Source organism: Drosophila sulfurigaster, chromosome 2L (genome assembly GCF_023558435.1).
Source record: "Drosophila sulfurigaster albostrigata strain 15112-1811.04 chromosome 2L, ASM2355843v2, whole genome shotgun sequence".
In the NCBI taxonomy this organism is placed as follows: Eukaryota; Metazoa; Arthropoda; class Insecta; order Diptera; family Drosophilidae; genus Drosophila; species Drosophila sulfurigaster.
The window spans coordinates 3407103-3479191 of record NC_084881.1 but is presented as its reverse complement, the minus strand read 5'-3'; the positions used below and the strand labels follow the sequence as shown (position 1 = coordinate 3479191).

The 72089-nt window shown below is 40.1% G+C and overlaps 1 protein-coding gene, 2 long non-coding RNA genes and 1 other non-coding gene across 4 annotated transcripts in view; 2 read left to right on the top strand and 2 right to left on the bottom strand.

Annotated features, from left to right (window-relative positions):
- Positions 1–37543: 37543 nt before the first annotated feature.
- Trnap-agg (transfer RNA proline (anticodon AGG)) lies at positions 37544–37615 on the bottom strand. The gene has a single exon. It is a non-coding gene; the product is annotated as a tRNA-Pro (tRNA).
- A 1716-nt stretch (positions 37616–39331) lies between these two features.
- On the bottom strand, positions 39332–42581 carry LOC133839091 (zinc finger protein Noc). Its single transcript, XM_062270427.1, has 2 exons — positions 42055–42581; positions 39332–41731 (listed from the first exon to the last, which is right to left on the bottom strand). The coding sequence occupies exons 1-2, from the start codon at positions 42142–42144 to the stop codon at positions 40193–40195; spliced, it is 1629 nt and encodes a 542-aa protein (XP_062126411.1). The 5' UTR covers positions 42145–42581; the 3' UTR covers positions 39332–40192.
- A 365-nt stretch (positions 42582–42946) lies between these two features.
- LOC133839120 (uncharacterized) lies at positions 42947–44922 on the top strand. Its single transcript, XR_009894054.1, has 3 exons — positions 42947–44130; positions 44196–44574; positions 44655–44922. It is a non-coding gene; the product is annotated as an uncharacterized LOC133839120 (long non-coding RNA).
- Positions 44923–70547: 25625 nt separating this feature from the next.
- Positions 70548–72089, top strand: part of LOC133850464 (uncharacterized) — a 1905-nt gene continuing 363 nt past the window's right edge. Inside the window, exons 1-2 of the long non-coding RNA XR_009895632.1 lie at positions 70548–70892; positions 70973–72089. The exon at positions 70973–72089 is cut by the window's right edge and continues 363 nt beyond it. This is a non-coding gene — a long non-coding RNA (uncharacterized LOC133850464). The remainder of the gene's footprint in view (positions 70893–70972) is intronic.

Sequence of the window (72089 nt, the reverse complement as noted above, 5' to 3'; positions counted from 1 at the left end):
GTTTTTATCGCCACAGCGAAACGAAAAGTATTTATTTTGGTTTTGTGGGATTGTAAATTTTTCGGCTTTTCGTTGTTATTCGCCTGCAGCGTGTCAGCTGCCTTTTATTTATGAGCTTTATGTATTTTTGTGACCTCCGCCGGATGTTTAGTTGCCATTGTTATTACTCTTGTTGCAGTTGCAGTTGCCGCTGCCATTGTTGTTGCAGTTGCCGCTAGTTGCCCAGTATATTAAACATTTGATTTAAATTATAATTATGCAAGCGATTTGGCATTAAATGCATCTAATTGTATTGATATATAATAATAATACAATGTTACAAATCGCCTCTTAAAATAAAAACCACTCAGAGTGGAACCGCTACCCGTAAGAAATGGATGGAACATATTCTTGATCAGCATCAATAAGATGCAATTTTTCGACAGCACGTATTATTCTTGCTTGCAGATCCGATCGAATACGAAGCTACAGTCACTATTTTCACTACATACCATCATGACTCCTGCAAGTTTGTTTGCGATAAAAATTATAGAAGATATTTAAGAAATTATTTTATTTGGCAAAAACGGCAGCTGCAGTCGTGTCTTATCTTCTAATGTTGTCAATCTGTACTCTATTGCATATTTTCAATGTAGTACTATACCGATATACCAAATATATATTTAGTATCCTTTGTATATTTATATATATATAATATATTTTTAGAATAAGGTTACATTGCAAATGGGAAGCGGGTATGTCACAGTCGAGCACACTCGAATGTAGCTTAATTAGTTATTTTAATCCGATTTTGTTTCAGCAGTATTAGTTTAGAGAACAGCAGTTTCTAATGGCATTTCATATGAGATGATTGTTACATATTATTAAAATATATAAAGTGGTATGCTACGTTACATTGCTCAGAATCTCAGTATATCCCTAAGTTAAGTCAATTCCTTCAGATATCAATTTTACTCGTGAATCTCTTCATTAGAAGCTGTTTTACCCTATGGAGTTAATTACGAAGCTCGAAATGAATTTCATTTGTAGCAGCACAAGTTGTTGCCTAATTTTATTGGGCATTACACTAGGAATGGTGTAAATTCATTTGGTTTTGCAATTTAGAATGCCTCGTAGCACATGTAAATCGGAAGCTCGAGATGAGTTCGCACTGAGATGAACACACGCCCCGAACATTAACCCATTTCATCTGGGGTGCAATAGCATCAAACGGGGCACTTAAATTGCAGCGATGCGTTTGCCACTACCAAAGATGCGAATGCGGCAACAATGTTGCAATGCTTGAGCACAAGTGCGCAACTGTTTGTGGAGCAACTTGTCTGCAACGCCACAGCAAGAGTGCCCCAGAGGCATGTGCCAAATTCATCGAGTCATAAACCAAAGACACAATAAAATCAACGTGTGATTAGTTGCACAGATGAAGGAAGCCCTAGCGGCGATGGGTTGCTTGATATTTCTTGTATTTTAAATTATACCCTGTACTCTAGTGTTGTGTAAACACAATCCATTTGAATCCAATTTGATTTGCCACCTCAGCTCAAACGCAGGGCGTTAGTGAAAGACAGCAATGGCTGATTAAAATTGGAGCACGAACGAACTAAAGATCAAAAGTGAACAAAAAAGAACAATGAAAGTGAACTTACTCAGCTCGATAACTTTATTTGTCGTTAGTTAGTTACTATTGAACCAAAGGAGTGTTGTAAAAAGTGCTGTAAAGGTGTGTTTTGATCACTCAATGTGCAATTTGTTTCTCTAAAATTAGTGTGGGGTATGTCAAAGTCTTGGCATCGTGACTATTGCACTTTGGTTTTCTAATCATCATATTCAAAAATGTATTTATTCAGTCTTAGCAGTCTAATTGACTCGTAAATTAGCCAACACTCGGACCACATCTTTCCCCATCTCTCTTTCTCTCTCTCTCTCTCTCTCTCGCCCTATCTCCCACTGGCTGACTCTTTTGCTCATGCTAAGTTTGCTACGAATTTAGACAAATTCGCCCGCATGTCTGTGACAGTTGGACATCAAAAGCATTGAAGACAGGACAGAAGGGGAGCTGAGCTGGTTGGTGAGACAAATGGACAGACGGCCTGACGGATGGACAGTGACACAAAGTGCATTTGACAAATGACATTTCACAGACTGCCAGACACATTTTCTGGGCTAAAACATTTTCGAGACTGGGCCGAGTAAAGTGTTTTTAAGTGAATTAGTTGTTGTTGCTATATTTTCCGAAGGGGCGAAGAGGGTGGGAGTTCAATGAGAACGGGTACTCGACTCGTAGAAGTATTTCTCATTTTTATTATGGCTTTTTCTTTTGCTCTGAGCTGGCACCCAAAGAAGATCTCAATTTCCACTTCAATTTGTCTGCTGTCACTGGTAATTGAGTTCAATTTACAATAATATGCTCTGACGTCTGTGCGGCTGAGCGCCAGTCGAGGCACTTCACGGGGGCATGCTGCGGCGTGGCAAGTGTATAAATGTCTTGCGCTTGCAATTTGTATTGCAGCACACAGCGCGAACAAAGTGCGATGAAGGGAGAAAGATATATATACATATATAGGGGGAGAGAGAGGAAGAGACAACCCACTCAAAGTACAACTATACTCGTACATAGTACATATAATCCCAGTGGACGCGACTCACAGTCGATGTCGATTTGGATGTCGCTTTCGTTGTCGTTTTTAGAGTCCCTGCAGTTCTGAACGCTAGTTCGTTGCTGGTGAAATAAGCGCTTACCAGGAGCCAGTCACTACTTACAAAGTGGCGTCTAGCCATGCGTTTCTTAATTTCCGTTTTTGTATGAAATGTCCGCAAATAGGGTCAATCGCCACCGCCTCGATTACCACGAACTAGTGAAATAGTGCAACATATTAGGGTCAGTAAAATAAGTCCTTACATTAGACCCCATGGAACGGCCGGGTGCTTACATGGGACCCCATGGAACGGCCGGTAAAATAAGTGCTTACATGGGACCCCATTGAAGGGTCAGTAAAATAATACATCGGACCCCATGTAGGGGTCGGCCATTATAAATTAAAAAAAAATTTACAATTACAATTACAGTTTTTATTTAATTTTAATTTTTCTTTATTTTAATAAGACGGATACTTTTATTACTTTAAGGCAACTTGAGTTTTAAAATATCGTTTTTTTGGAGCTGCAAGGCCTTTCTCAACTGGTCCTCAGTTATTGAATCTGGAAATAAAGGATTAAAAGTCTTAATAGATTAAAGTGGATAATGATTTTTAAATAATTATCTTTTAAAATACTCACCGATCATAACACCAAAGAAATTGTCTTCTTTTTTAGGCCGCATTCCCTGTCATAATTTCTATAACGTAGATTTTCTGTCATAATTTCCACTTCCTCTTCTTTAGGCACATTGTCGCCTCCCACTGTAGAACTATGCATTATACTAACTGCTTGATATTCTTTTATTATCTGTTTATTTAATATTTTACACATTAAACATATAATGCATACATAAATTATTTTTTAAGTAACTCACCTAATAATTGATCGCGGATCCGCTTTGCACTTCTCAACTCAAATGCTTGCAATAATTTCATCATCTAGGAAACACAGCTGCGTTTGAGTAAAAGAGTAGCACAAAATAAAACAAAGACGCGTAAACAAACAGCGATGTAAAGCATAATCGAATTTTCTCTTTAAACTTGTGTATACTTTTCCACAAAATAACAAAACAAAAGCGATGCTTGCCGTTATTTTGTACTTATGCTTTAATGCGCATATATTTATTAACTAGGTGGTTCGACGTTCGATTACTATAGGGTTAATCTAGTAAGTACCCAGGTAGTGATCGACGAGGTAAGCACTTATCCAGGGCCAATCGCAAATTCGAGTCGACTAGGTGGTTCGACGTTCGATTACTATAGGGTCACTTTAGTAAGTACCCATGTAGTGATCGGCGAGGTAAGCACTTACCCAGGGCAATCAACACCTCCAGAACTGCAGGGGTCAGTCTCGGTGTCGGGGTCAGCTGCTTTACCCGCAGGGTTCAAAGTTGTGATTGTGGGGGCGTGCATTTGTCTGCGATGATGGCACACAACGAGATGAATGTGTGGCAAAGAAGTGAATGCGTTCGTGACACATTTCCATCCCAAGATCAAGGTCTATCTAATTATTTTGTCACTTCCGCAACGATCTTGTGAATCTTGTAAATCAACTTGTTTTTGATGAATATAAAGAGTTAATCGAATCTACCCATAGAAGGGTATTATAACTTTTCGCCGGCAGGAAATGTATGTAACTGGTAAAAGGATTCATCTCTGACCCTATAAAGTATATATATTCTTTATTAGCATCAATAGCCGAGACGATCTAGCCATGTCCGTCTGTCCGTCTGTCTGTCCGTCTATCCGTATGAAACACTGGATCTCAGAGACTATAAGAGATAGAGCTATAATTTTTTTCGACAGTATTTGTTATGTTTGCACGCAGATCAAGTTTGTTTCAAATTTGGCCACGTCCACTTCCGCCCCCGCAATTGAAAAAAAAATCGATAAACAAGCGCAATTTTATAGCATTTTGTAGTATTTTCGGTATATTTTGAAAATAATACCGCAATATTTTGCTTTTATTCAAAATGGGTAGCGGGTATCTCACAGTCGAGCAGACTCGACTGTAGCTTTCTTACTTGTTTGTTTAATACTTAATATATTATTGTATTCACACATTATTATTTCTGTGTTATTCTTATTCAAACGGCATAAATTTCAATTTCATCAATTTAAAACATTACTCTTCATTCAACATTTTGGTTATTTGCTGAATTAAATAAGCAACTATTGAATGCAACATGGATAAGCGTCGGTACAATTAGTAGTGGATTTTAGGACCAGTCTGAATGGCGCCAATCTGCCGTTGAAAGGAAATTATAAAATAAAATGAAGAGAATAGCCTTGGGTAAAAACAATAAACCTTTCGCTCGCGTCGGGCCACGGCATTGAGAATCTGAGAGAGTTGAGAATGCAAAATATGAAAGGACTTGCTTGGCACAGAGTGAGAATATTTGCTGCAAACTTTTCAAATAAAGTTCAACCACAGTAGGGGAGCCCTCTTTGGGAGCTGCTTTAGAGAGGCGAGCGCTTATAATAAATCTTTTTAACGAAAACAATAAATCGTATTTCACGCATACTTTGCCCAAAGCCGAGGCCAAAATAATAAAGACAGGGAGAGAGCGACAGAGCGTCAGAGCGACAGAGAGGGAGAGAGGGAGACCGAAAGTTTACGAGTAATAGAGATAGAGGAAGAATGATGGAGACTAGAGAAAAGTGGGTAAAGGAACCCCTTAAATGCCATCAGCTGAACAGGCGAGACCAAGACAATTTATGCATAGGTCGAGTTTCAGTTTCACAGAGAGACGACAACAACAATCCAAGTAATTTCTCAGTTTGGAATAGTCAACGAGTCGACAACGCGTCGACGAGGCTTCCCTTGAAAAACACTTAGTGCAATTTTTTAAACTCACATGTGTGTGTTTGTGTGTGAGTGTGAGTATGTGAGTGTGATTACACCTACTTGAAGTCATATATCTTTCACTTTGCGCTTTCAACAGTTTGTGACGTCGTCGGCGACGACGCTACACATTTATCCTCACCCGACCCGTCTCTACGTCTCTGTGTTCCTCTCTCTCGGCCGACTCGTTGCCCTGGTTGGGGGTGGAGGCGTTCAAGCGCTTTGATATACCGCCTGAAGTCGACGCAACGACTTTTTAGACATGCTACCAACACTTTAGGCCCTCGCCAACGCCTGCCGCCCCTGCCCCTCTCCCCGCACATCATTGCTTCTCTGGCTTCTCCCGCAGTTGTCTGCCAAAAGCACAGAAGTGGGCATGTCAGCGAAAATCACCGTAAATTTTCCGCATTGTTTAAAATTTATTACACTTTCTGATTTCCATGGCATTTGCCGAGGATCTCAAGTGTACTACAAGCCAAAGCATAGGGTGGGGCGAGGTGGTTCGGAACATTAGTGGCAGCGGTTTAACGGGCTGGAGTGAAGGGTGAAGGCGGCTGGTTGCCTTTTATTTGCCGGCTTTTTCAGCTATCTCTGACACGTTGCTGTCTAATAAGTGTAGCCAGTAATTTTCTTATCATTTAGCGGTCATGTTGTTGGCCAAGTTAACAAGAAGATATTTTGGCTGCGGCAATAAATATTACCCCAAAGCCCAGCTGAAGAGGTTACGTCAAGAGGCTTTGCTCCGGATACCGCTAGAGACATTAATCTATATGACAGGTGATTAAGTTCGTTTCACAAACAAACTCTAATTTACAATATTTATGAGGTATATTTTGGGAATCAATCACAAGCATAACAACTGTATTTTAGGAGACAAGCAGAATATTCTCCAAGACCTGGAAACTACTTCCTTTTGGCTTATTCGATATTTGATACAGGAATTCTTTGACAACATGAAGCACTACAAAATTGTGTTACTTATTTAGAATTTTCATAATTAAGAGACATATTTAATTGAATAGAAAATTAAAATCCTGTCAAGTATTAAATAAAACTAGAGTGATCATACCTTGGTTTGCTATATGCAAGTAGTAAGTATTTATCGAACATGTGTAGGGAGAGCATTTGTATTGGAGAACATGATTGTTAGCCACGTTGGCAGAGCTCAGCCATCCGTGTTGGTCATATAACACGCCTGCACAACACGAGTCTGCAACTATCAACCAGCAGCCAGCGACGAGCAACCAGCAACGTGCATCCAGCAACGTGTAGCAGCAACACGAGGCAACGGCAACAATAACAACAAATCGAAGCAATTTACGAAAATGTAGAAAATGTCATTGGGCTGTCAGAATGCATCGTTGCTGTTGACATGTGCCGCACACTCTCCCGAGTTGCAATACGGCAAAAATTTATATAAAAATCCACAGCAACAATGCGACACATAACAAATTGCACAGCAGCAACAACAGTTTGCATCCTGCCTCCCCCGCCTCCTCCTGTGCGCTTGCTGCTTCGTGCCCGTCTTTGTCACTGTCGCTGTCTCTGTCTCTGCATCTGTATCTGTCTCTGACAGTGAAAGCATTGTTGGATGACAGCACTGAGAGAGTGGCAAACGAGCGAGGAGAGTGAGCAGGAACTTTGCTGAGCTCACAACCAGCAATGTAACGTAACGTAACGTAACGCATCGCACCGTAGCGTAACGTAACGTAACGTAACAGCAAGGAAACACATGGTGTCCCCTCAAATGTTGCAGTTGCGCTTGGCCGAAAATTAATGGTTAGTGGCAATGACAGTTGGTCAGCATCTACAACAAACATCACCACATAAATATGCACAAGCATTTAAACACAACTTGAGCTTCATCCCAAGTATACGTATATGTTTCAATTGTTGTTGCTCCAGCCTGAATGATAGTGAGTGAATGTGAGGGCAACATTTGTCTATCCTAAGAGGATTACATATTGTATATTTCTGCAATATGTGTTGTCAGTGCTTCTGAGTTGATGAAGAAAATGCTGTTTAACATTTTCAAAATGTCATAAATGATTTATAATGCCTCGAAGTTCTCTTTCATGTTTTAGACTTAAAGAATATTTAATTGCATATATGTACATACACCATAGCCATCAAGCCTTATAATAATATATATATTTGTAGGTATGTTGCACTTACTATTAAAATCTAGAATCGATTTAAAACTATCAATCGATTTCAGAACATTGCCGACACATAAATAATGAAATTTATGAATTGTAGTAAAATTCTATGGTAAACAGAGCGAAGATATATAAATTGACAAGTAAATTACATATCTTGAAATTGAGAAGTTTTCAATATTGAAAAAAAATAATTTAATAAAATTTTAAAACAAGATTTTATATTAGATTTACTAATGGAATCATCTTACTACGAGAATAACAATCCCGAGGCTAGAGTTTAAAAAATCTTTTTTTATCATCGAAAAGCTCTCAAACCCAAAATTTGTATTCTTGTGTATTTACAGTAGGATTTCGTCATCTTGACTCACTTTTGATATTTTTGCATTGTCAAATAAATTATTAAAATTGATTTACATATTCGCTAAATAGTCACAAATGACTTTCATATTATTAAGACCTGTAACAAACGCTTTATTCTATGGTTTTTTATTCAAATTTGTATTATATATACTCATTTAAAATAAATTAAAAATTAACTAAAATAAGTGATTTTGCTTAGTAAGCACGTCTAATATTATTGAAAATTGAAATTCTGAAACTTAGATTAATAGTAACCTTCTCATCTCTCTAATTACTCGTAATCAGACAGCTGAACTGTTTGGGAATAAACAAAGTGCCATCAAAAGAGCATAATTAAAGTAACTTGAGCTAATTTTCACGCAGGCCAAAGCGCGAGACAACAATTGTCCCAGGCAACCCTGTCCTGTCACGTCAACCTGGCAACCCTTCTTGCTTCTCGCCATTACCGAAACCCCCCAAAAAAAAATATCAAATTTCATGCAATTTAATTGTGAAGAGGTTGAGAAATTCAAGCCAAAAAAATAAAATGAAATATAGGAGGAGAAGAGAACGTCGGAAAGGTATGGGGAATGGGAATGGGGAAGAAGGCGAATGGGAAAATATGAGGACAGCTTTGAGTGACAGCAGCGCGGCAACACCTAATTCAATTTAACAATTCATTTATCATAATCAGGCATCAAGGCGTTGTCACTCACAATTACGATCAAGTCGAGACCCAGAAAAATAACAACAACAACAACCACGATAACACACAGAAGGTAAAATAAAATAAAAAAATGCTTCACAAAAGGCTGCGATGTCTGTGAAGAAACTTTTGTTCCGCTACTCGTCTTGCGCACAGCCTCTCCTTTGTATCTCTCTCTCTCTTTCTATTGTTTCCTGGCCCGTCTGCCTGGCTCAAGTATTGTCTATCTGTCACTTGGCTGCCATTGCCATCGAGCACAAAAAGCGCCAACCGAGCAGACATCGCATCGCATCGCACAGCCCGCAATGACAACTGTGTGGCAACGCTGCGCTCCAGGGAACTCAACAGCTGAAAGCCACTCAGATTAAAAATGCGATAGCCGAAAAAAGACCTGCGAATTCTAGAGTATATGCTAGACAGACGTAGGCATGACGGATCTTGATCTGTATCAGATGGGTGTGAATAAGTTCACTTCTTCATTCAACAAGTTGTCAATTTTATTAGGTATTTTGCACACATAGAAAGACACCGCAAAGTGTTGTCAGTATAATCGTCGAGAGCTTTCTAGATTTTTCTAGATCTTAAAGAGATAGACAAATAATATTTAATTTGCATAATTTTATGGAATTGTTGTTGCATTGAAGTCAGCGTTTTAGTGCAGCAATAAGTAGTTCGTTAATTCATTGATTAGAATCTATATAAGATATTATCTAAAGAAAACGTTTTAACATTAGATATATCAGTAAAATAGATCAGTAATCAAGAGACACCTTAATATTATATATAGTATAGATGACTTCTATTGTATTCCAAGTTAATAAGATAACAAAAAAACTGCGAAAATACAAATAATTTGATTTAAAAACAAATTATTATTGAATGGATATGATATATGTGCATGTCTGTATTAACATACAGTACTTCAAACATTTTATTTCTCGAGATTATTCCTTGAATTACGTACAATCGAGCACACCCATTCTGACTAATTGTTTTTTATTGATCGGAGTAATTTTATCTTGGTCGTAGACTTGTCGGCATGTATTCTCTTGCTTAATGTGTGTTTTGCTTATGAGCATTTTGGAGACTTGTTGACGATATCTGACCGGGGCTCATAGAGTCATTAGACGCACTCCTTCATCAGTCAAACATAATGTCAGTCATCACTCAGTGTCGGTGTCGTTTTGGGGCGTGATGTGTCACATGGCTAACACGTTGCCAAAGAGTGCGTAGAAAACATAGCCAAAATACAGAAGCAACAATGCCAATGACAATGAGTGACAAAAAAACAACAACAAAAAACGTACTCGCAACACATGATCCAACAACGAACTTGTTGAAAATCACACCTCGCTCCCACACAAGCGCACACTCACGCAAAAAGGCACTCAGAGAGACACACATCCACTCGCACAGAGAGAAAGAGAGAGAGAGATAGAGTGTCTCAGTCGCAGTCTCAGTCAACAGGAAAAACAAATGTGTCATAGCAACAACAACAACAACTGAAACAATGACAATGACATCGGGGCCACATTGTTGTCACATGTCACAGGAGTTGGAAGATTAAGAGGGCTGGGTCGGGGAGGGGGATGAAATACGAGTCCTTTGGCATGCAGCATAAAATGAAATGGGCGAAAAATGATGAATGTCAAAATTATACAGCAAATGCGACCCGCTCTGACATGTGACCACTAATGAGGATCAACTTTTGCCGATGCCTCTTCTCGGTGTTGTTGTTTTTCAGCCACTTCAAAAGCCAAATTATGGCATTGGATTTCCTTCTCTCTCCCTTCCCAACCAATTGTATTAAATTTCCATTTACCAAAAAAAAAAACACTTCTTTAGAGAAAAAATCACTCGACGCACTTGAAATAAGATACGAGACTTTCAGAGTTAAGGAAGTAAAAGTTGGATTATGGCTGTTATCAGAAGTTTGGAGACCGTTTCTGCTTTGCTCATGTGAAGCCTTATCTAAACGATACTTCGTTCCCATCCTCTGCACAGTAAATGTGCACGAAAATTGTCATAACCAGGTACCTACTATTCCTCTAATCGAGCCGTGTTTTGCAGGACTTCGCAGTGACATCGAATAATAAAATGTGAAGTCAGCAGGAAGTGCGTTTACAAAGGTTTCTAAAACTTAATATTGAAAATAAACGCAAAATCAGATTTCAACAAGTAAACAAGCTACAGCCCAGTGTACTCGACTGCTAACTACTCGTTAAACATTTTTAATAAAAGTAAAATAGAAATATACCAAATGAATATATCGAGAAAATACCAAAATATACTGAAAAATATGTGGTATATAGATAAACTAATACACTCAGAATATACGAAAGTAATTAAAACACGACAGCAGCAGCAGTTCCATAAACAATTATTTCTTAAATATTTTTCACAATTCTAGTATCATCGCAACCAAATAAAATATGATATTGTTATGGTAAGCCATATACCTTAAGTTTAAGTGAGCATGGCGATTTCATTCATTTGATTTCTATAAAATTCATTTAGGAAATTTTAAATAAAGGTATTTAATGAGGTAATAATTTAACGAATATAAACGATATTTTTGTTTAACGAAATTATTTAGCACTGGGCTGCATTACTTTAATTATATACGTAAATCGATATAAAATTTGTTGGATTCGGAACTTCGGAACTTCGGAACTTTAATTTAATAATTAAATATGATCATAATAACATTATGATTAAGTATCACGTTAGTGATACAATTTTTATTTCTCAATTTGTTAGGTATATTTTTTCAAAGGCTGACTCGTACTTTGATGTGGAAGTTTGCAGGTGACAATTTCTCAGATGTCTCATCCACTGTCGTTGAATATTCGTAGTGGCAACACTGAGGCCCATGGTAATAAACTTCGGCAGTTAAATCAGTCCCACTGTGCGAGGAACGGCGCCGACATCAGATGTTGCGATCGACAATCCAAAAAAAAGCAACAAATAAAAAGAAACAGAATATAAAAAGCTGCTGTGCGTTTTGGTTGTGTGTGTGTGTGTTAGTGTGGCTAAGTAGTAGTTGTCATTTGAGTGACTTTAATGGTCTGTTGAGACATAATCGCTGCCATTTTAAATGGAATTTTATTGCCACTTCACGAAATTTTTATTGCTCAGGCAACGAAGTTGGGCCCAAAGACAGCGCGAGTCCGAATCTGAGTTGGAGACCAACCCAAATACGCTGGCTGCATGCGGTGACGATGATGCAGACGATGAGGCGAGAACGGGGGACGGAGACGGAGAACTGAGAAGCGGGCGACAAGGTGGCGGATCGACATCAACTTCGACATCGACGACGGACGGTGGAACCGTCGCAATGGAAACCAAATTGTTGCATTTAAAAGCAAATTGATGGCCGCAAAACTAAAAGAGGCCACCACCAAGCTGCGAGAAACCGCGAAGCAAAAAGGCAACACTGCGCTCACTGCACAACGGCAGCAAGTTGCCGCCGAGTGGCCAATTCAAGTTCTACCCGTCCACGCATAAAGCAAAAGCCTAATAAGCCACAAGCATTGCGGCTAACGAGGGGAGAGGTGGCAAGAGAGAGCGCACAGCGACGCAGAGAGGGACTAAGCAACGATGTGTTGGTATAATTTTGTAGACTAGTTTATTGGACACATTAAATATGGCCCGATAATTAAGTCATAAATTAGATTGGAGCCGCGGCGACTTCGACGTTGTCGACGAGTGTCACCATATCAGGTTACGTGGCATCCACAGCAGGCGATCGAGCAGCAAGCAGTCAAGCGGTCAGGCAGTCGACCAGGCTTCCTGTCACTCTGCACTCTGTGGAAATGCGTCTCATTTAAAATTGATGCCTAATCGAATTTCTTTATCGCGTGTGTATGTCTTCTGTTCCCTCCTGTCACGACGACTTACAATTCCACCTGGAGGTGGGCACAGAATTTATGTATTTGCATATTGCGACACTAAATGTTTTGAGGGTCTGCTGCCGAGATGGAGTCGGAGTCCGACTCGGAGTTGGAGTTGGAGTCTCAGACACAGACTTGGTCTTCTGGCGATCTGGTGATCGTGTCAGGAAGCTTAATGTTTAATGAATTCAATTTTTTTATGCGCTACTTGGAATATTCCAATCTTCGACTGCCACTCGGGTAGTGGCTCTGAATCGGAATGAGGAATGGTTATTTGATTTTTGCCTGCCGCATTAGCATTAAGCAGACTATTACAATATGTCACACTTTAAGATGTCACGAACATAATCGGAGCAGCTTTCAAACTATTCAGATTTATGTAAGGTCATTGCAATATCTCTCTTCCTGATTGCTTAGATACATGACGTGAGTCTGATAACTCACAACTAATACGTTACGTTACAACTCTTCCAAGCAAGGACATTTGGGGTCAAGTTGATTGAGAAGCCATACAGCTTTTTAATTGAATATAAAGTCAAGGCAACGCCCAATTGAAATTTACCTTTCCAAAAGAAATAGAGAGAAAGAACAAAGACAAGACCCATGTAAATTCGAAATGCAAACAACAGATCCTTGGCCTTCAATCACTCACATAGACGACAGGCGACACACAACAGACGGCAGACGATGATGATGATGATGACGAGACCGGAGGTGAGGACAACGACGAGGACGAGAACATTGTGTACGTTGGGAAATCGGTGAGACGGCTGCTCTCTTGATGGATGACAATCAATCTGAAGTGTCAGGCAAATATCAGTTTGTTTTCAATGAAGCGCACAGCACGATTGCACGTTTCCATGCAACGTACATCATGAAACCAGCCACATGCAACTCGACTCCAAATATGTGACCAAATTTGCGATGAGTATTTCATTCAAAGTCAGTTGGTCTGCATAATTTGATTCGAAATTAACAATTAAAAAGAATACAATTCACTCAGAGTGCTTTAATGATATGTAATTTTATATGTATTAAAATGTAAATAATTCAGCCTAACGGGGTAAAGTATTATTTTCAAGATTTTATTAATCAAATAACTTTAGTGGGCTTCCAATATTTTTAATGAATCATAGAGTGAATACAACTGTTAAATACAAGATCAAATACAATCAATCAACAGAAGTGCTTCCGAGTTTAAACGTTTTAAGAATATGTCACTTACCGGTAACTGCTTGTGAATTAAGACTAATATTTATATCCCTTAAAATGTTAATGAACCAACGGACAAGTGACACAAACTCAGACAGTCCATTGATGGAATCCAGAAGACTTCAAGAGAATCCTAGGTAAGAAGTCGCTCATTTGAAATTGGATAAACAAAGACAAACCACATCTTCACCATTGCAGCCAGGTTGTCAGGTTGGTAAAGATGACGACGATGGCGATGACGATGACAATAACGATGTCGATGTCGACGATGTTGATGTTGATGTTGATAATAATGATGATGCGCGGTTGACAAGTCACGCCGAGAGCGTTGGGCTAGCAGCTGCCACTTCAGTTGCCCCTTTCCTTCATTCATCTTTCATCATCCATTTGAAAATACCCAATTCCTCGCCACGTCAGCTGTGGCAAACCCCAGCACCAAGTACCAAGTACCTAGTGCCCGTCTCCGTCTCCAGTGCCAGTCGCCTCGCCTGTCATTCAACGCCATTGTCGTTGTCACTTTCATCATTGTCAGCTCAGTTGATTTTGTCATTGTCATTGCTGGGCCCATCCCATCCCATCCCATTCCAGGCGGCAACCGTGCATTGTCGTGTCTTCGTCTTTGCCGTCTTATCAACATCAATTTATTAGTTTTATTTTCTGCACGGCTTCAACATTTATAATCAAGTTTTGTTTTTTCTTTTTGTTGTATCTCTCTCTACATTCTCATCTTCATCTGCGTCAGCTTCTGCTTCTGCTTCAGAGTGGGATTTGTGTCGTGTCACTTCCGTTCGCTGGCCGAGACATTTGTCGTCAGCACGAGCGACAGGTACCACCAAATGAGCTCCCAGTTGCCATGCCACGACATGCCATGTGGTGCCACTGGCTACCACAGCTACCTGCTGTGCCCCTTGCTGCTGCTGCTGCTGCTGCTGGTGATGATGATGACGATGCCCCTTATTCCTGCCCCTTGTCAGCCTTTCCTACTGCACCGACCAATTGTTTGATGAGTCTATTATCAACCTGGCAGTGTCAGCAGTTATGTCTGATGTTTGAATAATGGGGCATTACTTTACTACTCGCGTAAAAAGGAAACCCTAAATAGCAATTAGTCCGTAATTTGAGTTTCCCATTCTTTTCGTATGCGCCTGCCAACGGAAGTAGTCATGATAATTGGAATTATTATGTAGTACATTACATTACTATACATGTGGGAATAATTGAAAGAGACCGGAAGCGCCTGAGCACATAGTAGACTTCAAATGAGTTGACTAATCGAAAAATACTTGCTTGCAAATAAGAATGTTGAAGACGCATTCATAAACTTATAAAATGATAAACTAAAAATCAAATATTGTTTATGTGCTAACTTCAAATGAAAAGCATAGGAGAAGCTGTTTTCATTTAATTCTTGGCTTTCATTCTGTACTCGGTTGTAGATTCTTCTTCTGACATTTTTGTATGGCGAAAAGCAAAACAGTATTATAATTTTTCATTCAAAATTAATGTTATCTGCCTATTCTTGAATAGATATTTTATAAGTTGTTATGATATCAGGTTATCCGTAGATCATGTAAATTCATAAATCAACAAAAATAGATTTTCAGTCTCATTTCTAAATCTAGGGCTGTCTTGACTCAATGACATATATTACCGAATTGAAAGATAATAAATTCTGTAAATTTCGCTTTTATAATAACAATACTATCATCAATATCGATAAAACAATCCTTTGTACGCCTATTACAAGTATAGTCACCAATTTTCTGGTATATTAATTTTTTGTTTTTTGGTACATACAATTTTACAGTTTTAATTTGAGATTGCATTTCTAACTTTCATTTGTCTTTCTATAAATGAGTTAAAATTTAAAAATCTCTTATCTAAAACATTTAAAATCCATTATGAAATTGAATAATTATACATAAGTATGTATAAAGTTTCGGCGGACCTTGATACTTAATTCTTGTACTAATCAACTTTAGAGCTGAATAAGTTGTATTTATTAAAAGCTAAACCATTGATTTAATTGATTGTACGTCAATTTTGTTTTGGATAACATGTCGGGGAGTAGATCTACTTCCTGCTGTTCGTAAAAGTAAAGTAATTTACCATAATATTAATTTATTGGGTCTCAGTTGTTTTGGTTGGACAACTCAAGCAATATCGACTGTAACTTTCTTACTTCTTTACTATCATAGTTATCGTCAAAATAATACATCACATCGAACATACAAATGATACTGGACATCAGTTTGCTTGGTAATCCTGATAAGAACATATAAATAATGGGCTACGTTACTATTAAATTGTAGAGTTTAGTAAGGTTGAAGCTATTTTCTACGATCATTACCATATGTAGAGTTTACATTGAAGATAAAGTGGATAAATGCTCTTCACGGGGCATGTAATCAATCAATGCGCATTTCAGTTGGAAGTCATGTTCGAGTCATGTTTGCATTTGGTTAAAGTAGTTAGTTGGCTAAGCTAAAATATGTTAGTTAATCACTCGACAGACAGTGAATGCTAAAACTTGGCTTTTGTAATAGCTATGCATGCTTGTTGGCAACTGGATTGCTCGTCTGATGGCTCAACACACCCAAACAGTCAGTCTGTCATTCTGTCAGTCTGTCAGTCTATCAGTCTCAGTTGGACCGCCCATCAGTCAGTCAGTCAGTCAGGCTGGCAGACAGACAGAAAGACATTCAGTCAGTGAGGCAGTCAGTTTGCAAGCTTGTCATGCCTCAGAGGCATCCCGTGCTTCAGTTGTTTCGGTGTCACAGTTGCAATGTGTTGTGTTGACTGTCATCGCGTTGCCTCGCTGTGTGTGAAAGCTTTGAATTTATATGGCAGTGTCAGTTGTCAATCACATTTGCAAACTGTCACACACGGGATAGAGCTGGAGCTGTTGCCGTTGCCGTTGCCGTGGCTGATGTTGGTGTTGTTGTTGGTGTTGGCGCTGCGACAGCGATTGCAGAGGGAGGTGGAAGAGGAGTTGCAGAGTGAGCACAAAGTGCGGCCAGGAAGCAGCACAGCGGCAACATATTAATCTTTGCCAACAAGAAGGATACTCGACAGGGAGCAGGATGAGGACAACGCGCTGCGTTGCTGCGGAAACAGGAAAAGCAGTCAAAGCAGACGTTGACAGCCATAAGTAATGTAAAAAAAAATTACTTTATAATGGAGTGCGAAAATGAAAATGGCGACAGCAGTATAAAAAAGAGCAACATCAGCAGCAGCGGCAGCGGCGACACGTCACATTTGGTGAATTGCTACAAGCAATTTAGGTAAGATAATCACTCCAGGAGTGTGTGGCAGGAAAGCGGCAACATGTTGCTGTCGCTGATGTTGATGTTGATGTTGTTGGTTTTGTTGTTACTCGCGTTCAACTGACTGACTGTTGGCTGTCAACTGTTTTGTGTGTGAGCATTTCAAATGCGATGCGCTGACACCTCATACACGCACGCACGCACACACACACACATACACACACGTACATGTGCAACATCAAGACACAACGCCTGCAACACGCCCTAGTCCCAGACCCAGTCGCACTCCCAGTTCCTGTCACTGCCCCAGCCTATGCCCCAGCAGCAGTGGCAGTGCCAGCATAGCTGACAGCCCTCTGACAGTTTTTGTTGTTCACGCGAGTAATTCATTTTATGCTGCTGCTGCTGCTGTTGCTGCAGCACCGACAACAGCAACTGGCAACTCGCAACTGGCAACTGGCAACCGGCAACAACAGTTACAGCAGCAACTCCCCTTAGCTGTCACCTCGTTGCTTCATTTCACATCACAAAAATGCCAAGCAAAGCGACGCGCGTTGACATGTGAGAGACGACGAGGACGTCAGCATTGCTGCCAGGACATGGCTTGCTGCCTCTCTCTCTACCTCCGTGCAGTGCCTCTCTGCCTGGGGCCCCCACGAAACGTTCCTGTGACAAGTGACAGTTAAGTTGCTGCTGCTGCTGTCGTTGTTGTTGCTGTTGTTGCTGTTGCTGTTGCTGCTTTTGCTGCTGCGCCAACGTCAAGCGATGTAATTCATTTTGCATGTGCGTGCAAAATTTTCAAGCGTATTTATTACGTAAATTAACAACAGCAACAGCAACAGGAACAACAGCAGCAGCAGCAACACATCCCCACATCAGCGACGACAGCAGGATGTTCATGACGCGGCGGAAATAAATTTTGCGTGAACAATACAACGCATTACACTGCAGGTTAGGTTAGTTTTTGAGCCTGCGGCGAAGCGGGACGAGGCTCATTCCCTTGGCTGGCAAAATTAATGGCGGACCAGCTGACAGCGAAGACACACCACACACATATTCGCACACACACACAGACATGTACACAATGCGATGGGAGACACGCACACATGCTAATGAGCCGTCAGCGAATCGCTGACTGGTCGCGGAGAATTGGGAGTTGAGAGTGTGGCGAATGAAATAGAAAAAGTGGAGATACTAAAAGAGAGAGAGAGCGAGAAAGACTCCGGTGTCCTGGCAGATGGATGAGAAGCCCACACAGGAAGTGACTGTCATCTGGCTGACAGCTGAGCAGCAGCAAATGAAGAGCTTTAAAGCGGAATAGTTGCAAATTTTAAATGAATATAGACAATAACTGTGAGAGTGATTCGCTAAAAGATATGAGCACACCATAATTGCAGAATTGTTGGCTGCATTCAGCAAGTAATAAATACGAACTTTATACAAGCAAGAAATCTACTATCCCGTGAAATCGACTATGAGATACTTGCTATTCAATTGGAATAAAAGCAAAACTATGTGGTACTAAATTTAATGTCATTATACCCCAAAAATACTAAAAATATACCGAAGGTTTTATATAGTATATTTATAGGGTACTACAATCAAAATATACGATAGAGTGCAAAATATACCAGATGGTTGCTGATCAAGTTTATATAAACTTGATGGGGTAGGAGATGTTTCCTTCTGTCTGTTAGATACTTTCTGTCTGGAGGCACAGAGTTCTATAGTATGGATAGCGGGTATAACAATTCCTTATGAGGATGTAAATTAATAATTAATATAATATTAAAACCAGCAACGTGCAAATGAAGCTAGTCAACCCTTGAATTGATTTTGTTATTTGAACTTAATGAATCGTTAACAGGAATTATCAAACCACAAATAGCTGTTCATAGCTAAGGTCCAGTAACCCGTATCATGTCCTCCCACTATTTGTGATTTCGATACCAAAATTTGACGTGACGAAAATTTCCTGCCGAATTAGGGATCATGATTACTGATTCGCATTATCCCTTAAACAACATTTTTATTTTTATATAAAAAAGAAACAGTGGAACTTTTAGGCAACATCATCAACTCTTCTTTTAATTTTGAAAGAAGAGGAAATATTCAAATTAACAAAAAAATCGTCACAAAATCTACATTTGCTGCTCACACTGATACACCTAGTAGACTCTGATCGATTTCAATCGACAGGTCTTGAAACAATACCAAAAAGATATAGTAATTTTTCTTGAATATTCCATGGCTGAAATTGAGAAATCGATTTCAAATTTGTGCAATAAAACGCGTCTAATACGCAGCTAAATGGAAATGCATTCTTCGAGAGATAAGAGGCAAAACGTAGCTGACTTAACGATACAGCGCCGAAGCTGGAAACGTATTAATTTACATGAAGCAACACTTAATTTGAAAATTATGTGCAAGAGGAAGTGCAATAAATTTATAAACACGACGGCAGTCTAGTGCCGCACCCATTGCAGGCAGAGAGAGAAAGCAGTCCACAAGCGATAGTCGGCAAGTCTTTAGCCAAACTTGTTTCTATGAATAGAAACCAACAAGCGGCGTGACAGCTCCGATGCTTTGCAAATGTTTCTATCAATTTGAAAAGCGGCTCGTAAAATTTGAGAAATGTTGACCATAACCATGACTCGCTCTACTCTAGCAAAAAAACATCGACAATTGCGACCCGTTTAATGTTACTACAATTTATGAGATTTCCACACAAGTTAATTGATTATAGGCACCTCTTTTGAACCTGCTGACAGATACTCCAATGCCTAATTGCAATTCGTTTTTATGGCCAACAGAAGCCATACTGGCTGGCTCTTGACAGTTCACTGTTGTTGATGCATTTCACGTTGGCAACCAGATGGTTGCTACAGGGTTCAACATCTCAACGGCTTAACTTTCTATTGACCAACGCTAAGACACTACTAATAGATTTAATACTATATTAATACTATATTTAATACTATATTATACTATTAATGATTGAAATGACAATTTTTTATTTCATATTTTTTGCTTATTGCTTTATATCATTAAACTTATTATAAATTATAAATTAAAATTTCCGCGACTCAACTGATATGTATTTTCTTCAAAGATATTTTTACTGTTGCATGGTTTACATTTGTGGAAAACTACGGAATTTAATTGAGTAAAGTAAGTAAGTAAGAAAGTCGAGTGAGCTCGATAGTATTTTTTTATAAAAGCTAAACAGTGAGGTATTATCATTAAAATATACTACATGAATTTACCAAAAATAAACTGAAGTCTATATTTTCTATATTAAAATACTATTGCATTCAAAATATACCATCGAGTAAAAAATGTGCCAGATTGACAACCAAAGCAGCTAAGACTCGACTGTAGCAACCGTTTCTTCCCTATGAATCATAAAAACTGTAGTTATGATTGTTCTTATAAAACTAGTTATGATTGTTCTTATAAAACTTTATATTTCTTCAAAATTGCGCTTTCTATTCGATTTGTGTCGATTTGCGTAAAAAAAGTGTCGTCGAATTATAGCTTTTCTCTTTTAGGTTCTGGGATCTAGATGTTTATACGGGGGGGTCGGAGATGACTTCTGCTGCCTGTTACATACATTTGTTGTGATACCCTTCTACCCTATGGGTGACGAACGTAAATTTCAATAGATTTGTTTGTAAAACCAAGATGGGACATTATATTTAACATTTTAAATTTGGCATATATTTAATTCGCCTTAAACGACTTAATTACCAGACAGCTGCGAGACACAAACTCGAAAGAATAAAATGAAACGAGATGTTTAGTCGTATACAATACGAGTAACCACAAAGATACAAAAGGGACAAGGAGAAGGATGGACATTCAAGCATCTATAGAGACAAGGAAATTTGACAGCGAACACGCAGGAGGTCTTCACCCGTATGAGGGCGACCACCAACCGACTTGACGGTATGGGATGCTGGATCTGCGCAACGCGACGGGTGAGGATCCAGGTCGAGCGGCTGTCAGTTGGCCAAGCTTTTAACCCATGCTCTCGCAATTGAATTTCTCGCTCCTTCTCTCTCACAGCAGGCCAACTGAAAGGCAGGCCGACAGGCTGTTAGGATACGACTTTTAGCTAACTGACATTGGCAGGCGGTCCTCGGTGGGGGCAAAGTAGGGGGATGAGGCAGTAAGTAGTAACCAGCAACCAGTAACCACCTTGACTTGACAATGATAGTGGGACAGTTGGCAATCCCAAGTCGAGACGAGGCAGCGGTGGCGATACCCGTCGTCAATACCCATCGCGCTTTCAATTGACTTTGTTAACTTGACTGTTAAGGCTCGAGTGGAATATGCGACTATTTACGTGTGTCCCCCAGTTTCCTGTTGGCTGTTGGGCATGCTGTGAAATCTGCAAATTGCCATGTCATTATTTGTTAGCATCAAATCGAAACCGACAGCGAGGCGACGACCGAGCAAAGCAAAGGACTAAGCACTAAGCACTGAGGACAACAAGGACGCTGTCGACGCCCCTTGTGTGCTTCTGCTAGCTGGTTGGCTGGCGTCAAAAGTGTAATTGGCAGTTCGCCCATCCCTTCACGAACTCACCAAATTCTCCCCTTCTCATTCCCATTTACATTCCCATGACCATTGCCATACCGATTGCGATTGTGATTGCCAGGAAGAGGCAGCTTGGAGGGGTGTAACCCAACGTCGGCTTACACACTCAAGTCAAGAGTCCGCCCGTCAGGCAGTTGGTAACTGTCAGTAGGCATGTTCGACTTGACAGCATAATATTACAAATCCCTGCCGAAAGCAGACACTAACGATGACATGCGGCAGACGGGCGGTCAAAGGGACAGAGAGATTGACGCTCGCTCGGTCTGTTGAGCCAACGGATTGGGTAAAAAGGACAACCGCAATGCGAACGAAGGTAAAGACCAGTCCGCAAATTCTATAAAAAGGAATATTTTACGCTCTTCCCGATGCAGGTAAGCTCAGAAGTGCTGTGCATCACGCAGATGTTTAGGTCCAATGAGTCAAGCGTTGGGCGTGGTCCTTTTGAGATTGCTCTGAGGTTAACCAAAATGTTGTCATAGATTATGCTTAACTTATGGCGGGTTTATACTTGGACTAACACACGTCAATTGCAAATAATATATACCCACTTCAAAGTGTTATGCATCCTGAGAGCATCTTAAGCCTTTTACTTATGATTTCCTTTGGTTGCCTCATATAAACCGATATCATAATTTAGAATAATAAGTTTACACAAGTAATATAAATATAATTTTTATTTAAGAAAATGTATTCAGAAGTTTTATTTATCCAAATAGAAGTAGGTAACATTAACCTGTAACTTTATTCGTCATTATTGTTAATTATATAGAAGCCGTTAAGGAGAATGTTAGATGTGAAAGGTGTCCTTACATAACGAATATGTATTAAATAGACTTAAGACTACATTAAATCTACGACGATTATAAAGGTTATATTATAATGATACAATTTTACTAACCCATTGCTAATTTAATGATACACGCTATTGTTATTATTTTACTTAATACACCCATTCAACAAAGCAAACGGAGACTCCCATTTACTAATTTTAAGTCATTTTGTTACTTACAACTTAATAATTTGCGTTTTTCAATTTTGCACATATATCAACTTTCTATGAACAATTTTTTCATTTAAATTTTTTATGTGTTAAACATTTTATAATTTAATAAAAATCATGTTTTTCAAAATTCAATACCAACTACCTATTAAAAAAAAATATTGATAAAAAATGCGTCAAGTAAAAGTTAAAAAAAAACCAACAAAATATGATGCACAAATATCAATTTTACTGAGGTATAACATGACGAGTTTCAATAAAATGATACAAGTAGGAAAGCTGAAGTCGGGTGTGCTCGACTGAGAGATACCCGCAACCCATTTTGAATATGATCAAGAGTGCAGTATTATTCTTAAATAATACCAAATTAATATATCACAAAAAACCAAAATATATCAAAGGCTATATTTTGTATATTGAAATAGTACTAAATTCCAAATATACTATAGAGTACTTAACATACCAGATCAGTCAATGTAATTAAGACCGGATTGCAGAAAGAGTTTTTGCCATACAAAATTATTTTTTAAATAACTACCTTATGGGTAGAGGGTATAAAAATAATGCCATAGAGTGTTGACTTTGGCCATTAAGATATTTGCATCATTTGCACACAAGTCGAGCAAATACTGCCGAATAAATATAGAGTATAACAGAGCAAGTGGCTGAAAGTGGAAAGAGCGAATGATAAATGAAGACGCAGCTGGCAGCGGCAACATCAACGCTAATTGCTCTTTGCATCTTTTACAGAAATATTCACACAACAAAGATGCGGAGTCGGCTCAACTCGACTCGACTATGAACTGCCGCAATCTGAAGATACTCTCTCGTTTTACTGCAAATCATAATTCATTTTTCATGAATGCCCCCAACCGATGGATGCGATCCAAGTTGGTGAATGTGTGACAAGCCCACGACGGCTTCCATCTTATTCATAAGTGTATTTATATTCATATATTTATTCTGAAATAGGCGACAGAGAGGGGAGGAGCAGTGGACTGCCAGGGTGACAGCAGAAATGTCAAAATGCATTAACATTTAATTGAGGCTAATTTAAGGCGAAATATTTCGCCTGGCGTATATGAGAATTTATGCGTCTCAATTCAGCGCAGCTCTTCATGTTTCTTTCGCCTTTCATATTCATTTTCCCTGCTCTTCGGTCCCCTTTCCCCGTCCCTCCTTCACAGACCCTGTCATCGTCAGTGTTTATGTTTGTGTTTTCCTTTCAGCCGGATATGTTGAGAAATGAGAGCATTTTGTAAAAATGTCACATTACATTTAATTTATGCGACGCCAACACAAGCGCACATCTGTATTTATATCTTTAGCTGTATCTGTAGCTGTGTCAATTGTATCTGAGAGTGCACAAGTATCTCTGCAGCTCTCTTCATTTCAAGTGTAGCGTGAAATTGTTTTGATGATGTTCCATGAACGCGCCACATCAAAATTATTCAGCTGTCATTATCAACGCCAATTTAACCCCCCCGATTAGCGCTAACTATTTGTCAGCTCTCGTCTCGTCTCGACTCGTGTCGCTCATCACCAACCCAGTTCATCCAGTTCATGGTTCGTAGTGCACGGATCGCGGTTCACGTTCACGCCTTGAACCCGTCTAGTGCCACTGTCAGACCCTGGGCCGAACAACAGTCTACTATATTTGATTGACAGCCATGCAAAAGCGCTTTGTGGATTGCCCTCGTGTTGATTAACACAATGTGCTTTGCATTGCCAAAGTCACGTCGCTGTGGTTGTCTTCTCTCTCTCTCACTGTCTCTCTTTCACTCACTATGTATGTTCAGATAGTCGCTGTCGTTTGTCAAAATCATTTTCCATTTCGAATTTGACATAACCATCTCAAGTAGGACGACTGCCTGCTTGAGTGCTTAAATGAACTTTCGCGTGTGTTTGTTAATTAGCTAGGTAAATTATTTTCAAGCTCTCAGTGCAAGTACTATTTCAACAATCCATCTTGACAAGGCAGAAGACAAAGAAAAACATTTAGTGTACTCTGTACACACAGTCGTGTGTACCTATTCTCCTCTTCACCTCTCTTATAATAAATGAACAAACCATTAATATTTTAGTAAATCGATGTTTAGATTAATATAAAATACCTATATGGAATGTGTAAATACCAAATTGATTAGCTTCGATGTATGCTTAAATTAAATCTATCCCCTCATTCAGTTTAAAAATTAATATTCAAACTTTTTTTAGTATACTTATCCCCAGCTTGTGCAAGTATTTCATTCATATTTGAACACCTGCACGTGTTGATCTAAATTTTGTTGCAAAATATTTGCTGAGACCAAACAGCAGCAATATCAATGTCTTTCTGCTTCTTTTTTCTGTGCCTGGTATTAGATTTAAATGTTTATTTTAACAAGTATAAATTTGTGCGAGCTTCTCAAAAAAATATAGCAAACAAACAGAAACGCAAGAGAGCCAGAAAAATAATTTTCAAAATATTTGCGAGACTATTCGGACAATGGAGACGAGATGAGCTAAACTTTCGTAGACGACACTTGATGCCATCCGCAATGTTTACACACGTGCGACAAGGCTGAATACTTTTAAAAAGAATGGAAAAATTTCCTTAAAATAAAGATAAAATGATCTTGGAGTCTCCAATAGAGACGAAAATATTACTCATCTTAAACAGATTTTAGAGAATTTTATGACGGATGTCTAATTAAAAAGAATTCAGTAATTGAATTGAACTTTTAGACATAAAAGAGCTGTTAGGAAAAGAGAGAAAATCAAAAGCAAAGCACTTCCTGCTGTGGTGCTTATTCAGCAAAGTGACGAATACAAATTCGACGTGCCAATAAAGCTATTGTAAACAGAATCATTAAAGTCAGATACTCATGTGAGTGTACTCGTTTTTGTGTTCGTATTCGTATTCGTAGTCATGGTTCGAGTATAAACGGGGCATCTATAAATCTGATGTATAAGAGTGGACCATAAATTATCGTCGCAATTATAGCTGGCATTTTGCACAGCCGTCCGAATCTGTTCCGCTCGAGTGGCTGCCTAGGAGTGAGAGAGACAGTGAGTGACGAGAGGAAGAGGGAGACAAGAGGTTATCAAATGGCAATAAATCAGAATGTTTAATATATTTTATAGTGCGACACCCAAGAAATGCTTTATACGCTTGTTGTTGTTGCTGCTGTTGTTGTTGTTGTCAATGCTGTCGCTTGTTGGTGTTGCGCTTGTTGCCGCTGTTGGCAGAACTTACTTATAAACAGACATTAAGTCTGTTAAACACAAGAAAAATGCGCATTATATGGTGTAAATCAAAGGCCCGCGACGTCTACTGACGTCCAGATTTATACTCATTTACTTGAACAGGTATCGGTAACTGCCATTGGCCGCAGCCAGTGCGCAAAAGCGCAAAAGTGAAAACTAGATATTACGGTTACCAGACAGAGACATAGACATAGACATGGACATAGAGATAAACGTGAACGTAGACATAGACGTTTATAAATTTCTTAGCTCAACGAAGTCAGCCGAGTTTGTATTATATTTCCAAACTCAAATAGAGACTGCAGTTTATCCAGACACGCAGACTCGACTCAACTCAACTAGAGTCTACTTTACTCTTGCACTCGGTTCTCCTCAGTCCACGAATCGCAATCAACTTTTGAGTGTTGGAAAACAAATAAACAGCGTGTTACACTTGATAAACACTGCAGATAGGAAGAACTCTTTACACTCGCATACTGAATTCTGCAAATATTTGGCCAGTTGATAAGTACACGAATCATTTATGGTGTCTATGTTAGTGCGTTCGGATCTGGTCTTCTGTGCTGTTAGAAAAAGGGTTGCTGAGTACTTTCTCAACTTCTTTAACTACTTTGTTTGCTGACAAACGGTAGCAATATCACTCGTAGGCAAGATAATCCCAGGTATTTACACCTCTTATGCCTGCCAGATGATATGTCCGCGAATGTGATACGGGTTGAACACTATGTAACTATATCGTACATCAAAGTCAGTAGTGACACTATGAAATGGAACAAATCCAAATATTCCAGCTTCTTCTTCAGCTGCCTTATCGCCAACTTATGAGATGTGCTTGTCACATTTTGTCAAGTATTTGTTTATAACTGTTTGAACTGAATTTTATATGTTAATGGTTCCTACTTTATAGACACAAATATGTGGGACATATTACATGATGGTCTTTATTTAATATTTTATATAGGATATCTCGTTCGATTGATTCCCTCTCCTCACGATCGATAGTCATAGCTCTCCTTATGGATATGGATGTCGCCAGAGTCATAACCATAGATACATACACATACATAAATAAATTTTTTTATTAACTAAATAGTTTTGATTACGAACTTTGATACCTTATCAGTATAAACTTGTTGGCACAGTAAGTTAATTAATTATTGAACTTTATAGATGTTACATCACTATTAATTACAGACCTAAGACAATCCTATTATAGTTCTTCCTTTTCAAGGTAGAGTTAAGTAAATTAGTTGTAGTTTTGTAATAATTATAATAATTTTTATAATTTGTAATAATTTAAATATTTGCCGAAGGTTAAGTTTCGCCTCCTTGCACGTTGAGCTCGTTATATTTTTGTTCATATTACCTAAGGTTCTAATTTTTTGTTCTCCTAACATTTTCATGCTTACAAATTTTCATTGCGTGCCTCCAAAAGAAGTCGACGCTCTGTGCCGATGTGAGTGACTGATCAGATCATAATTCAAGCGTTTTGTCATTTAATCAATAGCTTTTATACAACTTCGCAGTGCAGACAGCAAACAAAATATAAATTAAATTATTGTAAGGGCATTTCGTTTATGTATTATTTAAATCAATTGTAGCCTTTCATCACTATAATGAGAGGCGTAATGGAAATAAAATCATTAAACTCCCCAAATGACTTTGATTACCTATATTTATAGCACGAGCATTATGGCGATTATAATGAGATGGGGCAATTGAATGTCAATGAATGTGAATTATCATTATTAATGTGTCATTTTGATTTGTATCACAGAAAAACAGCTGTTAGAAAACTTTTTTAGAAGATTTTTCTCATTTAACTAACTTAGAAATATACGGAAAAATAACAATATTTTACGTCTAAATATATTTATGTAGATATGAGAGTAAATTGTTAATAGATTAACTGAATATCATAAATATATACATATATATAAATAGTAAAATATATAATGTATAAAAGCATACATTTAAGACACCCTTTTTCAATGAAAGTAAAACCAAGTTAATATACCAAAAAAAAAAGTTAAATAAACCGAATTTATGTTATTACTATTACTTTGAATTCCAAAACAATCCGCGACTCCGTTAGCTTTTTTATCCCATATATAATTATTTCTCTACAATCATGGAAACATTTGATCGAATTTCCAGTAGTTCTATATATGCACATCGCGACTCTATCTTTAAGTTTACGCTTGCTATTCGAATTTTTATTTTTTCGGTGGCGGAAGTTTGCTGGGCAAAAATCAAAAACAAACTTAGTCTCTTTAAATGTCTGAGATCTAGGTGTACGACCAAACGAACATACAGACAGACATGGTATTATCATCTCATATATCATATCATATATTTCCTTTAGTTATAATACCCTTCTACTCTATGCTCAGAGGCTACAACATAAGTCTAAGTCCTTGAAGCGGCCAAGAGTTTGTCAGCGTGGACAAAGCATTTAACAGTAAACCGACGGAGTAGTTGGACCTGAACTGGCGACGTCGAAAGTTAACTGCAAACTGGCCCCAAAAGATACTCATTCAGAGGGAATGAGTAAGGTCCGACTCTGTAGTTCTCTCTCTTTCTCTCTCTCCTTTTCTCTCAATGGAGAGGTGCTGATGGCAGCAGCGGCGGAACTTTTTGATTTCAGTTTGCCGCTGACCAAATCGCAAAATCACTTTTGACGTTTTTATTCTTATTTGTCGTTTCGAGGGGGTTTTTTCTCTTTGATTTTTCTCTTCTTGAAATGTGTTCTTGTTGTGCTGTATGAAGAAGCGCGCGCCTCGTTTCGTTTTCATTATCCGAAGCGCGTCCGAATTCATTTCAACTTTGCCGCTGTCGGGTTGTGGCGTCTTCAACTGTCCAGCTGCTCCAACTGTTGGCATTGCTCGCCAGTCGCGTTAAGACCAACATAAGACGGCCTAAGCGCTTAAAAGCCTAAACGAATGCAAAGACACATGAGTGTCTGCCGTTGCCTCCTTGTGTGAGTGCGAGTGTGTGTGTGTGTCATTGGTCAGTAAGCCAAGAAACGGCAAATCACAAAATACAAAATACATAATAATCATCAACATCAGTCCGAGAAATTGAGAGTGCCATGGAGAGAGGGGGGATGGAGGAGCTTGGGGCTCGCGACTTGACGAGAAATGAGCAAAGAGCTAGAGACCGTTGAGCTGTCAAGTCGGCTTTTGTATTTTGTATTTTGCGCTCAAAACTTAGACCAACTTGACAGTTGGAAGACAGTAGTGTTTATAACGTTGCTCCTACTCCCTCCCTCCCCTGTCTGGCTGTCTGTCGAGATAGATTCCCTTTCGCCTCTGGCGCAACAAAAATGAGACAAGACTGACAGCGGCTCAGCGAAAGAGTTAATACTGTGATTAAATGACCAGGAGAGTGCCACTGTCAGCCAGATGGCTGATGGTGGGCAGCTTAAATGTTTGACAGCTTGATGCCGACTTCGCTTTTTTGTTGCTCATTTCTCATTTCTCGTTGCTCGTTTCTTTTCTAAGGCCACCTTTGGAGGCCAAGTTCAAATTTTCGCAATTATTCAAAACTTGTCTTGCTTCACTTAAATTGCAAATGATGCAATCAATCTGTCTCCTATTGTGACTCTTCATTTTATCGAAAATCAAACTGAAATTGATCGACAAATGCGTTAGTTCCTTTACCAACCTAATGTTGGTATTATATGTATTATTATGCTTAATGTTAATGTTGGTATTATAATAATATTTAATGAATTATTATAAAGAAAATAATCTTTTTTTAACATCGATGAAGAGCAGAAAGATAATTATTCAAATAATTGATAATTAAACAAAAAAAAGATGTAAAAAATAATAAAAAATATATAAAATAAAAGCTGCTGCTTGTATTTAGAAATAAATGACGGACTATGAAAATCTTAGTTAACTTACATCTGGATTTAAAAAAAAAAAGAAAGTCATTATTCGTAAATCTTTCGTTATTTGTTAGAAATTTGTAGAACATCTAAAGTACTTAGGAAGTCAGAATTGCGTAAGGAAAACAAAAATCATTTGAGAACTTTTCGATCCTAAAACAAGTAGAAAAGCTACTGTCGGGTGTGCTCGACTGTGAGATACTGGCTACCCATTTCCAATAAAAACCATATTATAAAAATGTACGAAAAATATACTGCCAACATACTAATAATAATTTAAGCTAATGAGTCTAAATTCTAATAGTAACAAACTGACCTCTATATATATTTAAATTTATAAATATATAATTATATACATCATATTATATTTACCTGTTGTTACTAATGATTTTGTTTTAAATTACTTCATATAAATATGTTTACCTTTCACTTCGTTACAATGCAAGCTGTCAATTAAGAATTGTGAAGTCTGAAGCTCATAATATTAATTCCCTATAATTTGCGAAATGCTAATTCCTCTTATGACTCTTGGCTGAGGTTGAGTTGGTTGTAAATCACAGAGTTAAGCGAAAAGTCACACAACAATTAGCTGGGGATGTAAATACGCTAAAAGTTTATAGTTATGATAAACTGCCTAGATCTAGCGTATAAACAGACACGAGATTTGTGTATATTTTATATGGGTGTTTAACAACAATTTACGAGCCCGTAAATGTGCTCGAAACGATCACAATGAACTCGACATTATTTGACACACATTACAAAGTGATTTCCCTTGGAGCAGTGCTTAAAATTAGAAGAGGAGCTTCGGTGTTATGCCATAAATAACGTGGGTTAAGTAAAAACGATATCGCGGTAATTGGTGGAGATGGAGATGAGTACATCATAAAATTTACCAAGTGCTCAACTCATATGATAACCCGCTGAGAACTTTAAACAGCAATCAAGCAGATTAAATAGAATGCTGCAGTGATAATCGTGTGCCAGCTGACAATCAACGTCAACATCAACAAAATAACAAACAGATCTTGCAAATCTCAAGATCACAATCTCTCTTAACCCCCGGACGAGTTATCTAAATGGCTGCTGCCATAGAAGCTCTCAAGCCAAAAGCAAACTAACCTAATGTGCTCTATGAGCTACTAAATTTAGACATCTTCTCTCTCTCTATCTCGCTGGGTTTGGTTTTTCTGTCTCCGGTCTGCGGTTTAAGAAGCAACTGTCAAGGCAGCACGTTCACGAGACTCACCCACTTGAGTTGGTCTACCACAGAAGTCTGTCTGGCCGTCTGACCATGTGTCTTTGGGAGGCTTTACGGCACTGTTTTCATCTTAAATTCCATGCAGATGAAAAGCTGTTTATTATCTTCGCCCCTCCCCGAAGTGCCGCATCACCAGATAGCTATCTAAGTAGCTGCGAATTGTTGGTACTACTCACACTCACACTCACAGTCACACTCGCTCTCGAGCTCTTAAATTACTTAAATTTACTACAGCCCTTGCTGTTGTTTTCGAAGAAAACACACACACACACACTTTTGATGGCAGATTGTTGTTTGAAATGAGCTCACTACCAAGTTGACACTTGTCACTGCGGGATTTTGCAATGCGTCGTCGTTGCCGTCTTTTGTTTATCTTGAGAATACCGAAAAAAACAAACCAAAATAAATAAAACAAACTATACGCAGCCATTGCTATTTTTAAAGTGATACTAAGCTCCTGACTTGCTGGTATTACAAATTGTTGGCCTGTAGCTTAGAATTTGAATTGGCAGTAAAACAAATATTTAATTTTTAATTGCTAACACAAATTATCAGCTAAAAACGAAACCATAAACTTCCTTAACATACTTATTCACGTAAAGTCTAATATAAGCAATGACAGGCGTTCTTTAGTCTCTCTAACCTTAAACTATACATATTTCGAGTATCTGGAGCATTAACGTCATAAATTTCCATTTTAATTGCTTCGCCTTTAGATTAAAAAAAAAAACTCTCGAATCAACGCAGTAATTGTGTCGCCTTATTATAAAATATGAAACCAATTCTATTCTATTCAATTCCCAAATCATGTGCACATAAATCTAAGAAAAAAAAATGTTTCCATTGCTGTGGTCAAATGCACAAATATAATACTCTGCCGAGAATGTTTTGAAATACGAAATCAATTTGTAATTAAACCAATCCTATATTGTAATAATAATATGATTTGAATATAATTATTATAAAATACCCAGAATCAAAATCAAATTTTCTTTATATTGAATTCAACCCAATTTGATTTTTAGACTGTTTTTAAACTTTAGTAAATCAATATTCGTTTTAATTCTAATATAAAATAATAGCAGTTGCAACAGAACTCTGGAAATAGCTAACCGACTGCAATAAGTTAAGAGTATACACACATTATGTTGAGACACAGAAAACTGTGTCGAAGTGTTTAATAAATAACAAATCACCCAAAAGACCTCAGACACACATAAAGTCACAAGAAGAGCTAAGTATCAAGTATTCAGTAATAATCAAAAGAAGAAGGAACACAAACATAGACAGAGACAGAAACAGAGACTGGGAGAGCGAGAGCGAAAGGAGACAGAAAACAAAGGCATGGAATGCCCCCCTGAAATTTATGTAGCTTGATCTGTTTTCGAGTGGCTGCATGTGTTGAAGTGGGACGCGTTATCAGTGGGTTATACTCATACTTATACTCGCACTCACACTCACATTCGTACTCTTAGTCGCACTCGTACTCGTAGTCAGAGTTATAGTCGGTATTCCGGTACAGATTTATAATTAATTGCAAGCAATTGTTAACAGGCAATCTTGAGATTGAGTTGGGGAAGTGTGAGTGTGAGTGTTTGGGTGTGAATGTGAGTATCGCTGGGCAGAGTTATAAACTATGACTATGAGTGGAGGTACTCAGTTGTTGTGGCTTGTTTTATTCATGGTTCATAATTAATGGTTTGAATGTATCTTTCGAATCGCTGAACAAATCATCGGGATACTAGTTAGGTTCATTAGCGGATCGTAAACAATGTCAGAGAACAGCAAAAATGCAATGCCACTAATTTACGGGCACATGGTGAATATTTCAAATTTGAAAAAATAAATAAATAAAATAATTTGAAATTATATATATTTGTAGTGTGAAGGAAAGAAAGTCGAGCACAAGGCACAAGATGCAAAGGCAAATTAAAAATTCGCGGCAAACAATAGAATCTTAACAAGAAATATAATTTATAGCCACTTAAGTCATAAATTTATTTTTAATTTCCCTCTACCCACCTTTACAACAATACCCACAAATGCTCATACGACTATCATCACTGAAGATCTTTCGCCCCGTTTCGGAATACCCAACTCTTCAGGTCTTTCAGCTAGCATGTTATGTGTTTTAAAATGGCGAATAATAATAATAATAATAATAATAATAATAATAATAATAATAATAATAATAATAATAATAATAATAATAATAATAATAATAATAATAATAATAATATAATAATAATAATAATAATAATAATAATAATATATAATAATAATAATAATAATAATAATAATATAATATAATATATATATATATATATATATATATATATATATATATATATATATTATATAATATTATATATATATATATATATATATATATATATATAATATTATATATATATTAAAAGTAATAATAATACCTTTAAAAACGTCTTCATTCTAGAGCATTCCAATTTCGTGGTCGTTAACTAATATTTTTTCATCTGAGCTTCGGATAGTTTAAGCTGTTTAAAGCTACGATTGGGACGAGGACTGGAACGAGGGCAGAGCTGAAGAGTTGGGGCTACAAAAGAAATGAAATACTGAAAGACTACAATTTACGTCTCTTTGGCTGTTTATTTTTCTTTTGGCGCTTTCATGAATCTTCAAGTTTATTGTTGTTGTGTTGCTGCTGCCGCTGCCGTTGCCGCTGCTGCTGCTGATGTTGTACCGCTTCTGGTAGCAACAAATTTAACACTCGGACAGTAGTAAATAAGCGAGTTATAAAAGACCAACTAATTACATGTTGCAGCCGCCGCCATCACATCACATCACACATACTACAAGATACATATATGCTAAAAAGGAATTTGAATATGTATTTTTCCCCCTCACACACACAGACACACACACACACACAGAGAGGCAGACTCATATTCGTTTCTTTTATATTTGATATTTATTCGTGAATAGTAAATAAATTTCGGCAGACCCTTCGCTTTATTGTCTTAATGAACAAAAGGCAAAGAGCGCATTGCTAGAGGAGACAAATGTTTCTCGTTTGAGCGCAAAACACAAATGTTTAAAACAATAATAAATTATCATTGTTGTTGGTGCTGCTAATGTTGCTGTTGTTGTTGTGGTCTCTTGCCTTTTATCGCTTGATAATCGCTGGTCATTAGTCATTTCGGCCTCAACCTCAAGTATTGTATGTTTTGTTTTCTATATACCAGCAATGTATCTGTATCTGTATCTCTATCTGAATCGTGTGCGGCTGCCACGCCAAAAGAGTAATGTGAGCAACAACGGTGGCAGCTGCTGCTGCTGTTGCTGCTGCTGCTGCGGACCAAATGAAGAGACAGCAACAACAGCGACTGCTTCGTTTAATAAATCGTGTACTGTCGCCTTTTATTGTTGCGGCGATGTTTCAAATTTTATTTATTTATCTGCTGCCGCTGAATTGGCTTAATAATGTGGCCAACAACGAGCAGTCAGCAGTCACCAGTCAACGGACAGCAGCAGCAACAGCAACAGCAGCAGGTCAAGCCCATATTTAGCAACTTCTGGCAATATCACACTTAACAGGGCGGCTTTAGCTATCGGCTATCTTGACAGTGTATGAATTATTTATGCTCTTTGCCATCAGTTGGGGTACATTAGTTAAAGGCCCAGCTTTGTCAGAGCAAGATAATAGGATAATAATAAATATGTTACTACGTTCTTTTTAGAGTATCAAACGTTTGTCTGTTAACACTTCGCTAATTAAAAATGTGTATAAAGTGAATAACACACGTTGACAGCTAGCTATGACCTGATTTTCAGCGATACTCGTTGCAATGAACAAAGCGATTTTATGCAAAGTGAAGACCCTAAAGGAAATACATTAAACCTGCGGCTTTTCTGGACCCGCATTATTTATGACGGCCAAATAACTGAGCAACCTGAGTGACCAGCAATGCTCCGCACAAAACATATATCACTAACTGCTATCTGGCAATAGACTCGTATTTATCTATCTATCAATAATATATATGAGCGCCAAATGCCAACTGCCAACTGCCAACAGCCAACTGTCAAGCCCAACGAAACGTGCTCCCAAAATATGTCGGCGGTGGCGCTTTGAAGTGTCAACAAGAGCCGTCAAATGAGCCAACAACTTGGCCAAGGTATTTGCCGGCCTCTAGAGTTCTCCACGCTGCATTCGTGGTGCGAGGTGCGTGCAAGTGAGGGGGTGGGTGGGTGGAGCGGTTGCCTTAATAATAATAATAATAATAATCACAACAGTTGAAGTATTTATATTACTGGCCTTGTAGGCCCATAAATTCAACTTAATATATATACTTTGCTGCTTATAGATACAGATACTCGTATCGTATCGTATTTTATTCCCCATTTCCTTGCGTGTGCTTTTGCAGGTATTCAATATCTGCGAGATTCTCAATTGATATGGATAAAAGTCAATTGGAATTGACCTCTTTTCCTATTTTCGTCATTTCGGACCTCCCACCCGACATGATTTATGTCATCGAGAAAAACGAAATAAATGTCTTAGCGCAGCGACGATTCGAATGAACCAAATTATTAATAACAATATAGTAAATCTGTATTTGATGTAAGATAATAGAAGCCAGGAGGGAAAGTGTCAAATGCAACAATTTGAAGATGACACGAGGAAGCCATAAATATTTCAAGAAAACAAGAAACCAAAATCAGGGAGCAATAACAGACAACGGCAACATTGTCACAACAACATCTCATCGCATCTCAGGCAACTGCACAGCGGGGGTGTCACAGGCTAAGAAAAGACACGAAGAAAAATTCAGAGAAATATTATCAAGGAGTTGACAGCGGGAAGCGAACGCGCTGCACTTGAGCAACCCAGAAGATACAAATGTATCTAGAGGACAGCAAGTCGCTTAGTAAATGCCCCTAGATGTCACATCTCAGTCGGTTAACGCATGATTGACGCTGCAAATGTGCTCAGTTCTCCTGCTCTCTGCACACCGAAGAGGGCGAAACACGAAAATTGTAATGACTTTGGTGTAATTTATAACAAAACTGTTAATTAGCTGCGACGACTTGGCTGACATCAGTCAGCTGCTGTGTAATTTATGGTGACATGCTCATGAGATCGCATAGGGGCAGCTGTTTCTTCCAAGGGTGGAACGTGATGCAACAAGTTCGCATTTTGAGACACCCCGTTTCCATATAACACAAATACATTTAAATACATAGGTTGTAGTCAAAGTAGTGGTTAAGCTGAAAGTATAGATCGCACTCGTAATCGGAATATTTCTTCTGAATCCAAGGCAAATATGAGTGTTTCATAAGATTCGCGGGGCTCGTGCTTATCACTTATATAAGGAGGAACGCTAACCCGAAGAGTCATTCGCTAATCTAAAACGACACCTCATAAATCAACTGGCGGTCCGCAAATAAATCATCAGATCTTAAATGTCAAGTTGTCATCGTGTCGCTATATCAGCTCAGCTGAAACAAAATCACAGCACCGAATTGTCAACAATCAAGTTTTATAAGTGCAATCATTTGCCACGATTTATATGATCATAATAGACCGAATCGAATAGCATACTAAAACTCCACCTTGATTAACAACAAAGTATTGTTAGCTTCGTTCAAGCAATTCTCTTTAATTAAATAATTGATTGTATAACTAAAAGACTATATTCTAAGTAAACAAATTTCAAAGGGGATATTAAACATCGCAAAGTTTACAACATCTTCAATTTTTGCATCATCAAGAATGTATTATTAAATGTACATCAACGAAGCTATCGGTTTTTACAGGGTATATAAGCGTCCCAACACCTCAGAGGTGCTTTGTTGAGATTATAAATTATGGTCAGCTCTTCGCGTGCTTTAATCGTACCATCTATATGCGAGCAGGCCAATAAAACCATTTTTATGACCATATAGCCAAAAGTATCAGCTCATATGAGTATCGTATATGTACAAATACTCAACTTGTCAGTTGTGAGGTGCCATAAATAAGGCCCCCAATGCCCCGGACATAAAGTTTAGAAAATCTTTTGAAAATCACAACCATTGATTAGAGCTAATTTCATGGCGATCATAAAGCACTCGCTAGACTATGGGGATTACACTTTCCCCATTCAAGATATGCATGAATCACAAGACTTGCTATACTAAATTTCCAAGTTGAAGAAGGTTTCATAAATTTGGTCACGCTTTTTCAGTACAAGTAATTAACTTTTCTACAATCAATCTTTCTACTCTAAGATAATGCAAAAAAGAAAAAGTCTAACCTTAATCAAATTCTTTCGAGCTCAAATTTTGTTTTTTTGTTATTAATTTGAATTATTTTTAGTTATTCACAATTCATTTATTTCACATAGTCATAGCTGTTTTTATTATCTGGATTACAAAAAAAGCCTATTTCACTCTTGTATTTAGTTCTTTTTTACATTAAGTTTATTAAATCAAAATTAAAAAAAAACTATTTTACTTGGGCTCGTCCGGGATTTGAACCCGGGACCTCCCGCACCCTAAGCGGAAATCATACCCCTAGACCAACGAGCCAGTTAATCTGAAGTAGCCAAAATGCGCATTTGAACTGACAGCAAAAACGATCACAAGACATGCAGTAAACAAGACAACTTACGAAAAGATGGAGAGCAAAAGCGAAAGAGAGCGACAAGTTTTGAGCGAACAATTGAGGCAAGGCGAGCTCTTTACTCTTCGCTCTCCACACAGACACACACAAACACACATTCTGATGGACTCCACATGAGCTGTTTAGAGCGGAGCGAAGCAGAGTCTATTTATAACAAAAAGTTGCCATGTTCGTTTTGCGTGTTGTTGTTGCTGTTGTTCACGAGTGTTGACAACAAAACAAATTGTTCAACATGGACAAAACAACGCAACAAAAGAAATATGATGCATGTAAATAAATTCAATTTGGAACACAACACACACAAAAAATGAAATATCAAACGAAAGACAAGCGCCATACACACAACAAACAATAAAAAATGATCAGAGATCTCTTAGATCTTTCAACAGAAATGGGGAAATAAAAATATTATTGACATTAATCAAAATTTCGCATATTTGCGTCTTATGTTTTATAGTAGAATACTATGGGCTCTGTAAATATAACAAATTCGAATTTTATAGCAAATTTATTCTTTTTTTGAAAATTAGGGCAACAGAAAATTGAGAGTGAAGTGGAAATTGAAGCAATTGAAGCAAAAAATCAATTTTCGTTGATCGATTGACAGCTGAATGCGATAATTTCAAATCAATTCAATTGAATATTGTCACAATTAATTTACTTAGAAGATATGTGCATCCGATTCGCTATTCCCAATTTCCGATTCTCGATTCTCGAATGCTGATTGTTGATTGCCACAGCACTGATCCGACTCTGAGCCTCGTTGATTGCTTTTGTCACATTGTCAGGGGCAGAAGTGAGATTTTGTTTGCTATCTGCGAGTTTGCTTTTTGAATGGCAATTGAATTGATGGATTCTTTTTATTGATTTTTAATTTCAGCTTGGGTGCTTTATTGTGCCTGTCGTCAGAGTTTATTAACGCTTCGACAAATGCCGCACCCAACCATGTCCCCCACCCTCCCCGCATCTTTTTACTTCAGCGCTCATGAAATTCAAATTTTGTGTTTTTTGGTTTTGTAGCAAAAAGCTGAAATTATGCATTTGGCATACAAAATATCGATTCAGAATCCAAATCGGATTTTAATTTGACTTCAAAATGAAAATCGATTTTCAATTCGCCGAACGAGAGTTACAAATACTCACGAATAATGATTTTTGAATTAATTTACGAGTATCTAATCTAATTTCATTTATTTTTAGGTTTTTAGAAAGAAAGAATATATCTAAAAAATTACTATCGATTACAAAGTAACACAAGTAGCAAAATACTTCTATAAACTAATTTTTTCAGAATCTAAATTATTTTGCTCTTCTCCTAAAAAGAAAAAATTTAAGAATTGAGATTTGATTGAAGTGAATGCAGTGAAAAGTTTTATCTGTTGCTTCATCTTTCTTTTAAAAGTTTGGAAAATTAAACTTAAAAAATAGGAAATTTGCCTGAAAAATTCATTTGTTGTGCTTTCTTTTTGTAGCCCAAATGTTTCACTTGAATTAATTATTTACTGAGTCCTTTTGTTGCTCTTGTTTTTTTTGCTGGCCAATCAGAGTTGATATTCAGATAGATATTCCTGTTTGTGTGCATTTGCAATTAATTGAATAAAATACAAGTAGATGAAAGTCCATTTTTGAATTTGATTTTTGTTCAATTTTTAATTTTTAATCTTTTGCATATTGTGTGTATTGTGGTTGAGTTTTTGTTGTTTTTTTATTTTACATATAAGATGGCTTAAAACATTATTGAATCTGTATGCATATTATATATAGTATATTTTGTGTTAAATTTATTTGTATATGGAATAGTTACAACTAATTTATATCTAGGCAAATTAAAGTAAAAAACAATGCTTCAACATTAGCGTAATATAAACAAAACCTGATAAACATACGATTTTCATAGATATATATATATATCGAGAGAACTGGAAGTCATTTAAAAAAAACTTTGGTTGAACTTTGAGAACGCAATTAATTATGGTTAATTGATTAAGAGACGTGTAAGTGGTAAATGTGAATTGTAATTGTAACTGAACTCAAAACTGATATATTTTCATATGTTGATTTATTCCTTAGTTGTTGTCTTCATTCTTGTGATTATTTTTGTGAATACTATTATTATTATTTTGACTTGTTGTGGTTGTTGTTGATGTTGTTGTTGTTATTATTATTGTTGTTGGAAAGTTAAACGTAACTAGCGCTCGACAAATTTACAGTTTAGTATCACAGAACAGCGAACGCCGCTGAGAGCGTTACTAATCATTAATCATTAATCATCATTTATAATTATCAATGAATTCTTAATTGTTTTTTCTTTATCTTTTGAATTTTTCAAATTTCCCTTCGCTTTTCGCTCCTCTCACGCATTGTGCAATTTTAGAAATTATTTCCCAAGCCAGACGTGATCCACATCTATTTGGTATCCAACACTAGCCTCTCCTTCTCCTTCTCATTCTCCTCCTCTTCACCTCCTCCTTTCCCTCTTTCGCTTACTGGTGCGCTGCTCCCATGCGCTGTCCGTACATGGCGTATGGAGAGTAGTAGGGACCCAGAGCAGCTGCAGCAGCCGCCGCTGCCGGATTGAAGGCGCCAGCAGCGCCAAATGGCGACGGAGCAGCAGCTAGAGCGCCCGGCGGCTTGCCGTAGGGATGATAGCGAGCGGCCGCCGCTGCAGCGGACATGGGGCTGAGGGGAGGCGTGGGGTAACCGGCGCGCAGAGCCGACGGCGGGAAGAGCGTGCCGAGGAGCGACTGCGCCTGGGACTGGGCGAGAGCCGCGGCGGCTGCAGCGGGGTCCGAGAGGTTGCCGGTGTGGGTGCGCAGATGGGTGAAGAGCTCGTCGGAGGTCTGGAATCGCTTGCCGCAGTAGGCGTCGCCGACCACCCAGCTGCAGACGTAGGGAGCGCTGCGAGCGGCGGCTGCGTTGGCGGCCGCGGCGGCCGCTGCCTGTGAGTAGGGATGGGCTGGGGGCAGTCCGGCGCTGGCCATGGCCATGCCGTACTTCTGGTGCTCGCACTGCGTGCAGCCGGCGGGGCACGGGGCGCCCATGAGCATCTGTTGTGTGTGGGCGGAGTAGGGGCAGCCGGGGCAGTAGGGATCCTTGCAGACGGGCACGATTGCCTCGCCCCCGGCTGGCGTCTTGATGCGCTGGTAGCTGATGTACGGATTGGGCTGGCCGGCTGCTCCCGGTCCGGCTGCGGCGGGCGGATAGCCGCCGTTGGCCGCTGCCGCCGCCAGCATAGCCGCGTGATGGTGCGCCGTGAAGCCGCCGGCGAAGGGCGGACGGAATGCGGGGTTCGCGTGCTGCTCCATGCCCGGCGGGCAGCAGAGGGCGGACAGGGGATTCAGTCCATAGGGTCCGGCTGCCTTGTATGCGGCTGCCGCAGCTGCTGCCGCTGCTGCCATGCTGCTCATCTCCTTGGGATGCTGTGCTGTGCCGTTAGCGTTGTTCAGCACCTCCATTCCGGAGCGTACGATGGGGCTGGCGCCGCGCTGCGAGGATCCGGCTGGGGAGACTGTCTTGCGGCTGCCGCTGGCGCTGCTGTTGTCGTGAGGAGTCGTCGACATGCCCTCCGCCTTCAGCTGGGCGAGATCTGTGGGCGTGGCGTTGGACTTGCTGCGCGACGGCACGCGTTCCTGGCTGGAGGAGTTCTTCGAGCTGGGACGCACTGGCTCCTCGCTGTGGCTGCTCTTGAAGCTGTTCTGATTCTGCTGGCTGAGCACGTTCGTCTCGTATGGCTTGAAGGCCAGCTTCACCTCGCTGCCCGATGAGCTGAGGCTTGTGCTGCTGATGCTTGAGCTTGTGGTGATCGGTGTGCTCGACTTGGGCGATTTGGCTTGGCTGCTTGGCGACTTGGCCGCTGAGATTTCTGCGCTGCTCGATGAGCTCGATGACGTCGACGATGAGGAGCATGTTCCCGATTTCTTGTTCTTATCCATGCCCAGCAACGGTTTCACAGCCGATGAATCGGCTCCGATCTGTGAGCAAGTCTGTGCCAGCAATGCCAACGGGCTTTTCTTGGCGTCCATCTGCGGTGGAAATAAACAAAGATTTATGTTTAGTTGCGATTCGCATTTTCAAATTTGTCTGCCTCATAAATGAATCAAATAAATTATATACTTTTTAAATTTTTATGTTTATGTTTTTTAATTTCTCTTTTTATATTTTGAAACAATATCAAAATATATTTTAAAATTACAACTGGCTCATGAATTGGATAAGCGATGGTTCAAAAACAAAGTATGGTTTGTTAATTAGCTAAATTTGAATTTATTATTTTTAAGAAAACTCTACGAATTTCAGCGAGGCAATAATAATGGGAATCATTATTAACCAAGTTATGAATACTAACCGTTGTGGGCAATGGAGCCAAGTAATCCGGTTGCAAATATTGGTTATTGCCGATGGTAACAACACCACCGCCGCCTTCGAGTACAACCATTTTGCAGTTGCTTCGAAGTTATTTGCTTATTCAGGTAATCCAAAGAATATATCCAACAGCAATTTAAATGCTGTTAGCTGTTGTTTTTTTTTTTTGGGTTTTTATTTTTTTAGGTGGTTGAAAATAATCCAAAGAGTTTGCGGCGGCAAGTATTCCGAAATGTTGTATTTTTCTGTTTTATGCGTTTTCACAATTTAGTTTCAATTTTCTTGTCAAATCAAGAATTCACTATTCACTGACAAGTGGCCAAGAGGCATATAATTTCTGAGTTGTTCAATCACTTCACACTCGGCGACCATTCATATGTATAGCTATATGAAGGTAATATGTATTTCTCTTTATATTTTTTAGACAGAGTTTACTTTTTGCTTTCCGTTTTAGTTTTTTCCGAACACGTCTGAACGCATCGAAGGCTAAACTCGAACTGAATTCAACGCCAGAAACTGCCAGAGACTTGCCTCAGTGCGAAGCGTAAAATACACTCAGCTGTGTGCTCTCGCACTCTCTCTCTCTCTTTTTAGTTCGTTTTGAATTGTGGGCTCTCTGAGAGCACGCTCTCTTGCTCAAAACCGGTCGGCGTCGCTGCGTAACGTTTAAGCGCATTGGTTGAAGCAGAGGCGCATGTGTTGTGTGAGCGAGCTGCACTGTGTAATTTTCAAATATGGCGTACTTTTAGCCCAATCACATCGCATGCGCATGCAATGGAAGCCATGAACTGACCCAGCAGGTTTTTTTTTGTCAATCAGCTCTTTTGACTCTTTGTCTCTTTGCAACACGGCAACACTCACAGAGAGAGCAACAGTTGAGCGTGAGTGCGACGCTCTTGACTAGTTTTTATCTCGCCTCTTTTTTGTTCAGCTCGTTTGGTTGGCGCTGTCCGCGGAAGTTTGCCTTTGACGCGCACATTAATTTTATCTTCACACATATGTCACGCGCTACTGCAGCTCACACACACTGGCGTCTCCAACTCTGCCGCTCTCCCACTCTCCCATTCGGGGGCTCTCACTCACACTCTCAGTGAGCTGTCAACACCAGGCTATTCTACGCTCAGTCGCATTGTGTTCACTGAGATTTGTTTCTCAGTCACTCAACACTTAACCACTCTGCTTCTTTATGCCATCGTCGTCGCCATCGCCTCGGTTCGCTCGTTTTAATGTCATATAAAAATTAATTTGTTTGCCGCTCTCCATTGCTCTTGCACTGCCACTGCTTCTGCCTCTGCCTCTGCCTCTGTCACTACCACTGGCTCGGCTCGGCTTTGCTCTGCTCTGCTCTTGCCTTTGTTTAGCGTTTTTCGATTAACTTCTGGGTTCTGTTTTGTGGTTTGTTTTCCGCAAGAGCTTCTGTTTGTTGTTTAAGTGGAAATCGTTGTTTTGTCGTCGTGTCAAAGTTGTTCCAAACAATTTTTCACATGTTTTGTCATCCCGTAATCGTATGACGGTTCTTTCTCCACTTGTGTGATATATGTATGCAAGCGTTAAGCGTGTGTGTGTGCGTGGCTTAATTAATCTCCACACTGCACACTTATGGGCAGCACTGTGTTCGTTTCGAGATGTATGTTGAGTATGGCCACACTATGCACTCTCCAACTTTTAATAGATTAACGGTTGCTTCCCTTCATCCATTTTTAATAATACAATACACAAAGTGCTAGTTAATGGCATCGTTTGCATGATATTCACAGTTTGCACATAAAATCACGTTGAATGGTTTTTCACTATTAATTTAAGCGAGCAGTCCATTATTTTTCTTTCGCGTTCCTAAAGTCTACACTTCTGCAACTATTTGAGTTCGAAAATTACAATAAGTGTAAATACGCTGGATTATCAGAGTTATTTAGCAATGCTAAGCAAGGGTGGAAACACCTTTTCCAGGAAGCTGTTACCTGACTTGTGGCAGACATCTGACCAACGTGACGGATTTATTAGGTTGGTTTGCTTTACAATACAGCTTACGCGTAATTTGCGGTTTTAGCGAACAAAGCGGGTAAGCGGCAAACATGCGGACAGTGTTGGTAAATGCCACGTTTAATTTGTATTTATTTATTTTAGTTTGGCTCATTTGCGTCGAATGCTAAAATAAGTAAGTACGCATAAAAGCATAGAGTTTGAGAGCCAGTTGTAGTGCGAGAATGAGTGTGAGTGTGAATGTGAGTAGGTAAGTAATTCATATTTTTACGGCTACTTTGTCAGCGTCATAAATTTCCTTGTGCATGTGAATTATTTACTAGCAAAACGAGCAAACGGCAAACAAGATGGTTGCCTGCGTTGCTCTCAGAGAGGAGAAGAAGGTGATGGGGATGCGGATGCGGGTATTGCGGCGGTGGCGGTGGCGTCGTATACATAAATAACACAAAATATTATAAATTACACGCAGGGATGTAAAAAAGCTGAGCAGAAGCGCAAAATTTGTAGCCGCGAAAACATTTATGTATATGAAGAATATAAAAAGGAGGCAGCACATAAAATTAACCACATATTTCTTCATTTTTATGGCATTTATTATCACAGAAATGTTTGTGTGATAAAAGCGAAGCAGCGCAAAAGGCAAACGATGAACGACGACGCAGTCAACGATGGCTACAGCTATAGCTATATAGCTATAGCGAATGCGATGGCGATGGCGATGGCAAGGGGGCAAAAGGCAGTCATAAAAATGCAGCCATTTACCTTTTGATTTATGCACAGCAACAGCAACAATAACAGCAAACACAGCAAATAAGTGAGAAGCTCTAGTTAGGGTTTGACGAACACTGGATACTCTATAAAATGCATTAATTGCTCACCTTTGTTTTAAATATTGAATTGAGTGGTTTGTGTAGAATTAATATTACAAATTATATGTTATAAAACAAATAAAATACTTATAGAATTTAAAGATATAAAAAAACTATATAAAGAAAACAATTTTTAAGTCATTTAACATTCATGATATTAATAGCATCCATTAAATTATTAAAGAAGTTCTTTTTTAAACTTTAAAAATATATATGGATTAACAAATAAATTAATGAAAATATTTTCTGAGTTGTTACAATTTTACCACTTAAATTAAGGTTTAATTTATATGTATGAACTCATTTTAAAAATTTTAATTCATAATTAATCAAGGAAGTGCGTTTTAACTATTATAATTTAAGACGAAATATTTGAAAACCCAAATATTCTTCTTCTGATTATCTTGGATTTTATTATCCTAATCACTTGTATTGATCACAATATATTATTTATCTTCCTTGAGTGGCTTCACCCTCTGAAAGAGTATGAAAATACTAAAATGAAGAACGAGTGCAGAGAAAACGGGACAAAATAATGCTATAAATTTGACATTATCTGTGGCAATAAGGTACAAGCTAAGAGGTATAAGGGTCTATCCAACTGTGAATATGTGGAGGTACTCTTTGACTCTGAAACAAAAAAATGGGAGAAAATCTATTTCGTGGACGTACTATTTGAATACGTTCGGCATTTGATAATTTTGGAAGAAATATGCGATTCACCCTCATATTAGGCAAACGCTTCTCTGCATCTCAGATTATATCACTCATACATAGATCAATAATTGGCATCGATTGATGTTGGTTTGGCGATACAATAACTCACTTTGCGAGAACCCAAAATCCGGGGCCATTTAAAAAATTGAAAAACAAACTGCAATAAATTGAGTAAAACGCATGCAATACTCAAACACACACACGAGTATGAATACGAACACAAATACAAAAACAAATTCAGACACAAGGACCCATACTAACATGTAGCAACAAAAAAGAGAAGGAAGTTCTGAAAAGGGATACACATCCGGCATTGCCCCCTGGGCGGCTCATCTACCACCATGATGACGACGACGATGACGGGAGGGAGGAAGGGAGGTAGGCAGAGCCCGATGCTCGATAATTTATCGGCAACAATTTATTTCGTAATAGTAACGACCAGAAAAACACACACACACACACACACTTTCACATGCGTACACTGACAATGAGAAATTGCCATGGACAATGGTGACATTGAAATTTTACGGTAATATACCAATGGACTTTTTAGAATTTCTTTTTTCGCAAACTGACTTTGTCTAGGGGTTTCCGATACATCCCTCGTTTTTCTTTGAACAGTAGTTCTGCCAAATCTGGGCAGATTAATAAAGCAAATTAATGGTTGAACTGCTGATGACAATGAACAAAGAATAAAAAACGAAAAACAATAAACAATGCCATATTTTTGAGGGTAAAAAATGTGACACGTGCAGGAATCTGAATGATAAATTGACAATATAAATTTTATTGCCATTCGTATTGAGTATTAATTGCATACAAAACGAAGAACTGCTTCAGGGGTAACGAGACTTTTTGCGAGGGTAAGCTGAAATGTGATAAATCGAATTATAAAAGAAAATGACAATAGAGTCTGATCAACTGCGATATACCCGCACCCGGTACCCGGTACCCACATCAAACTTGAATAACACACAAGTATGATCAGATCTCAGAGACTAAAATTAAATGATAAATGTAATAATCGCAAATAAAAACTTTGAATAGATAGAATAGAATACGAAGACATTCATTTGTAACTTTTTTTAGGCATTATCATCACGAATGTTGATCCAAGCTAGAGGAAGTGACTCCCATGGAATATCATTGCAACTCAATAAAAATAGCTGGTTGTCTTTATCTTAGACAACATCGAAACAATATTCATAGTTTATAAGAAAGAATGCATTCAACTTAAGTTGTTTCGTGAGTAGAGTGACAATATAATAAGATACATGAGGGAGATTTCGGAATCGCATAAAATCAGTAGAAACAACAGCGAAATCCTTTAGAGAACCAAATGCATGCGAGAATATCCTTTTTGGCACAAGAATCGCATTCAGTCGCGTCAAATATTTATGGGCAAACATAAAAATGTTTACGACCTTCACAATTTAACAACCGAGGCAGGTTCCTGCCTTCCTCTCCCTGGCTGTGACTGTCAGTCTCAGTTCCCAAGAGCAATTGATGCAAGTCAGCGCACACAGGATACAGCCATGCATAAGGAATATATCAAGTCTCTTATTCTCTCTCTCTCTCCTTCTCTGCTTGTCTGTCCCCTGTTGCTCTTAGTGTTTGTGTTGATAAAGAGCACATAAATTATGGCCTATATATCATGGAAATCTATCGATGCTGAAGTAACGCTGCGTCCGTTCTGTTCTGTTCTGTTCTGTTTTATGACCAAGAAATTTTATGATCCTTGCGAGAGTCGCATGTTTATTGATTTGCCTGACGGCGTTGCTAATTTTTGCCACAAAGGAATGTTAAGAAGGCTCTGTCACTCTTGAGGATATTGCAATGGGACAACAAACAGCGACACACATCCGGAGTGCGGTCAATCAAGGACAACGAGCCAGGCCAGCAGCCACGCAGGCGGTCGATCTGGCAGGACACCAGACTGGCAGTCCTGACTGCCCTCAACTACTCGTAGGCAATCTGGCATTGTCCTTGATTTATGATCCTCATTAATTTCACTGCCACCAGAGTTGACACGTCTGCGTTTGTCTTCAGCGTCGCTTAGTCTCTGTCTCTGCCTCTGCCTCTGCCTCATCCTTGGTCCTGTTCACTCCCCTCACAGCAGCTCAGAGCTCACAGCCAGCAGCAGCCCAGCAGTTGGCCCGCCCCTTGACTGTGCTCTGACATTTTGACAAATAATTTTATTGACGGTCCTTGTTTGGTTTTTAATTGTCCTGCAAGTTGCTCAGCTGCTTCATCGCCGCACGTGATAATTGCTCATTTTATGACGCATTTATCAAAAGTGTTTCGAGGTTACTAGTTCTGTCCCTCTCCCACTCTATTTCCCTCGCTTCCTCTGTTGTCCTTGCCATTATCTTGTTGCGTCTGCTAACTAACTGACACTCGCCCCGCGTCAATCTTCACCCTCCCTTTGTCTGTCTCTGCCAGTCACGCGTCATTTATTTGCCTGTTTGGTTCTGACAGTTAAGGATAGCGATTTTGCCGACTATTTTCGATCTATGGCTCTTGTTTGAAGTTTGTCTAATAGCAGACGAAACTTAGTTTCCACAATTAGTTGCAAAATAAATCACTTTTATGAGGTACGATAAATGTACCTGAAAAGTCCTAAATAAATAATTAAAATGATTGTCTCAGAACTTTTTAAATAAAGTTGCCTAATACCAAAAAAAATGAACATTCCATTAACTTATAAAATACCATAGTATATCTTTGCTTCTTGGAAGTCTTTTATTTATTAATATTTGATTGCTTTTCACTTTCTATTCATTTGTTGCTTAATATATATTATATATAATTCAAAATGTTAAATTTCGGTCAATTTTAGTTATTAATTAAATTAATTATTTCAATTTAAAAATGTATCTCTTTTTGAAAATTTATTTATTGTTTCGATTTCTTTATCCGTGTTCTTAAAAAATGAAAAACCTAACTTTTAATTTGATTTTTTTGGATTTTGGTTGACGAGTTGCGAATTTAATCGGGTAATCAAATAATATGTGTAAGATACGTGGTTCCGTGTGACGACCAATGAGGAGAAACAGCAGACTTCTAAAACAATCCAGAAAAAAGAAGGAACAAATGAAAGCACAGCTGAAACGTGAACACTAAAATCCAAAGGGAAACGGCGGCGACGGCTCTTGAGCCTCTGTTGTTGTGCGCTCTGTTGAAATGACAGGCTGACAGCAGAATTCACACTTCATTTGAGGCACCTCACGCTTCGCATCCCGCCACATTGTAGACCCAGAGACAGGCCGAGTCCGTGTCCCAATCCCAAATCGAGCGAGTGCTAATGTTGCGCATAATAATTTTGTACTAAATTAAATAGTGCGTGGGTCGCTCAGTCCGGGAACTCGGGTGTTTGCCTCTCTGTCTGTCTGCCTGTCCGTCTCTCCGTCTGTTTGTCTGTCAGTCGGTTTCTGGACAACATGTTGCATTCCTCCAACCCTTGGCGTCGGCGGCGGCATCATTGTTGATGCGCGTTTTTCATGGACGCCGCATGCCAGAAGCGGGAAACAAGAGGCAAACGCAAGCGGCATCAGCGACTCATCCACTTGAAACGTGAAAGGATATAATTTAGTTTTTATTGCACGTTGCCAAGGTTTTTCGCTCCACAACTGCGAGTAGATTGAGTGTGTGCAGTAGTCATATGTGAGTGCCCATCCATGGAGAATTCATCAGTTATGCGTGGCATGTTTGTTTTTTAAAGGGTCCTGTGCTCCCTCTTACTCTCACTATTCCTTACTCGTCCCTTCTCAACTTTACTCACTTGTTTATTCACTTTTTGTGTTAATTTATTGACTTATCTCTTCTTCTTCTTCTATCGATTCTCTTGTTGATTCGGCTGGCTTTGAAGTCTTATATTGGATTTTTTTTACTTCATCGTTAGGATTCTCTTATTATGTTCATAGCCAACTAAATTAAATTGATTTTTGATTACATCAGAAGATTCGTTCAGAATATCAAATATTAATTTCAAATTAAATTTTTAAATTTTAAATTGAGATGCTAAATAATATGTTAAAGAACTAAAGGCAATTGGCTCAACAAAATTTGTCTACGATTCCATAAGACATCTGTAGAATAATGCAGTAAGTGTCAAGTGGCAAAGGAAGTTTGGATTCGAGGAACTAATTGACTCATGCGGAGATTTAATATCTGATGATGGTAAGCAACACTCAAGGCAGCTGGAGACAGACTTTTTACTACCTAGAATTCAATTTAGTTGTGCAGCAGGAGTAGAACAACATCACTAACATGATGACAACACTTCGGGGACCCTTGAATGTAGGTCCAATTATGTTGAGGAAAAAGACGGAGGCAAAAAAAACGAAAAGAAAAACGCAGAGAAAGAAGAAATCTGGCAGCAACACAAGTTGAGTTGAGTTCAACTCAGCTGAACTCAGCGATTCATAATGAAAACATTTAACCTGTCGTCAGCAAGAACAGAGCGGAAAAATGACTCCCAGCATCATTATCATCATGTGGAGGGGGGCGACGCTTGTTGAAAAATAATAACACTTTCACTTTTTAAAATTATTTAAACTTTAACTTTGTGTAGGATTTATTCACTTGGAAATATTACATGTGCTGTTGTGCAGAAGAAAATTTGAACATATGATAGAAGGCGGAATGGAAAAAAGCACTAAAAGGGGCAGGGTGACCATCTTCAGAGGAAACCAAGAACAGTGTGTCTGTGCGTATGACACGGTCACACGCACAGTATACTAGCTTTGTCGCTATCGATAACTCTCGATCGCGACCACACTGTCAGCTGGCCTGAGTGGTCACACCTGCAGTCATCTGGCATCAACATCCTCCCCCCCTTGCAATGAGTTGCAAAACGGTATCATTGTCCAAATGGACCGGACAGAATCAAGGTGGAATTCTGGGCCATTGGCAAACCGTTGGTGCTCGGCAGGAGGCCAGGTAGGATGATGTGAGGATACACATCAGTGCCGAGCACCAGGGACACCGTCGATGGCTGGAACCAGCGTTCGTCGGCGAGCGTGATGCTGCGGAATTGCTCCAAGTTCTCGCCATCGACGGGTCGGAGGGGGGTGCGGCTGCAGAGTTGCGAGTCCACCTGCAGCAGCACCTTCGACGGAACTCGGATGTCCGTGAGCGGATGATCGCCGTGCAGACGCCTTCCGTACCAACGCGGGTGACGGATAGCCGGTAGGCTGTTGCCAAAGATGCGCTGATACGGCTGGTCGCCGCGCACGGGTCGATCAGCGCTCGCATCTCAAATGTTTTGCATCCGGTGTCGATCAGGATGTTGGCCGTCGGAAGTATGCTCACAGCCTTGTCCTGCAGCAAGGATGCGAGCGACGTCGGAAAGGCCTCCTCGGACATCGGCGAGGCCGGTCGATGGGGTGACGGCGAGCGGGAGCGTGACCGTGGCGAGCGTGGCCGTGGTGAACGCGACCTTGGCGAGCGCGGCCTTGAGAGAGTGGCCTTGTTGGGGTTCGGGACCGGGTGGAGACCGGTTGGTCTTCGCCTCGTCGCTGACGGTTGGGGTGAGCGCTGCGTGCCTCCTTGAAATGCAGCAGTGTGTGGTGATCCCCCCGACACACCCTGCACCTTCCCGCGCTGCGGCAGTATTGCTTGGAGTGTTGGTGGGCCAGACAGTTAGGGCAGTACTGGTTGATGAGTACTGCTCTCAACCGTTTCTCCGCTGTCAGCCTCAGGAATCGCTGACATTTCCGGGTGGGTGGATCCCACGGCACACGCGACACCGGAACGAGTGCCAGCGGGCGGTTCTGATGGGTGGAGCGATGGCATACTACATGAAACGAAAACAAAAAGAAACAAACGATTATTGTAATAGCCTCTTTGCAAGTCAATGACACACGGAACAGGACAGCATAGGACAACACAGGACGACGAATAAGAATACAGGATAGGATGTTATTCGTCCTTCAGTCCTTCTGACGTGGAGGGGTCTGTCTTGCTGTCCATCGGGAGTAGAATAAGTTTGGCAACGGGTCTTCGGATGGTACCCCGCGCCGTGAGCACATCTACCACTCGAACCTTGGCGTTGCCTGACACAGCACCCGCTAGGCGCCATTCAGTCTTCCTTTATGACAACCATGTCCCCGATCCGAAGGTTCCGGTAGGGATTGCCATTTCGTCCGTTTGTGAAGGTACTCATCTTCCAACGGAAACAAAAGAAGACAGTCGCTGCCATCGATTGAGGATGAGGTGGCCGGTTGGTTAAGCACCGAAATAAGAGGGCCACCTATGAGGAGCAGGAGTGAGCGCTAGTAAGTGTCCTCGGACATAGGGGAAATCGGCCTCGAGTTCAGGCAGGCTTCGATCTTAGCGAGAAGAGTGGACAACTCTTCGAACGTATATTTCGAGGTGGAGGTCGCCTTGTAAAAGAGTGCCTTAAAACTCTTTACGCCGGCTTCCCATAAACCACCCATATGCGGGCGCCCGGCGGGTTGAAGTGCCAGGATAGGCTCTTGTGGGCATGTTGTGCGATGATGCACTTCCAAGAAGTCGTTGGAGATCACCTTGTCAGCTCAGGTTTTCCCGTTGTCCGAATACATTTGGTGTGGACACCCGCGCCGTGCGATGAAACAGCGGCCACCCGTCGTGAGATCGATGTTGCCTCCAAGTGGATTGCCTTCGTGCTAGACGTACCCTTTGGTGATGAGGCAGGCTCGGCCAGTGTAATTCTTTATTTCGAAGCTCGACTCCAGTGTGCGTGTCTCGAGTAGGACGCCCTTTCCTTGGGCAAGTCCCCATCATTTGGGTCTGCAATCTCTTCTTGTAGATGACGCAGACCTTGCAGGAGTTGATGGTGGATTTAACGAGGACCTTCAATTTGGGAATCCAGAACCTGGAACGGATCAGCCGCATAACGACTTGGTTATTTGAAACGAACCAGTAGTCGTGCAAAGGACGAGGAATACGATAGGATGATTGGATGACTCTTGTCGAGTGGGACGCCCTCAGAACAGGCGTAGAATCCCCTTCATCAAAGGGTTCAAGTTTCGGATTGAACTTGAGGAAGGAACCTGCTGCTTGGACTGCAGACATTGGTATTCTTGTGGAAAAGTGTGACGTTGAGCCATGACGATTAGCCGCTCTTGGATCCGTGACAGCTCATCCGCCTGGACCACGGTAGAGCTTTCGCCAACTTCCGACTCCTATCTCGGAGAACATAGGCAGACGTTTCAGAGAACCTGCTCAGGAAGTTACTTAGCGACGTTGCATTTAATCCGCTCCAGCAGAGTCTCCGGAATGGGACTTGAGAAGATGGCCATTGATCCGACGGGAGATGCCACTCTGGTCCATGCCACCACAACGGATTACGAACCAATTCTTGTGGCGCACCACGGCTGCCATGGATTGTGCTCGGATCGCACATACCAGTTCTTGGCGTCGCTGGCTTGGACAATCTTGGCCACTCTGGCCACAAAGGTTGTCCATCAGGGTGGCTTGTCAATTGTTGAGTCGGTCCAAAAGAAAGTCTCTCTTGGCAGGTTCAGGAGGAGGGCAGCAGATAATCTTCCAGATGGCACTGAGAGAGACTTCGGAGCCTCAGTAAGGAATGGAAACCTTGTTCGCCGTTTCCACACGGACATAGATCGCTGCTCCATACGCCCTTTCTGACGCATCACAGAATCCGTGGTACTGGAGCTTCACTCGTGTCTGGAATTGGACCCATCTTGAATCCGATCTTCCCAGAGCAGGATTCTGGAGGTACTCCTTCCATTGGAGTGAAAGTCTTCGTCCCATTCGAGCGTTCTCAGCCAGATCTCCTGCATCTTGGCTTAACGAAAGGGCCAGCCACCCGGCTCGAAAAGCTTAGCGATTTGAGCACTTCCCTCTTTAGGAGTCCTGATGGGCAACTTCCACTCGTTCGTGAGCTTGCCACCTGATAGAGTTTCGCCCTAGATCGAGTTCGAGGAAGTCTTCTCGTAGTAGATGGTCCCTTGGAATGTCCTTCGCACGCTCTTATGGTTCGACGTCCATTTCCTCAGCGGGAAGCCAGCACTGTCCAGGGCTCACTTCCGTAATGGTCCGGATGGCCTCTTCTCTTGTGTGTGTCCCCGCTAGGACGTCGTCCACGTACATATTGTTGGAGATGACATGGCTTGCGAGAGGATACTCCAAGCGTATGTCATCAGCAAGTTGCTGAAGGACTTACAGTTGACACCGAATGTCACCGTGTTCAACTCAAAGTCACGGATCACACCGTCCGACGTGCGGAACAGAATTCGTTGGAACGGTGTGTGCTTTGAGTCCATGAGGATTTGGCGATACATCTTCGTTATGTCCGATTGATCGATAGTATCGCCATCGGAGGATCTGCATCGTAAGATCCGATTGGAGAATGGGCCCTGAATGAAGGTCAGACTCTTGCCAGGATGGACAAGATGCGTTGACCCGCACCTTCGTTGTGGTGCTATCCGGTTTGAATACTGCGTGGTGAGGCATAGAAATTAGAGTCGTGCCAATCGCTTGAGGCGATATGGGTGAATGACAAGTCCACGTACTCCTGGAGAACGGCATTGTACTGTTCCTTTAGAGAATCGTTTCTTGACAAACGATTCTCGTTCATTGAGCCAGCGCTATAGATCTGGAATGCGATGCCATCGGGCTTCCGGAATGGAAGAGTCAGTGATGTGCTACGAGAAGTAGTCTTAACGAGCAAACGAAGTCTGACTCCTTTATCAGCTTGCTGGAATATCCTCCACCTCCCTGGAAAGTAGGCTGTCGAGCTGTTCGTCTGCTTGAAGTCGAAAACGCAGAAACAGTTGTCGACAGAGACGGGGCCGGTAAGAATCCAGCCAAACATGCCCAAGGAGTGAGCAAATGTTTGGCCGGGAGCCGCTGATGACCGACGGAAGGATATCCGCGCCAATTAGTACATCGATCTGAGCGCTCTTGTAGAAATGTGGATCTGCCAGTTCTATCGCTGGAGATCCTTGAGGAAAGTTCGCGGCATATCGAAGGAGGGCAGTTTGCCTGCCAACTGTGGAATTACGAATGCCGAAGTCTCGATATGGATGAGAACCAATGCTGAAGTGACATAACTTCTGCGATTGGGCCGCAACTGCGTGATTTAGCCCGGATACCTGGGCTCGCACGGACTGGAAAGGCAACAATGCGTTGGAACAAACGCTCAGAAATGAAGGTCGCTTCGACCCGGAATCAATTAACGCACGTGCGGTATATGTAGTGCCCAAGTGGCAAACATTGATGACCGCCGTGCCGAGAAGGACAAGCGTTATTAGCAAAGAAATTCTGCACATTTGTTGCCTTGGAGTGGACTGTATGTTGGACGATGAAGAGGCACCATTGTGGGCACTGTCACCCCGATGGAGAAGAGTGTTGTGCCGCCCTTTGCATGTAAAGCAATTGTGCGCACTTGTACACTCGGAGTTGGTGACCTCTTGCGAAACAGTTCAAACAGAGACTTTTCTGTTTATGTATGTCATCCTCTCGTTGACCGACATTTGCAAGAAACGCGGACACACCCGGACAGGGTGATTCTCCTTTGAGCACAAGTCACACGATTTGCTTTTCGGAGTGACTCGGGCCTCAAAAGTTGATCGAATTCTGCGGACGGGATGGTCCTGCAGTCGCGATCTGTGAATTGGCAGTCTGTTTTACGTCCTCATAGCTTCGAGCTACGGTAACGCTCATTGAGGAACGTGCTCATATCCTGCCATGCGGGAATTTTCGCTTTGTCCACCAACGACTGCTCCCACAACTGTGAGCTTGGGAAGTTTGGACGAGCAGAGGAAAACAAGGATGCAATCTGCGAACGGGCTATGTCTGAATGCTCAAGAGCGGTCAAGCAACGCTGAATCGTGCTCTGCAGCTCCTTGATAGCTGCTCCCGACTCTTGGGTAACCGTGGACAGGTTAAATAGGATCTTCAACTGGCTTGTGATCAACAAGCGCTTGTTCTCAAACCGTTCGCAGAGAGCACCCTGCCGACGCGAAACCATCGTTCGTCAGCGGAAATTTAGCTACTATTTCGTTGGCCTCATCTGCGGTCTTCGAATTCAGATGGAAAAGTTTTCGACCGGAGTCAACCTTGGATTGTTGATATAGATGGCCGTGAAAAGGTCACGGAAAGTCGGCCACCGCAAGTAATCCCCACGGAAAACTTCGGTGTCGACTGGAGGAGCCGGCAGCCACTGGAGTATACAGGAGGAACGGATGGTTCACTCCTTGGACCCGGAAACCTGGGTAATTTGCCCCTTAACACGGGCGAGACACCGCTCGTACACTGCATAGCAGTGATTACTTTGCCTCCATCGCCTGTGTGTCACCGTCGCCGTCTTGATGCAGTGCATCACATGTGGAATAAACGTTGTCCCAGAGGACTTGAAACGGATTTCGTACGTGTGTACATTGTCGTCTTCGGCTGCAGGCCCTCTGACCCGACTCTCGAAATGCACCAGTCTGTCAGAGACGGCAACGAAATTGCTGAGAGCCATCGCACGGGTTTTGCTATATTTAGCTTGGACGGAACGGGTAGTTGCCTGACTACGTAGAGCAGTCGAAGATGTGCGCAACAGCGGAGTCTTTGACGAAGCAGACGGCGACGGACGATCGACCTTTACTCGGAGTTGAGCGGCAGGTGTGGCGGATTGGGACCCCGAAGGAGCGGGCGAAGCGGATGACAGGCGACGAACTGTGGTCGGAAGCTTTAGCGAGTGTTTTGAGTCCTTTTCGCTCGGACATACTATGCTTCGGCAGTCACTTTAGAGTCTTTTTCAACAAAGACTCACGGTAAAGCGGACAGCCGAAAGCAAGCACAAAACGGGTAGAACTTCGGCTGTCACAGGATAGTGAGCAAAAGCCGACACAAGAAAACAGACGAGGAACAAAATCGCTGTTGGAAAACAAAAAATGTTTGAGTAAAACACAAACAGCAGCGTGAATCTTTATTTCTCGGTGTGATTGCTGCTGCTTATATACGTATACGGAAATGGATAATATATGTGTATATATGTGTGGATATATGTGTGTATATACGTGTGTATATATGTGTGTATATATGTGTAATAATGGATAATATATATATATGTGTGTGTATATATGTGTATATATATATGTGTGTGTATATATGTGTTTATATATGTGTGTAATAATGGATTTTGAAAATACTGTATAGTTTCAATATTTGCGGACCATATACGGAGTGTATATGTGTGTAAGTGTCGTGTATGGAAATGGACGTGTGTATGTGTGTTGTGTGTGGATGTATATATGTCGTATGTATGTGTGTGTATATATATATATGTATATATATATATGGAGTGTGATCTACGCGCGTTTGTTATGAGGGGAGCAGCTCTCTTGTTATTTGAATATAACCAAAGAGAGCTTGCCTACACAGGAGTGTGTTAAAAGAAAAACAGACAAACGCGATACGACAGAAAAAGAAATAGCAAAGTACACACAACCGCGGCCAAAAACGGAAAATAGTAGCGAACTCTTTTAAACTGTATAGATACTTACACATACATATACATATAAGGATATATATATATATATATTGTGCCAAGTATCAAAGTAGAAAAGATGGCTGAGAAAATGCCGGTCGAACGCTTATGTACTTATATATATGCTGTGTTACATATATATAAGTTACAAGGAAAAAAAAATATGGCGCGAACACGACACTTGCACAAATGTATGGGGAAAAAATAAAGTGTATCTTGTCAACCAATGCTATTGCTGGGGTCGAGCGATAAAGAAGGACCAAAATGTGGAGGGGGCGACGCTTGTTGAAAAATAATAACACTTTCACTTTTTAAAATTATTTAAACTTTAACTTTGTGTAGGATTTATTCACTTGGAAATATTACATGTGCTGTTGTGCAGAAGAAAATTTGAACATATGATAGAAGGCGGAATGGAAAAAAGCACTAAAAGGGGCAGGGTGACCATCTTCAGAGGAAACCAAGAACAGTGTGTCTGTGCGTATGACACGGTCACACGCACAGTATACTAGCTTTGTCGCTATCGATAACTCTCGATCGCGACCACACTGTCAGCTGGCCTGAGTGGTCACACCTGCAGTCATCTGGCATCAACAATCATCATCATAATGCTCATCGTCGTCGTCGTCGTCGTCATCGTGATTATCTTGGCCTTACGGCCCAACGTGGGGCGGCACTCATAATCAACTTTAAATGTCAGGCGACGTCGAGAGCAATTTTGTGGTACCTTCTTCTCGTTTTCAATTATATGGCATCGCTATGATCCTTCGAGGAAGTGGTTAGAGCTGCTAGCAAACCAGCAAACCAGCGAACCAACAAACCACTTGAGCAAAACAATTCAAAATTCAACAGCAACAGCAACAACAAGACACGAAGAAAAAAAGAAGAACTTCAATTGACAGCACCAGACGGAGCTCTTGTTGAGTGTATAATACACCTTTCCTTTTACGCTGCAGACGCGGTCTTGGACCAGGAATCTTCACTTCTACCATCAGCACCCCTTCCGCTGTAGCTCTAGAGAGCTCAAGCTGTGCTCAAGCTGTAGCTGCAGCTCCTTGTTGTCATTAATGAGACGTCTTCTTCAGTCCGCGCAGTCATTTCCACTTCAAGTTGTCAAGCCAAACAGCCCCTCATCATATTTTAAATTTTGTGGCAGCTTGTGTTTTCGACATTTTGGGCATTATGTCGCGCCTACTTTTCACCGTTTACTCTCTTGTCGACATCTCAACTGCGTCTTCGCCACTGTCTCCATCGCCATCTCCATCTCCATATACGTCTCCGTCATCGTCTCGGAAGTCTCTTTGATCTTATGCTTCGCCTCTAATTTGATTATAAACGCACACCTCATACTCTATACAGCTTCTATTCGGTCTTCTTTCTCTTCTAAGCATCTTCATTTTCAGCCTCAATGGTTGGCAGCACTTCCACTTCACTCCATATCCCCATCCCCATTTCGATTCTCATTCTCATTCCCGTCTTCATCTCCATCTCTGTTCCCATCCCTTACTCTGCTTTAGTTGCTGCCATTCCTTTCTACGGCCTGATGACTACGCGCCGCGGCGTACTCAATGACGCGTTGAAAGTGCCATAAAAAAAGGACATGAAGACATTGAAAGACTTAGAGAAAGACAGAGAGCGAGAGGGTGAGTGATAAAGAGCGAGAGAAGGAGATGGTGGGACCCTGTAAGTCTTGGCCCAGGGTTATGTGCTGACAGCATTTTAAATGAAATGAAAACGATGCTTTCACTTCACCATGAAACGCGACCCTTAAGTGAACAGGGAGCCAACGTTTTGCTAAACTAAGCAGAAGTAATGTCGCAGAACTACATGCGGCTTGTCACGAGGCCATGTCGCATGGGGCATGGAGCATGAGAAAGACTTTTATGGACCGCACAAGATCGTGAGGTGATTTTAATCCCATAACTTCTTTAGAGGCTATTGGTTTGGTCCCCTTGCCGAAAGGAATGCACTTTCATCAACTATGTAAGTAGTTTATAACTTTAAATAACTTCAGAAAGTTATCTGTTTGAATTTATTCAGGTCTCCTAAAGAACCGAACCCCTAGCAACGATCTTATCTAATTAGCAAGAGCATTTGAGGTGACAAATGTTACATGTGAAAATGAGAAAAGTAATGCTCCCTTCTATCAAGTTTTTCCCTGAAAAGGGATAACTTTATTAATGTCTCGAATTACGCACAAATAAATTCGGAAATTTTGTTGTTTTGTGGGTAATCAGTCACTTTCAAAGAAACAAATACCCTGAGGAGAAAGGGGTTAAACTTTCTGGGTGGACTCCGGGTGGAATGAAGAGTTTGTTTCAGTAATACGTGGGAAGTTTGTTTAACGCTCGGTTGCTCTTGGAGACAAGTAAACCTTAATTTGTGGACGTTTGTTCTCACATTTCAGACGACAAAGTAATGACGAGACAATGCAGTCCTTCATCTGTGACTGAACCATAAATCAAATTTCTTCTAATCAGTAGTAGTCACTAATACAATATTTGAGGTATTTCCAGTATAGAAACTCGCACTACTATAAATAACTGAAGAGAGTCATTCTTATGATTTACTGGCTTCAGAAATATAATTTTGTAAGCTTGGCCTCTATTATGGTTGAATCTTATTTATGTTATCCATCCTTAAATTGTATCTCGATAGTTTCATACATTCATCTATAACAGAAATCTCGGGGATAAGCATCGAGATGGTTGTGTCTGTTTTGCAGCTGGACAATAAATTTTGCTTTAACCAGTTAGGGACAAATATCATAAAATACAAAATGAAGTACGCTCGACAAGTGTCGGACGCTGTGAAATTTATGTGACAATTTTGTGCAGGATAAATGGCCGTACACACGGAACTAGGAAAACAGTGGCAGACCGTGAGAGGAACTCGGCCACCAACTGGTCGAGAGCTAGGCGAAGAAGGATGTCGTTCTTACTAGTTGGCCAAGCCTTGCCGAATACCATATACGTACGAGTATGTATATAAATTTATTTTTTTGTTTGTCAAAAATTAGTTGGGTTAAAAGGCACGCACTGGGTGCTGAAATGAAGTGGAGTGCTGCAGAGTAGTGTCCTTGCAGCCATATCCATATCCATTCCGCAGGGCCCACAAAGTGGATGCCCACTAAAAACTAACGAACTAACCTGCAGTGGAAAGCGAAAAGCGAAAAAGGGGGTTTGAGTACGTGTGGCTTGGGGGGCAACTTCAGCACTTGGTCGTTGTCGGTCATGTTGCATAAATCTCATTTGGGCTTTATTTACTCTCAAAATGTTCCCGTTCAGATTGCCGTTGTTCCTGTTATTGTTGCTGCCCTGGCAAATAAATTCATTTAGTGGCATTTAGTGCCCCCCGGTTCACCTTATTGTTCGGGGTCGTTGCCGAGTAGAAGGACGAGAGGACAAGAGGAAAGGAGAGAGCAGGCTGCTCCTCTGGCCAGGACGAGCCACAGTTCGTGTGCGCTGTGTGCATTTTATGGCAGTTTCTGCGTTTTTGTGGCCAAACATGAAGTGAAAATTACACACACACACACACACACACACAAACATATGCCAGCACACACATGTTGTCGCAATTGTTTTGCCAGAGTAGCGAGAGCACACATACGTATAGTATATGTCAGTGTGTGAGTGCGGGGATATGTGAGGAGGGATTTGGCTTTAGACGGCAGTTAATTTTCATATTTTCTAGCTGCACTCCCCCAACACCCACCTCCTCCCATCCCTATCCTCAACACCCTTGCTGCTCTGTGGACATTTTGTCGTAAATAAATATAACAATTTATTTAGATTGCAATGACAGGCGGATGCTATTAAAATCGCAATTTATGTGTGACTTTCTGCAGAGTTGGGGGTGCTTGGAGGCCACGAAGGGATGAACTTTATGATGTTGCAAACCCAAATGCATTTGGGTTCAACACTAACTTAGTTTATACGAACAGACAGTATGATGGAAAGTCTGCAAAAAGTCAAATACCCATGGCTTGAGCTCAATTAAAAGCCAAAACTTTCGAAATACTAGTAACTGAAATGAAGTACTGGGTATCGAAAATTTATGACCAAATATGATTATTATTTGAGTGTAATTTCAACAAGTGCATTAAAAAATGGGGAAGAACAAAAATCTGTGATTTTTAAAAACAAAGGAATAACAAATTTTTTAAAATAATTTGTCAATTCTCGTACATTTGTCATTGTTATATCAAATTGCAATAAATACTTTAAAGCAATGTCAACCTCGTTAAAACAAAAATCAAATAAGAACAAGTATCATTTTCAGAACAGTTACGAAAACTTCACTCAAGTATGCACGACTGTGAGATACGGTGTATTTTCTTCATTTCTTAAATATACCAAATGCCGCATTTGGATAAATTTTCAATCGAATTTAATAGAGTTCGGAAAAAATTATAAAAGGAGAATTTTGTTTTTATTATTGGAGAATTTCGATAGCTTTTATTAAAAGTCGTTTTATTTTTTTTTTGCTTGTGTGTGTTATAGAAAAAGCGACAACAACAACTACAACAAGCGCAATCAAAGGCCGGGGCCAAAAATCTGTTTCATGATGATTTTTACGATTATTACATTTATTTTTGCCAGAGAGAAAATGCAAAATTTACGAGCATTGAAGTAAATTTTAATGCGCTGTAAACGGCAACGATCCGCAGAATGAAGAAAAATGTGCGATAAAACATGAAAAGAAATATTTTCATACTCGTAATATATGCAATATTTTGGACTAACTTTATAGCCGCACACATGCATGCAAACGAGTACAATACGAATATAAATCAGCTGTGAACATTTTGTGGCAAAAAGTAAAAATTGTTACACACCAAACACTAAACCCGAAAGGGGCGAAGGGCGAACAAAAGACCCAAGCCAAAAATGGTCAAGCTGTCCCCCGAAATGGCCCGAAAAAATTTGTAGAAAATATGTCAAAAATATGCAAATCGCAAACGCAATCCCATTCCCAATCCCAATCCCAACATGTCATCTTACCACATGGCGAGTAAGTGTGTGAGAAAGTATTGTTGAGAAGAAAATCTGTGTAAAGGTCCGAAAATTTGTCGCATGCTTCCATGTCATACCATTTAAATGCAAATTAATGGTCAGTTAAAATGTCAGACTCGTCTAATGTTTCACTTCATATGGTGGTGTTTCCGCTGCAAACGAGAGTCGTCAGTCAGTCAGTCAGTCAGTACGTCCGTCAGCCAGTCAATTGGTCAGTTGGTCACTCCGGCTCGGTCGCTTGGCCGGATTTGTGGTGTTAATTTACTGTGAAATCTGGCTATAGAGCGCAGCTGTAATTAATTGCCTGTGTTTAATTTGGGTTAATTTTATTTATGGTCGCTCGTAATTTACATTTTTAAGCAAACCAAACGAAACGAAACGAGGCGAACGATAACTTCACGCGTCCACTCATCATCCCTACAGATCACACACAAAATGCAATCATAAAATGCCATGCCCCCAGTTACCAGTTCCCAGACATTTACTACGAGTCTTTTGTGGCACTGAGAAGTTGCATGTGACGCAGCGACAGCAACAGCAACAGCAACAAATACAACATTGTTGGCAACTGACAGGACACTTTTGACAGTGCAGACAGCAAGGACTAAGCTTCTGCTAATGTCAACAGCAAACAGTGAGAAATGCGCAAAGTGTGGAATGAGAATATTTATTGTTGAACAGAATTACACGAAAGCTGCATGCTCTATTTATAAAGTTAAGCATTATTTTATTAATTTTAACTGATGCACACTTAAATTTTTAAATAAAATCGAATACAATTTTTTTAATGGGTTTACGAATAGAAAACTCGTAAGTTACTATGTAATTAAAATTACTAAATAGACATTACCGGGATTGCAAGCGTGAAGTTCGTACATGTTTAATAAAACAAAATATGTAATAAATGGACATTTTTACGTGTTTATTGTATTTTATGAGATATTATATATATTATATAAAAGACAAGCTTAGAGCAGTTGACATCGTGAATACGACAAAAGTGAAAGTCATAATTGATTTCACATTGAATGATGTGAGTCTCAGCGAAATGATGCGACTGATTTTCAAAATATTTTTTTTCTTCGCAAGCATTGTTATTATTGTTATTGTTATTATTTTATTTATTTATTTAACAAATTGAAATAATATTTATATGGCGAGCGTCACTTTTGTGTATTTGTACCATTAACATATTGTATTTTTCTGTATGTACTTGCGCAATTGAACTTTAAACAAGACAGTCCATATATTTTACAGTAATATAAATTAATAATATATCTCATTGGTTCTAACAAAAAAAAAAGGATTTGTAAAATATTTTTTAATTTGTTTAATTGTGTAAGAGATTTAGGAAAAACATCAAATTTATTAAAATAAAAGTTGTTAAATATTTGTTTAAACAGCTACTTTATTACAATAATGATAATAATTACCAAGAAAATGTACGGCATTCTAACGACTCAATCGGAACACATCGTGAGATATACCCTGATAGAGTTAGTGGAAATGACAATAGAGAAATCCTAAGACAGTGTGGTGAAGAGATTGGGGAGGTGAAGTGAAAAGTAGAAACAAAAAAGAAGCAAGAAGCAACAATGACAGTAGCACTGGCTGTTCTCTGACACTGACAGTTGTCAACTGCTGTTGTTTCTTGGTTTTACTTTTTTTTTGGTTTTTGCTTTTCCATTTTTCAGTCTTTTTTTATTCTCTATTCGGTTTGTTCTTGTTTCTTGTAGGAAGAATGCTGCTTCTGACGGATTTCTGTTCTTCTTGTTGTTGTCATATTTTTACAGCATCTGAAATACTATCTTGATTTTTCATTAATGTGCACATTGTATTCGTTCTTTTTCTTATCGGCGACATTTGTCACTTTCCAGTGTTTATGCTGATTTCTCAACTATCTAAGGAATTGTGATCTAACATTTTGTTAAAAAATTCTGAAATTTATTTAATCTTAGCTTGTGAGTTATTATATATGTTATTCTATTAAGAAATTTGTGTGCTTTTATTTAATTTTATCATAATAATCACTATAGATTTATGGTTCCTCAAAATTTGATTGTTATTGGATTAAAATTGTAGAAGCTATTCAAGAAAAACTAGTATCGCCCACTATAATAGGATCTTAGCTGCTTTGGCTAACAGTCTGGTATAGTTACACCTCCATGGTATATTACTAATGTAGTACTTCAACGATATACCAAATATAGCCCTCGGTATATTTTTGATTTTCGGTATATTATTCGGTATATTTTAAGAATAATACCGCACTGTTTTGCTTTTATTTAAAATGGGTAGCGAATATCTCACAGTCGAGCATGCTCCACTGCAGCTTTCTTACTTGTTAAGTAATATAATACGCTAGCATTCTCAAACTTATCAGAAAAAGACGTGGCAAACTTTTACTTCGCCTCTTTTTTTCAATATAAATGTTCGATAAAAATCTACCAGCATAATGTGGGGTTTGGTCTTGGGAATCGGAGTCCAGAGTCGACGAAGTTGATGTCTTTTGCATAATGAATCAGGAAGCCTAATGGGGTTACATCTGGAGACATGCCCACCATAATACTTTGTATGTAAATTTCGCCAATAAAGCAATTTCTTTTAATGAGCCACGGGCACTCGATGAGCAGACGGAAGATGAGAGATATGGGAGACCTTAACTATCACATAAAGTAACAAAATGAATTAGGCCCCGACATGATGATGGGCCCCTATCAGTGAAATTTCCACTTCCAGTGGAAGCACGGAAGTAATTGAGTTAAATATGCAGAAGATGACAGCATTAATTATGCGAAGACACACTGCCACGAAAAGTGGAGAGAACGACGAGCAGCGGCTAGAGACGGGAATAGGAGGGAGAAAGAGTTAAATGCGGTTTTTTTGTTGTGGCAATGCATATGCTGAAAGTGTCTGGAAAGCAACAAAAAGATAAGTACAATAAAAAGAACCCCGTCCCAGTCCCAGACCAGTTACAGTCGCAGTTGAAGTTGAAGTTCTGAATAAGGTATACAAATATGTATGTCTAGGCGACCTACTGCATTTATTCGTATCGAGAGCATGGGAACTCTTAGCTAACAACTGCTGGTTTATACATGGTATAAGGGTTGAGTTCTTAGATGGCCACTCGAGAAGTATGCATAACAAATTTGATAATGAACTATGAAATTCGAATAGTGGAATAGTGTCTTTATCCCTTTTCGAATTCTTTCTTTCATATGTGACAGCCATGGAATTTATTTGCTGTCATAAATATTAAAATAACAATTATTGCCATTTAACTGAACGGTGGTGTGGTGGTCCAAAACAACAATCCAACCAGCAACCAGATGCGAACCCTTTTTCCGGAACTATTTTGCATACTCAACGACTTAACGGCTCAACGACTGTTTAAAGGAAACATATTTCATATTTCGTGGAGTGTCATAAATTCAAGTTTAGAGTGAAATTCGCAAAATGGGGTAGAGCTGTGACATGTTAAGAAAAGGAAGTAATATATTTTGGGATAGATGACGATGACGAGAGAATTCTACAGAAGAATATGTAAGAATTTGATCATTATGCTCAGTTTAGGACTCAATTTTTAATCTTCTCTTCAAGAATCTGCTGCAATTTAATGCACATTGTTGCAAGAATAAATAAATGCTTAACTACTGGAACTAAAGGAATTCCCGGAATCCGGCTATTAAGTCACTAGAAACCAAATCATACCGCACTTGAATTGAAACTTTGCCATCGATGTTTGAGCCAATTTATCACCATAAACGCGGCAATTTATTTGATTTAAGCAATTTGTAAAATTTTAATGTGCTTCTGAATGAAATAAATCTCTAACTGCGGATCCAGCGGTAACCCATAGTGGGAGGGAGGCAGTAAGGAAGGCAGGAACAAGACGCATGAGCCCAATACGGGGGCACGTCCAGTGAAATAAATTAGGCACAGCTGTGTGCGGCAAATGAATGTTGAGCGGGAGAGAGGGCGTGGGCGGGGGTGGCATCCACAGAGGCCTATTCCAAGTGGACGTGTGCCTAATTTAGCAGTGCATGTTGGGGGCAGAGCAGAGCACAAGGTGGGAGTGGCATCTGGGAGCACATAAACATAAATAAGTAAGCCAAATAAAGTGTCTTGACACGGACATTTAGCACGGAGCACGGAGCACTTAGAATCGAATGGGAATGAGATTCAATACCCCATCATTTGCCCCTGCCAGACAAGGTTCAAGTACCGACATGACCCCAGAGGAGTATGCGCAGGATTTTGGCATTGAAAGTGAGTGAGATCGAGCGAGGGTAGCCGAAGACACATTTCCCCATCTTTGTGCACTTGTCGCTGTCAATTGCCATTTATTTGTTGTGATTTGTGTGGGCCAAGCAGCATATCAAACGCAAATTGACAGCTGACGCGTAAACTGCCTAAGGCAGTGACAATCGACCCTCGACATATGTCGAGAATACAGTATATAGCACACGAAGCAACTCCCCGATAATGACGCCTTGAGTACTATAGGTTTTTAGCAGGTGTTGAGTGCGTTTCCGATTACAAGTTGCACTGCCTGTGCCAATTTTGAATTCGTCCTAAGAACCTTTCCACTTCTAAGAAAGGCCTGCCGCTACTCGCGACGCTTCGTTGTTGTCCGCGAATAGTTCCTTCCGATTGCATGAGTTGCTTTTACAAGAGCTTGCTCCTGGTCTCCTGACACGCCCCATTGAACGGCAGCGAAACCAATTAATTTGTATGAATTGTGAGAGCTCTACATTATTCTGAGCTGATTAGTTATGCAGCATGGTCGTAAACCCGTAAACCCCTATTCAAATATGCGCGAAATAAAATGAAAGGCAATGCCGACACAACGCTGAATAAATAAGAACAAAAACTAAAGACGAATAAAATTATTTGAATTGTAGATACTCTTCAGTAACTTAAGAACTTAAGTAACATCAAGGATATGACATTATTGCACTTTTCACTTAAGCTTTTACAGATAAAGGTTCCTATTTATCTAATCTTTTAATGCTTGAAATTATTTAAGAGGTAAGAACTTCTTTTGAATCGTTTTGAATTGATTTGATTGTCATTTGGGTATGAGTATTCGCCCATACTTAATCATACTCGTTGCAGTTCTCTGATAAGAAGTGAGTTTTCTTAAAAAACAAATTTGTTCAAATATATATTTTTATATGTTAACATAGAAATAAAAATATTTACTTCATAAATAAAATAAAATAAAATAACACTTTACTAATTATGTAGTGTATTTTTTTTTTTTGTCTAAATTCATTTTCCAGATGTTATTCAAAGTACTCGTAGCCTAAAAGTGTATTTGAAATGACAAGCGCAGAAAAATTATGACTGTCGAGCATTTTTGCATATGACTGTGTATAATTTCACAATTAATTATGAGATATGCCATACAGAAAAACCATGGAGAATGATGGGAAGAAGAAGTTGGAAGCGAGGAAGGCGATGGGGGATTTAGGGGGGTCTGTAGACACTACAAATTGCGCATTGTAAACACGGAGTGACTGAAGCGCAGAGGAAGAGAGAGGGAGAAAAGCGAGGCGGGAGAATAACTACTACTATGACTAAACAAAACGATATGAAATGACACGCTGTCAACGTGGTTGGGCCTAAAGTTGAGTTGGTAGTTAGGGAAGTTGGCAGTTGCCAGTTGCCAGTTGGCAGTTGGTAGTCGCCAAATTACAATAATAATAACAATAATAATGAAAACAGTAGCAGCCACACGACAATGCGACAAAGTGGCAGTCTCAGTCTCAGTCTCAGAGTCGGAGTCGGGTCGGAGTTTCGACCTGGTTGAGAGCGTGTGTTCGAGTTATGCCATTGTGAACGAGTCAAACGACGATTAACGCTTGGCTGATTGCTGTTGGCCGTTACTTGGCGACTCTGCGTGGCCAGAGGAGTGAAGTGCGGAGGCTCTAAAAAGTGCTGGTCATAAATTACACAATGAAATGAAAAATGTCTACCCAAAAGGGGTTTTTGCTTCGCTTTGGGTCAGAAGTGCCTGGAGGTCGCTGCAGTTCGCTTCGCTTCGGTTTGCTTTACTCTTGCTGACTGGACTTGGTTTAGCCAGCAGATTGTCTCGTTGGGTTGGCAATTTGTGTTGTCCAGGCTTACGAATTTTGCGCTATAAGCTGTGTGGTCGGTCAATTTGATTCCCATTCCCGTCAACTGTGCTACTCATTTGAAGGTGACCACTTTAGTGCTGTGGCATGCATTATTATTAACTAGTTGGCAACATGCAAAGCCAAATGGTTGCGCTTTGGCAAACGAGTTTCCAGTTAGTTTACATCAACATCAACATCAACGTGAACGTGAACGTCAACATCATGATCATCACCCTAATCATCGCCATCAAAGAGCTGTGTGGGTCCCTTTCATGTGTCGCCAATCGCATGTCGCATGTCGCTTGGCATTTATGATTAAGTGAGCCTATATGTGAATGCACGAGTACTCGTTCTATTCAGACTTCACCTGGGCCTCAATGGGCCTTTCTGCAGACAGTTTGTATGCTAATTTGTGAGTACCCGTATTCGTATTCGCATTCACACTCACACTCGCACTAGCACTCAATGCTTTATTTTACTGTTATTTTAATTTATGACAATTTTATGCGAGTGCGCAGCAAATGTTGAAGTTCCTTTCCCCATCCCTAAGTCGACTCTCAAATCCGACCACATAATAATAATAAAAGCGGAAACTATTGTATTAAGTGTTTGATTTATGCTTTTAGTCAATTGTTTTATTTATGAGCTTGCACTCCGCATTGTTCTAGTCTCAGTCTCAGTCCACCAAACTCAGCCTTTTGTACAACAGGCAGGCCAGTTTAGGGAACTCAACTGAACTTCGCTCCGGGGTCGCAAAAGTTAACAATTGAACTTTATTTGTTCGCCCCGAGAATTGTTTTACGACGAGTTTGTCGTTTTTGCCTTTCAGACATGTGTGTGTGTGTGTGTGTGTGTGAGAGAGTGTTTTGGATAACAAAAAGCTTAGGAATTTGTTCAACATTCTGCTCACATTTTCTACACATTTCCGCTGAGATAAAACTCCTTAATTGAGCTATGTGAATATTGGTGAAAATGCCAGCTTTGGAGTTAATTTGAATGCATTTGTAAATAAATAAATCAAATCTAAGTTTCACTTTAGTATACATCAAATATATTTACTCATTGTTCATTTCTTATTTGTACCGAATTAGTAGTCTTGAAATGTCTTTATACTTGCAATCGCGATTCATATTTCTATTGAAGCATACTACCTGGAAGTTCGGTATATTTCCATAAATTCTATAAATTAAATGAGACACATAAAATGACTTAAGGTCACATTTGCTTGAAGCACACTAATTACTTTCGCTGGTCAACATCATTCATCATTTTGGACACAAGCCCAGGCAATTTTCTCACACTTTAAATTGACACATAGAAGCGATAAAAAGAGCCCAACAAATTCTAATAAATTAGATCCTGATGACTTGTAAGTCTCGCATGTCGTAGGAATGCTATTTCTAGTCCAACTATAGATCTGACAGAGAAATACGTGAGCAAGAGAATTGGTGTGCAATCGCTCAGTGTCAAGGCGCATTTCATCAATTAATTATAAGCGTAAGTTTATCCGAAATATGTGTATAGGATTGTAAGCCAAAAACGGGGAATGAGAGTGCACAAATACATATAGTCGAAGTGTATAGTCGGACGATAAACAATATCGCAAAATATGAGTATGTTTCTCCACTTTTCTTTTCCCTCTCCGGTCGCCTGATGTGGCAACGTCATCAAAGTAATCATCCTGAGACTCTGACGAGCGACTGTCAGTTAAAGTGATAGAGCAGCCAACGACGAGTCCAAATGATTGCCTCAATGACGTGGCAGCTCTTCCTCTCACTCTGTGTTTCTTTCATTCTCTCTCTCTCTCTCTCTCTCTATCCGCCTTTCTGTCTTCCTGCCTGTCTGTCTGTCTTTTTCTATCCCGACATCAACGACATCATTTATCATCAACCTGCCTGTCAGTCAAGTCAGTCGCCGGGTACAAAAAATTACCGCTCCGTCCAGGGAAGGACTCTCCGTTCCCTCTTCCTCGTTGATGACTTGCCCGCTGCAGTGTGAGTTATCCTTGGGTGTGCTGTCAAAAAATTATTATGCCTATTAATTTTACCCATGCGGGCGTCATCCCCCTTCCCCTCCACCACCTTCCCCTATCCGTTCTTTTATCCAGTTCGGCGTGTTGGTGGTAAATTACACAACAAAAAATTATGTTTGCCTTTTGCCGGCACCAAGTGGGCGTGCCACACCCTCCAAACCGTATGCGTATTGTGTACGAGTATGTGTGTGTGTCGCTTAAGACTTATTTTGCCTCATTCATTTGGCAGTAATTTATCCTGTCATGCTGTCATTATGACAAACAAAAAAAAATACATAAAGCAAGCGCTCCTAAAGTGAGGGAAAAATTATTTATTGAAAATGATTATCCAGAGGGAGTCGCTCAAGGTTTTCTTATGAATGCTTTGCTGGAGCTGTGGGTGGCTGTAGATGGGTTTTTATTTTGTTAATGATTCGATGACGCCTTGTACTTGACACATCGATCAAAAATCATTATGACTTATTTGGGTTGCGTGCGTTAGTCGAGAAAGTGTGAATGCCTGATACACTGCCCAAAACTGGAAAATATATTGGGAAAATATTATATGAGTTATGAATAAGATAATCGATAAGTTTCATCTCTTCCGAAAATCAGGTCAGTAAGTACATCTTAGGCAAGTAAATGATTTGCGATTGTAGTCCATAAAATCATAAAAAATTTACAATATCGCAATTAAAGAGTATTCGAAATCGACTTATAGATGGACATGTATTTTGGCTGACTCGTTTGAAATGTTTTCAATAACTAATCAATCTTAAGATTGACTTGGATGTCTGCTTTGCACGCGATGACTTATTTCGGTTCGTGTTTTCCACAGCCGGGAACAGAAGATGAAGCCGAATAGAAGCCGGCAATGGAGCTAAGCTGCTGATTTTGCAATGGCGCACGAGAAGGAGGAGATGAGGAGGGGAGGAGGAGAGGTGAAAGGCATCGAAAACTTTTTCGGAACTGGCTGTGTGTACTCGACAACAGCAAAGCAAGTGCCAACTTTTTTTGCTGGCGCACATCAATCAGCCTGGGGTGGAAACGTAAGCTCACGTCACTCAGCCCGACAGTCCTTCAGTCAACGGGTCGACGAGGCATACGGAGGTGAAAAGGAGGTGACAGAGGGAAACGGAGACAGAGGCAGGGACACAAAAAGAGAGGAGTGAGAGATGGATAGAGTATGCGAGGTAGTGGGTTTTGAAACTTATGGCGTTGACAGCCGGAATACAAAATGCGGGCGAAATATGTCGATACGAATCAAGCGAAAGTTCAACTTGCTTTTCTTTTTCCTTGCTGCTCTCTGTTCAGTTCCCCCATTGCCATGATGCACGCTAGCTGCTCGTTCGGCACATAAGTGTATGAATTGCGAATGACTATGGAAAATATGAAAAATTTGCTTGCCAGTCCGCAACAGAGAGTTACATCCTTTGGCCATGCCATGCCAAAGAGAGCGAGCTAGAGAGAGAGAGAGAGAGTTCTGAACTATAAATGCCAGACAATAAATAACCGCAACTTAAGCATATTGCGGTAGGAGCTCACAGACCGCCGTCTAACCCTCTGACACTCTCCTATAACTCACTCACTCATTCTTTCTCGCTCTTCCTCTGGCACCCTCCGACCGTCGGCCATATTTCATTTTCATGCTCCCAATTGTTTTGCTTTTGACAAATGAGTGAGCTAGACAAAGGCATACACAGACGCGTACACTGTAAATTCAGCAAGTGCGGGTGCCGTTCGACTGCCAGTAAGCAGACTCAAATGTGATCGCGATCTGTCGTGCAGTGTAGTGAGCGAGTGACAGAGATAGCAC

What these genes read in the sequence shown, in the direction of transcription:
- LOC133839091 (XM_062270427.1), bottom strand. Translation starts at nt 42,144, where the DNA reads ATGGTTGTACTCGAAGGCGGCGGTGGTGTTGTTACCATCGGCAATAAC. An exon ending in TGGCTCCATTGCCCACAACG is followed by an intron (nt 41,732 to 42,054) that starts GTTAGTATTCAT and finishes TTTCCACCGCAG; the next exon opens with ATGGACGCCAAGAAAAGCCC.